At 42.1% G+C, this 71,602-nt stretch overlaps 4 protein-coding genes and 1 long non-coding RNA gene across 6 annotated transcripts; 3 read left to right on the top strand and 2 right to left on the bottom strand.

Annotated features, from left to right (window-relative positions):
* Positions 1 to 8,854: 8,854 nt before the first annotated feature.
* LOC145861661 (equistatin-like) lies at positions 8,855 to 10,162 on the top strand. Its single transcript, XM_082964509.1, has 4 exons — positions 8,855 to 8,915; positions 9,559 to 9,690; positions 9,893 to 9,980; positions 10,056 to 10,162. The coding sequence occupies exons 1-4, from the start codon at positions 8,864 to 8,866 to the stop codon at positions 10,066 to 10,068; spliced, it is 285 nt and encodes a 94-aa protein (XP_082820635.1). The 5' UTR covers positions 8,855 to 8,863; the 3' UTR covers positions 10,069 to 10,162.
* Positions 10,163 to 20,140: 9,978 nt separating this feature from the next.
* On the top strand, positions 20,141 to 22,149 carry LOC145861814 (equistatin-like). The gene is made up of 5 exons (XM_082965379.1): positions 20,141 to 20,269; positions 20,828 to 20,892; positions 21,516 to 21,647; positions 21,850 to 21,937; positions 22,013 to 22,149. Exons 2-5 carry the CDS (start codon positions 20,841 to 20,843, stop codon positions 22,023 to 22,025), a joined length of 285 nt encoding a protein of 94 aa, XP_082821505.1. The 5' UTR covers positions 20,141 to 20,269; positions 20,828 to 20,840; the 3' UTR covers positions 22,026 to 22,149.
* Positions 22,150 to 31,622: 9,473 nt separating this feature from the next.
* Positions 31,623 to 33,597, bottom strand: LOC145861813 (uncharacterized). The gene is made up of 5 exons (XM_082965378.1): positions 33,461 to 33,597; positions 32,845 to 32,909; positions 32,098 to 32,229; positions 31,808 to 31,895; positions 31,623 to 31,732 (listed from the first exon to the last, which is right to left on the bottom strand). Exons 1-5 carry the CDS (start codon positions 33,580 to 33,582, stop codon positions 31,720 to 31,722), a joined length of 420 nt encoding a protein of 139 aa, XP_082821504.1. The 5' UTR covers positions 33,583 to 33,597; the 3' UTR covers positions 31,623 to 31,719.
* Positions 33,598 to 41,920: 8,323 nt separating this feature from the next.
* On the top strand, positions 41,921 to 45,219 carry LOC106593063 (equistatin-like). The gene is made up of 5 exons (XM_045701665.2): positions 41,921 to 41,995; positions 43,300 to 43,363; positions 44,039 to 44,161; positions 44,251 to 44,346; positions 45,042 to 45,219. The coding sequence occupies exons 2-4, from the start codon at positions 43,312 to 43,314 to the stop codon at positions 44,328 to 44,330; spliced, it is 255 nt and encodes an 84-aa protein (XP_045557621.1). The 5' UTR covers positions 41,921 to 41,995; positions 43,300 to 43,311; the 3' UTR covers positions 44,331 to 44,346; positions 45,042 to 45,219.
* Positions 45,220 to 63,972: 18,753 nt separating this feature from the next.
* Positions 63,973 to 65,895, bottom strand: LOC106593834 (uncharacterized). Of its 2 annotated transcripts, none has more exons than XR_006760562.2 (4): positions 65,837 to 65,895; positions 65,215 to 65,279; positions 64,464 to 64,595; positions 63,973 to 64,098 (listed from the first exon to the last, which is right to left on the bottom strand). It is a non-coding gene; the product is annotated as an uncharacterized LOC106593834 (long non-coding RNA). The 2 variants fall into 2 exon arrangements; XR_014381306.1 differs by lacking the exon at positions 63,973 to 64,098 and adding an exon at positions 64,176 to 64,261.
* Positions 65,896 to 71,602: the final 5,707 nt, after the last annotated feature.

The following is a 71,602-nucleotide window of genomic DNA, read 5'->3' as shown; positions in this document are numbered from 1 at the left end:
AGGACCTACTGAAGAGATAAGTCTTCAGTAAAGACTTAAAGGTTGAGACTGAGTCTGCGTCTCTCACATTGGTAGGCAGACCATTCCATAAAAATTGAGCTCTATAGGAGAAAGCCCTACCTCCAGCCGTTTGCTTAGAAATTCTAGGGACAATTAGGAGGCCTGCGTCTTGTGACCGTAGCGTACGTGTAGGTATGTACGGCAGGACCAAATCGGGAAGATAGGTAGGAGCAAGCCCATGTAATGCTTTGTAGGTTAGCAGTAAAACCTTGAAATCAGCCCTTGCCTTAACAGGAAGGGAGGCTAGCACTGGAGTAATATGATCACATTTTTGGGTTCTAGTCAGGATTCTAGCAGCCGTATTTAGCACTAACTGAAGTTTGTTTAGTGCTTTATCCGGGTAGCCGGAAAGTAGAGCATTGCAGTAGCCCAGCCTAGAAGTAACAAAAGCATGGATCAATTTTTCTGTGTCATTTTTGGACAGAAAGTTTCTGATTTTTGCAATATTACGTAGATGGAAAAAAGCTGTCCTTGAAACAGTCTTGATATGTTCTTCAAAAGAGAGATCAGGGTCCAGAGTAACGCCGAGGTCCTTCACAGTTTTATTTGAGACGACTGTACAACCATCCAGATTAATTGTCAGATTCAACAGAAGATCTCTTTGTTTCTTGGGACCTAGAACAAGCATCTCTGTTTTGTCCGAGTTTAAAAGTAGAAAGTTTGCAGCCATCCACTTCTTTATGTCTGAAACACAGGCTTCTAGCGAGGGCAATTTTGGGGCTTCACCATGTTTCATTGAAATGTACAGCTGTGTGTCGTCCGCATAGCAGTGAAATTTAACATTATGTTTTCGAATGACATCCCCTAGAGGTAAAATATATAGTGAAAACAATAGTGGTCCTAAAACGGAACCTTGAGGAACACCGAAATTTACAATTGATTTGTCAGAGGACAAACCATTCACAGAGACAAACTGATATCTTTCCGACAGATAAGATCTAAACCAGGCCAGAACTTGTCCATGTAGACCAATTTGGGTTTCCAATCTCTCCAAAAGAATGTGGTGATCGATGGTATCAAAAGCGGCACTAAGATCTAGGAGCACGAGGACAGATGCAGAGCCTCGGTCTGACGTCATTAAAAAGTCATTTACCACCTTCACAAGTGCAGCCTCAGTGCTATGATGGGGCCTAAAACCAGACTGAAGCGTTTCATATACATTGTTTGTCTTCACGAAGGCATTGAATTGCTGTGCAACAGCTTTTTCTAACATTTTTGAGAGGAATGGAAGATTCTATATAGGCCGATAGTTTTTTATAATTTCTGGATCAAGATTAGGCTTTTTCAAGAGAGGCTTTATTACTGCCACTTTTAGTGAGCTTGGTACACATCCGGTGGATAGAGAGCCGTTTATTATGTTCAACATAGGGGGGCCAAGCACAGGAAGCAGCTCTTTCAGTAGTTTAGTTGGAATAGGGTCCAGTATGCAGCTTGAGGGTTTGGAGGCCATGATTATTTTCATCATTGTGTCAAGAGATATAGTACTAAAACACTTTAGTATCTCCCTTGATCCTAGGTCCTGGCAGAGTTGTGTAGACTCAGGACAATGGAGCTTTGGAGGAATACCCAGATTTAAAGAGGAGTCTGTAATTTGCTTTCTAATGATCATGATCTTTTCCTCAAAGAAGTTCATACATTTATTACTGCTGAAGTGAAAGCCATCCTCCATTTGCGAAGGCTGCTTTTTAGTTAGCTTTGCGACAGTATCAAAAATAAATTTCGGATTGTTCTTATTTTCCTCAATTAAGTTGGAAAAATAGGATGATCGAGCAGCAGTGAGGGCTCTTCGATACTGCACGGTACTGTCTTTCCAAGCTAGTCGGAAGACTTCCAGTTTGGTGTGGCGCCATTTCCGTTCCAATTTTCTGGAAGCTTGCTTCAGACCTCGTGTATTTTCTGTATACCAGGGAGCTAGTTTCTTATGACAGATGTTTTTAGTTTTTAGGGGTGCAACTGCATCTAGGGTATTGCGCAAGGTTAAATTGAGTTCCTCGGTTAGGTGGTACTGATTTTTGTCCTCTGACGTCCTTGGGTAGGCAGAGGCAGTCTGGAAGGGCATCAAGGAATCTTTGGGTTGTCTGAGAATTTACAGCACGACTTTTAACCTGTTAGGGCTAGGGGGCAGCATTGACACGGCTGGATAAAAAACATACCCGATTTAATCTGGTTACCACTCCTACCCAGTAACTAGAATATGCATATACTTATTACATATGGATAGAAAACACCCTAAATTTTCTAAAACTGTTTGAATGGTGTCTGTGAGTATAACAGAACTCAAATGGCAGGTCAAAACCTGAGAGATTCCTTTACAGGAAGTGGCCTGTCTGACCATTTGTTGAACTTCTTTTCCATCTCTATCATTTACTAAGGATCTCTGCTCTAACGTGACACTTCCCACGTCGTCCATAGGCGCTCAGAGCCCGGGAAAAAACAGAATGTCGTCATTCCAGCCCCAGGCTGAAACACATTATCGCCTTTCTCAAGTGGCCGATCAAGGGACACTGGGCTTATGCTCGTGACCCCGACCGCCCCCGCCTTTGGGATTTTTTCCTCTGTTTGCCGAAAAGGAGATTCCCTGTCGGAATATTATCGCTTTTCTACGAGAAAAATGTCGTAAAAATTGATTTTAAACAGCGGTTGACATGCTTCGAAGTACGGTAATGGAATACTTAGAATTTTATTGTCACGAATTGCGCCATGCGCGTGACACTTCTTTACTATTTCGGATAGTGTCTGGAACGCACGAACAAAACGCCGCTATTCGGATATAACGATGGATTATTTTGGACCAAACCAACATTTGTTATTGAAGTAGCAGTTCTGGGTGTGCATTCTGACGAAGACAACAAAAGGTAATGAAACTTTTATAATAGTAAATATGATTATGGTGAGTGCTAAACTTGCCGGGTGTCTGAATAGCGAGCCCGTGATGCCTGGGCTATGTACTTAGAATATTGCAAAATGTGCTTTCACCAAAAAGCTATTTTAAAATCGGACATATCGAGTGCATAGAGGAGGTCTGTATCTATAATTCTTAAAATAATTGTTATGCTTTTTGTGAACGTTTATCGTGAGTAATTTAGTAAAATGTTAGCGAATTCCCCGGGAGTTTGCGGGGGGTATGCTAGTTCTGAACGTCACATGCTAATGTAAAAAGCTGGTTTTTGATATAAATATGAACTTGATTGAACAAAACATGCATGTATTGTATAACATAATGTCCTAGGGTTGTCATCTGATGAAGATCATCAAAGGTGAGTGCTGCATTTAGCTGTCTTCTGGGTTTTGGTGACATTATATGCTGGCTTGAAAAATGGGTGTCTGATTATTTCTCGCTTGGTACTCTGCTGACATAATCTAATGTTTTGCTTTCGTTGTAAAGCCTTTTTGAAATCGGACAGTGTGGTTAGATTAACGAGAGTCTTGTCTTTAACCTCTATGGGCTAAACAAGCCTGTTCTATGTTCACGTATAAAACCCCCACCCTGATTTTCTTTCATCAGACCAGGCCTCCACTCCATGACGAGTTGGCCAATAGTTTTGACCATCCAATTCCTCTACTGAAAGTTAAATAGCTGTAAAATAGTCATATGTTTGAGAAATTGAAGTAATAGGATTTTTAAGGTTTTGAAAATCGCGCCACAGGCTGCCAGTGGCTGTTACGTAGGTGGGACGAATTCGTCCCGCCTAGCCCAGAGAGGTTATCAAATGCCTTTTCAAAATCCGCTATAAATACCATTCCTGGCTTATTATATGTTTCATGATGTTCTATTATTTCTAATAGTTGTCGTATATTATCTCCAATGTATCGTCCATGTAAAAAACCTGTCTGATCAGGATGAACAATACCTGGTAAAACCCTTTTAATTCTGAGTGCTATGCATTTTGCTAGTATTTTTGCATCACAACATTGAAGTGTAAGGGGCCTCCAGTTTTTTAGATAGACTGGGTCTTTATATTTGCCATCTGGCTCTTGTTTTAATAACAGAGAAATCAGACCTTCCTGCTGAGTACCCAGCAGACTACCATTTCTGTAGGAGAAGCTAAAACAATCTAACAATGGAGCTTTTAGTATATCAAGAAATACCTGATATACCTCTACCGGTATGCCATCAAGCCCTGGGGTTTTTCCAGACTGAAAGGATTTAATAGTCTCAAAAAGTTATTCCTCTGTAATTTGGCCTTCACACTGATCTTTCTGTACATTTGTTAATATTCCATTTGTTATATTATTTGGAAAGAATTCCTTACCATAATCTTCATTCAGTGGGAAAGGATGAGACGGAAAAGTGAACATCTGCCTAAAATAATTAGCTTCCTCTTTTAAAAGATAATTCGGAGAATCATAGATGACTCTGTCTTCAGTAACGAGTTTCTGCAAATTATTTTTGTTAGGGTTCCTGTATTGGAGAATCAGGAAGAATTTGGTGCATTTTTCTCCATATTCCATCCACTTTGCTTTATTTTTTTAATAGATTACATTAGATAGTTCTTGAATAAGTTCCTCAAGTTCTTTATGTTTTTCCTCTAACTTATTTTGTATCTTTGCAGTATCATTTTTATTGCTATCTACCTGTACTATTAGTTCATGGATTTCCCTTGTTAGGTCTTGTCTCTTTAGAAACGTTTTTTTTTTTAATGGGTTGTGGTCCCCAGCATCAAAATATGGGTGGTCCCCAGTCCCCCTGGCCGTGCTTCTGCTCCATTTTCAACTGTTCTACCTGAGGCTATGGAGCCTTGACCTGTTCACCGGACATGCTACCTGTCCCAGACCTGCTGTTTTCAACTCTCTAGAGACAGCAGGAGGGATAGAGATACTCTGAATGATCGGCTATGAAAAGCCAACTGACATTTACTGACTTGTTGACCTGTTGCACCCTCAACAACCACTGTGATTATTATTATTTGACCCTGCTGGTCATCTATGAACATTTGAACATCTTGGCCATGTTCTGTTATAATCTCCACCCGGCACAGCCAGAAGAGGACTGGCCACCCCTCATAGCCTGGTTCCTCTCTAGGTCTCTTCCTTGGTTCTGGCCTTTCTAGGGAGTTTTTCCTATCCACCGTGCTTCTACAACTGCATTGCTTGCTGTTTGGGGTTTTAGACTGGGTTTCTGTACATCACTTTGTGACATCAGCTGATGTAAGAAGGGCTTTATAAATACATTTGATTGATTTGATTGATTGCAATTGACGCACAATCCAGCTATGCTCTGAAGACGCAAGTCTACACGGGCTGAGATGCAAGTTTACGTGGACTGAGTTATAATGTGTGGGCTGTTGTCTGTTCTGGAGAGTGAATTCATTACATTTTGTGACACAACAAACAGGGGATGGTATAAAAGAATGGGGAAATGGATAGAAGAAAAACAGAAAACAAAAATTGCCTTACCAACTAACCATACACACATTAAAACATCACCACTATTCCACTACCTGACCCTGTCTGACCATAGACCCATTAAAACCTCACTCCTATTCCACTACCTGAACCTATCTGATGATAGACCCATTAACTTTTATGGGGTAGCTGGGACGTTCGCATCCCACCCTAGTCAACAGCCAGTGGAATCGCGTGGCGCGAAATACAAATACCTCAAAAATGCTATAACTTCAATTTCTCAAACATATAACTATGTTACACCATTTTAAAGACAAGACTCTCGTTAATCTAACCACATTGTCCGATTTCAAAAGGGCTTTACAGCGAAAGCAAAACATTAGATTATGTCAGCAGAGTACCCTGCCAAAAATAATCACACAGCCATTTTCAAAGCAAGCATATATGTCACAAAAACCCAAACCACAGCTAAATGCAGCACTAACCTTTGATGATCTTCATCAGATGACACTCCTAGGACATTATGTTATACAATACATGCGTGTTTTGTTCAATCAAGTTCATATTTATATAAAAAAACAGCTTTTTACATTAGCATGTGTTGTTCAGAACTAGCATACCCACCGAGAACTTCCAGTGAATTGACTAAATTACTCACGATAAACGTTGACAAAATACATAACAATTATTTTACGAATTATAGATCCAGAACTCCTTTATGCAATCACGGTGTCCGATTTTAAAATAGATTTTCAACGAAAGCACATTTTGCAATATTCTGAGTACATAGCTCGGCCATCACGGCTAGCTATTTTGACACCCACCAAGTTTGGGGCTCACTTAACTCTGAATTACTATTAGAAAAATTGGATTACCTTTGCTGTTCTTCATCAGAATGCACTCCCAGGACTTCTACTTCAACAACAAATGTTGTTTTGGTTCCAAATAATCCATAGTTATATTCAAATAGCTCCGTTTTGTTCGTGCGTTCAGGTCACTATTCCATTACCGTACTTAGAAGCATGTCAAACGCTGTTTAAAATCAATTTTTATGCTATTTTTCTCATAAAATAGCGATAATATTCCAACCGGGCAACGTTGTATTCATTCAAAGGCTGAAAGAAAAAAATGGAGTAGTCTTGTGAATGCGCATCCCAGTCTCACTGTCCCCAGGCTGACCACTTACAAATTCTGCTGCTGTTCTTTGCCCAGCGACAGCAGACACCTCATTCCACTTTCTGGCGGCTTTAGAGAGCCAATGGAAGTCTTAGAAAATGTCATGTTACAGCACAGATGCTGTATTTTCGATAGAGATGCAACAGAAGGACAACAAATTGTCAGACAGGGCGCTTCCTGTATGGAATCTTCTCAGGTTTTTGCCTGCCATATGAGTTTAGTTATACTCACAGACACCATTCAAACAGTTTTAGAAACTTTAGAGTGTATTCTATCCAAATCTACTAATTATATGCATATTCTCGTTTCTGGGGAAGAGTAGTTACCAGTTTAAATCGGGTACATTTTTTATCCGGCCGTGCAAATACTGCCCCCTAGCCCAAACAGGTTAAAACCTCCCACAATTCCACTACTTGACCCTTTCTGATCCTAGACCCATTAAAACCTCACCACTATTCCACTACATGACCCTATCTGATCCTAGACCCATTATAACCTCACCACTATTACACTAATTGGCCCTATCTTATCCTAGACCCATTAAAACAGTACCACTCTTCCACTACATAACCCATTCTGATCCTAGACCCATTAATTAAAACCTCACCACTATTCCACTACATTACCCTTTCTGATCCTAGACCCATTAAAACCTCACCACTATTCCACTACTTTGCCCAATCTGATCCTACAGCAGGCCGGCAGCCTGGGAGAACGGGACACTATCGTTCATCACACCTTGTAACTGTTCTGCTGTAAAATCTCATAACCCTTGGAGTTCTCTGCAGTTGCCACCACAACATCAATTTTCTGTGATTTATGTTCCATTTCTGTGGTACAGTTGATAACCATGGCTATGAATGCTAAGAAACGAACCTTACTGAAACACGTGTTATTCCTTTCACTCTCTGTTGGCAACGGCATACTCACAGGGGGCCTCTCAGGATCCCTCGATACTGGAGCCATCTTCCTCTACTACTCTCTTTACTGCCTATGAAGATACCTTCAGAGAAAATGACTCAAGTAAAAGTGAAAGTCACCCAGTAAAATATTACTTGAGTGAAGGTTTAAAATTATTTGGTTTTAAATATACTGAAGAATCAACATTAAATGTAATTGATCAAATATACTTGTATCAAAGCAAAAGTATAAATCATTTCAAATTCCTTACATTAAGCAAACCAGACGGCACCATTTTCACGTTTTTTATATATAATTACGGACAGCCAGGGGCATACTCCTACACTCAGTCACAATTTACAAACAAAGCATTTGTGTTTAGTGAGTCTGCCAGGTCAGAGGCAGCAGGGATGACAAGGGACGTTCTCTTGATAAGTGCGTGAATTGGACCATTTTCCTGTTCTGCTAATCATTCAAAATGTAACGAGTACTTTTGTGTGTCAGGGAAAATGTATGGAGTAAAAAAGTACATTATTTTCTTTAGGACTGTAGTGAAGTGAAAGTTGTCAAAAACATAAATAGTACAGTAAAGATACCCCAAAAAAACGAATTAGAAGTACTTTAAAGTATTTTTACTTAAGTTGTTTACACCACTAACCAATGGCAGACATCAGGATCTCTCGTTGGGTTAATGAGGCAACTAGTCACACCTGTGACAGATCCTTTAAAAGGAGAGGTAGAAGAGGTAGACCATAACTATCAGACAACAAAGAGAGAGACTCACAGTGAATCCCTTGGAAGAGTGCAGAAGGTGAGATTGTGTCATTATTTAATAGACTATCTGCATCTCAAATGGCACCTTAATCTTATGTGGCCCTGGTCAAATGTAGTGCACTATATAGGGTGCCATCTTGTGGAGTGACCCCCCCCCCCCCCTGCATTTAAGAGCATAGACTAATAGTTACCTTTGCAGTAAATGGGTAGTCTCTGACTAGATCTAGGCTGCTTCCCAATCCCTATGTAGTGCATTATGGGCCCTCGTCAAAGATGGTTCACTACATAAGAAATCAGGAGCCATTTGTGAAGAATACATATTCCTGTGTGCAAGGCTTATCTAATGTATGTGGTTGAAGAGCTGATACCTGAGTTTTGGCAGAAGACTAGTAGCACCGTGTTGCCAATACTCGGTTCTTGGGGTCCTCAGGACTGGCTTTAGAAAATGCTGCCTTAGCAGTTGCTTAAGTGTTGTAATTAACACAGGGTTTCCTTAACCTCTCCTCTAGTTCCACCAGCCATTCCACTGACTTGGAATATTCCAGTACTATCACAGCTGATTAAAATTCTCAACTAATCCTCTCTCTCTCTCAGGAGACCTATCATCATGGCGACATTGACCATCATTCTGCTTGTCAGCACTGTTTTTGCTCTGGGAGGTAGGAGTTACATACCTCACACCTGCATTTTAATAAACATTAGTGGGTGTTGCTCTGTCCTATTTCACACATGCAGGTGTGACTTGGAAATGTTTTCATAACCGGTTCTCCATGGGACACCCTCTGACACTGGAATAATCAAGGTTGTGCCTTGCTGAAGGGAACATAGATGGATATCAACTTGTCAGTTAATTGATATGAACTACTGGCCCAACGCTCTAACGGCAAGGCTACCTGCCACTCCTCTAGTTCCAGAGATGTATATCGGTGTCTAGATGCTGGACTGAGGTGTTCTGATATGATTGGTTTAATCATTCAACTGTATGTATGACTGGCTTGTCTAGCAAGTATCAGTGTCACTTCTTGATAGAATTTACCCCCACTTTTAGTCTTTTTTTCATCAGCAGTTATACAATATGATACAAACACAGAAACTGAATTGACTGTGTGGGCCCTTTAAACAAGTAGCAGAATTTCCATTTTTAGCCTGGAAGTCCCTAGGTTGCATCTGAAATGGAACTCTATTCTGTATAAACTACTTCTGAGTAGGGTCCCACATGGGAGGCAACCCAAGATTCCACATGCAGCCCAAGCTTCCAGAATGTTATGTCTACGTTACAATGTATGTTACCTGTGTGTCCAGATGCTATGAAACGACCCAAGACCCCTTGTGAGCGTGCTAGAGATGCTGTGATAAATGGCCCGCCTGGAGTCTACGTCCCCACGTGTGACTGCCAGGGAGAATACACCCCTGAGCAACACTGGGGATCTACAGGTTAATGCTCACCCAGTCTTGTACAGCTAACCTTGTGGGGACACACAATTCAGTCCCATTTAAAATCCTATTTCCCCTACCCTTAACACAAAACCCGTACCTTAATTCTAACCTTAACCCCCTTGGAAATAGCAGTTGACCTCATGGGGACTAACTAAATAAGACTTATGCAACAGCTTTTTAACATGTCCACTTCTGGTAGGTTCCTCTTGGTGTGTTACCAGAACTGGACAAAAGATCCCGGGTACTGAGACTCCACCAGGCACTGCTTCTGTCAAATGTGCATGCAGGTACACTCATTCACTAAATGTTCATTCTTTGCAGCTTGTTCTGAGTGTTAATATTTGTTTTTTGTTTAATTATAGTGGCGCTCGCTGATGAGGGGCATTGGAACCAAGACGTTGAGAAGACTTTGCAAAAACATTGGAATTACTTTGACGCTTGTCTTTACAGTACTATTCTATATGAATAAATCCAGAGCTAAAATTGTTGCTTTACTTTCTTTATTGTTGGTGTGATATGCTGAACCAGTCCATTTCTGGGAAATGGAAGGAATAAGGCTATGGTGACCGTCTTACCACCACACCTGTGGTCATGAAGGCAGTCAATTCCATGTGACCACTTAGTCATGGTAATTAGGATTTTCCAAGCTATGATGCTGCTGGTCATTAGTAGCCTACTATACTTGATAACTGCCTGGTACTCAGCACTTTATATCCCTCTAATCACTGACATCAATGCAAATCAACTATTGGTCACATGCAGGTTATTAGCAGATGTTGTGGGTGTAGCAAAATGCTTGTGCTTCTAGCTCCGAGAGCGCAGTAATATCTAACAAATTACACAACGTGTATACACTTAAGTAGGAATGAATTAAGACTATAAACCTATGGAAGAAGTCAGAGCGGAATGGCTTAAGATACTGTATATACATATGAGATGAGGAATGGCAGATATGTAAATATTATTGACGTGGCCAGTGATTCCTAGCCGCTTCCTATAGGTAGCAGCCTCTAAAGTGCTAGTGATGGCCTTGCGAGAGTAGCTATTAAGTCTCTCGGTTCTGGCTTTGATGCACCTGTACTGACTTTTCCTTCTAGATGATAGCGGGGTAAACAGGCAGTGGCTCGGGTGGTTGTCCTTGATCTTTTTGGCCTGCCGGTGACATTGGGTGCTGTAGGTTTCTTGGAGGGGGGATAATTTGCCCCCGGTAATTCCTTGGCCAGACCGCACCACCCTCTGACGAGCGTTGGCGGCAATACAGCATGACAGGATGCTTTCAACTGTGTATCTGTAAAAATGTGTGGGTTTTAGGTGACAAGCCAAAGTTCTTTAGCCACAAGGTTGACGAGGCTCTGTTGTGCCTTACCACACTGTGTGGGTGGTTCATTTGTCTGTCAGTGACGTGTACGCCAAGGAACTTGAAGCTTTCCACCTTCCCCACTGTGGTCCCGTCAATGTAGATAAGGGGGTGCACCCTCTGCTGTTTCCTGAAGTGCACGATCATCTCCTTTTCTTGACATTGAGTGAGAGGTTGTTTCCCAGGCACTACACTCCCAGAGCCGCCCTCCCTGTAGGCTGTCTCATCATTGGTAATCAAGCCTTTTAGGGTTGTCTGCAAACTTGATTGTGTTGGAGGCGTGCTTGGCCACACGGTCATGGGTGAACAGGGAGTACAGGAGGGGGCTGAGCACTCACCCTTGTGCGACCGCAGTGTTGAGAATCAGCGGAGTGGAGGTGATGTTTCCTACCTTCAGCACCTGGGGGCGGCCTGTAACTAAGTCCAAGACCCAGTTGCACAGGGCGTGGTTCAGGTCCTCGAGCTTAACCAACATAAAAATATCCTGTGGCGTTCTGCATTAGCATCGAACTGCCCCCGCGATATGCAACTTTTCAGGGAAGTTAGAAACCAATACACACAGGCAGTTAGAAACGCCAAGGCTAGCTTTTTCAAACAGAAATTTGCTTCCTGCAACTCAAACTCTAAAAAGTTCTGGGACATTGTAAAGTCCATGGAGAATAAGAACACCTCCTCTCAACTGCCCACTGCACTGAGGATAGGAAACTCTGTCACCACCGATAAGCCCACTATAATTGAGAATTTCAATAAGCATTTTTCTACGGCTGGCCATGCTTTCCACCTGGCTACCCCTACTGCATTCAACAGCACAGGAAAATAATTATATGAAATGTATGCATTCAGTACTGTAAGTCGCTCTGGATAAGAGCGTCTGCTAAATGACTAAAATGTAAAATGTAAAATGTAACAGCACTGCACCCCCCACAGCTACTCGCCCAAGCCTCCCCCATTTCTCCTTCTCCCAAATCCATTCAGCTGATGTTCTGAAAGAGCTGCAAAATCTGGACCCCTACAAATAAGCTGGGCTTGACAATCTGGACCCTTTCTTTCTAAAATGATCTGCCAAAATTATTGCAACCCCTAATAATAGCCTGTTCAACCTCTCTTTCGTGTCGTCTGAGATTCACAGAGATTGGAAAGCAGCTGCTGTCATCCCCCTCTTCAAAGGAGGTGACACTCTTGACCCAAATTGCTACAGACCTATATCCATCCTACCCTGCCTTTCTAAGATCTTCGAAAGCCAAGTCAACAAACAGATTACCGACCATTTCGAATCCCACCGCACCCTCTCCGCTATGCAATCTGGTTTCAGAGCTGGTCATGGGTGCACCTCAGCCACGCTCAAGGTCCTAAACGACATCGTAACCGCCATCGATAAGAAACAATACTGTGCTGCCGTATTCATTGACCTGGCCAAAGCTTTTGACTCTGTTAACCTGTTTAGGATAGGGGGCAGTATTGACACGGCTGGATAAAAAACATACCCGATTTAATCTGGTTACCACTCCTACCCAGTAACTAGAATATGCATATACTTATTACATATGGATAGAAAACACCCTAAATTTTCTAAAACTGTTTGAATGGTGTCTGTGAGTATAACAGAACTCAAATGGCAGGTCAAAACCTGAGAGATTCCTTTACAGGAAGTGGCCTGTCTGACCATTTGTTGAACTTCTTTTCCATCTCTATCATTTACTAAGGATCTCTGCTCTAACGTGACACTTCCCACGTCGTCCATAGGCGCTCAGAGCCCGGGAAAAAACAGAATGTCGTCATTCCAGCCCCAGGCTGAAACACATTATCGCCTTTCTCAAGTGGCCGATCAAAGGACACTGGGCTTATGCTCGTGACCCCGACCGCCCCCGCCTTTGGGATTTTTTCCTCTGTTTGCCGAAAAGGAGATTCCCTGTCGGAATATTATCGCTTTTCTACGAGAAAAATTGCATAAAAATTGATTTTAAACAGCGGTTGACATGCTTCGAAGTACGGTAATGGAATATTTAGAATTTTTTTGTCACGAAACGCGTCGGGCGCGTGACCCTTATTTAACCTTCGGATAGTGTCTTGAACGCACGAACAAAACGCCGCTATTTGGATATAACTATGGATTATTTGGGACCAAACAAACATTTGTTATTGAAGTAGAAGTCCTGGGAGTGCATTCTGACGAAGAACACCAAAGGTAATCAAACTTTTCTAATAGTAAATCGGAGTTTGGTGAGTACCACACTTGGTTGGTGTCAAAATAGCTAGCCTGTGATGGCTGGGCTATCTACTTAGAATATTGCAAAATGTGCTTTCACCGAAAAGCTATTTTAAAATCGGACATAGCGAGTGCATAAAGGAGTTCTGTATCTATAATTCTTAAAATAATTGTTATGTTTTTTGTGAACGTTTATCGTGAGTAATTTAGTAAATTCACCGGAAGTGTTCGGTGGGAATGCTAGTCACATGCTAGTCACATGCTAATGTAAAAAGCTGGTTTTTGATATAAATATGAACTTGATTGAACAAAACATGCATGTATTGTATAACAATGTCCTAAGATTGTCATCTGATGAAGATCATCAAAGGTTAGTGCTGCATTTAGCTGTGGTTTGGGTTTATGTGACATTATATGAGACGCCGACGGCTCCCACCATTAGCTCTGACAAATTGAAAACCCTAGTCATTGGCGACTCCATTACCTGCAGTATTAGACTTAAAACTAATCATCCAGCGATTATACACTGTTTACCAGGGGGCAGGGCTACCGACGTTAAGGCTAATCTAAAGATGGTGCTGGCTAAAGCTAAAACTGGCGAGTGTAGAGAGTATAGAGATATTGTTATCCACGTCGGCACCAACGATGTTAGGATGAAACAGTCAGAGGTCACCAAGCGCAACATAGCTTCAGCGTGTAAATCAGCTAGAAAGATGTGTCGGCATCGATTAATTGTCTCTGGCCCCCTCCCAGTTAGGGGGAGTGATGAGCTCTACAGCAGAGTCTCACAACTCAATCGCTGGTTGAAAACTGTTTTCTGCCCCTCCCAAAAGATAGAACTTGTAGATAATTGGCCCTCTTTCTGGGACTCACCCACAAACAGGACCAAGCCTGGCCTGTTGAGGAGTGACGGACTCCATCCTAGCTGGAGGGGTGCTCTGATCTTATCTACGAACATAGACAGGGCACTAACTCCTCTAGCTCCACAATGAAATAGGGTGCAGGCCAGGCAGCAGGCTGTTAGCCAGCCTGCCAGCTTAGTGGAGTCTGCCACTAGCACAGTCAGCGTAGTCAGCTCAGCTTTCCCCATTGAGGCCGTGTCTGTGCCTCGATCTAGGTTGGGCAAAATTAAAAATGGCGGTGTTCGCTTTAGCAATCTCACTAGTATAAAGACCTCCTCCATTCCTGCCATTATTGAAAGAGATTGTGATACCTCACATCTCAAAATTGGGTTACTTAATGTTAGATCCCTCACTTCCAAGGCAGTTATAGTCAATGAACTAATCACTGATCATAATCTTGATGTGATTGGCCTGACTGAAACATGGCTTAAGCCTGATGAATTTACTGTGTTAAATGAGGCCTCACCCCCTGGTTACACTAGTGACCATACCCCCGTGCATCCGGCAAAGGCGGAGGTGTTGCTAACATTTACGATAGCAAATTTCAATTTACAAAAAAAAAAACTATGACGTTTTCGTCTTTTGAGCTTCTAGTCATGAAATCTATGCAGCCTACTCACTGACTTTTTATAGCTACTGTTTACAGGCCTCCTGGGCCATATGCAGTGTTCCTCACTGAGTTCCCTGAATTCCTATCGGATCTTGTAGTCATAGCAGATAATATTCAAATTTTTGGTGACTTTAACATTCACATGGAAAAGTCCACAGACCCACTCCAAAAGGCTTTCGGAGCCATCATCGACTCAGTGGGTTTTGTCCAACATGTCTCTGGACCTACTCACTGCCACAGTCATACTCTGGACCTAGTTTTGTCCCATGGAATAAATGTTGTGGATCTTAATGTTTTTCCTCATAATCCTGGACTATCGGACCACCATTTTATTACGTTTGCAATCGCAACAAATAATCTGCTCAGACCCCAACCAAGGAGCATTAAAAGTCGTGCTATAAATTCTCAGACAACCCAAAGATTCCTTGATGCCCTTCCAGACTGCCTCTGCCTACCCAAGGACGTCAGAGGACAAAAATCAGTTAACCTGTTAGGGCTAGGGGGCAGTATTGACACGGCTGGATAAAAAACATACCCGATTTAATCTGGTTACCACTCCTACCCAGTAACTAGAATATGCATATACTTATTACATATGGATAGAAAACACCCTAAATTTTCTAAAACTGTTTGAATGGTGTCTGTGAGTATAACAGAACTCAAATGGCAGGTCAAAACCTGAGAGATTCCTTTACAGGAAGTGGCCTGTCTGACCATTTGTTGAACTTCTTTTCCATCTCTATCATTTACTAAGGATCTCTGCTCTAACGTGACACTTCCCACGTCGTCCATAGGCGCTCAGAGCCCGGGAAAAAACAGAATGTCGTCATTCCAGCCCCAGGCTGAAACACATTATCGCCTTTCTCAAGTGGCCGATCAAGGGACACTGGGCTTATGCGCGTGACCCCGACCGCCCCCGCCTTTGGGATTTTTTCCTCTGTTTGCCGAAAAGGAGATTCCCTGTCGGAATATTATCGCTTTTCTACGAGAAAAATGTCGTAAAAATTGATTTTAAACAGCGGTTGACATGCTTCGAAGTACAGTAATGGAATATTTAGAATTTTATTGTCACGAATTGCGCCATGCGCGCGACACTTCTTTACTATTTCGGATAGTGTCTTGAACGCACGAACAAAACGCCGCTATTCGGATATAACGATGGATTATTTTGGACCAAACCAACATTTCTTATTGAAGTAGCAGTCCTGGGTGTGCATTCTGACGAAGACAACAAAAGGTAATGAAACTTTTATAATAGTAAATATGATTATGGTGAGTGCTAAACTTGCCGGGTGTCTAAATAGCGAGCCCGTGATGCCTGGGCTATGTACTTAGAATATTGCAAAATGTGCTTTCACCAAAAGCTATTTTAAAATCGGACATATCGAGTGCATAGAGGAGGTCTGTATCTATAATTCTTAAAATAATTGTTATGCTTTTTGTGAACGTTTATCGTGAGTAATTTAGTAAAATGTTAGCGAATTCCCCGGAAGTTTGCGGGGGGTATGCTAGTTCTGAACGTCACATGCTAATGTAAAAAGCTGGTTTTTGATATAAATATGAACTTGATTGAACAAAACATGCATGTATTGTATAACATAATGTCCTAGGGTTGTCATCTGATGAAGATCATCAAAGGTGAGTGCTGCATTTAGCTGTCTTCTGGGTTTTGGTGACATTATATGCTGGCTTGAAAAATGGGTGTCTGATTATTTCTGGCTTGGTACTCTGCTGACATAATCTAATGTTTTGCTTTCGTTGTAAAGCCTTTTTGAAATCGGACAGTGTGGTTAGATTAACGAGAATCTTGTCTTTAAATGGCTGTAAAATAGTCATATGTTTGAGAAATTGAAGTAATAGGATTTTTAAGGTTTTGAAAATCGCGCCACAGGCTGGCAGTGGCGCGATAGAGGTTAACCACCTAACCGAGGAACTCAATTTAACCTTGCGCAATACCCTAGATGCAGTTGCACCCCTAAAAACTAAAAACATCTGTCATAAGAAACTAGCTCCCTGGTATACAGAAAATACACGAGGTCTGAAGCAAGCTTCCAGAAAATTGGAACGGAAATGGCGCCACACCAAACCGGAAGTCTTCCGACTAGCTTGGAAAGACAGTACCGTACAGTATCGAAGAGCCCTCACTGCTGCTCGATCATCCTATTTTTCCAACTTAATTGAGGAAAATAAGAACAATCCGAAATTTATTTTTGATACTGTCGCAAAGCTAACTAAAAAGCAGCCTTCGCAAATGGAGGATGGCTTTCACTTCAGCAGTAATAAATGTATGAACTTCTTTGAGGAAAAGATCATGATCATTAGAAAGCAAATTACAGACTCCTCTTTAAATCTGGGTATTCCTCCAAAGCTCCATTGTCCTGAGTCTACACAACTCTGCCAGGACCTAGGATCAAGGGAGATACTAAAGTGTTTTAGTACTATATCTCTTGACACAATGATGAAAATAATCATGGCCTCCAAACCCTCAAGCTGCATACTGGACCCTATTCCAACTAAACTACTGAAAGAGCTGCTTCCTGTGCTTGGCCCCCCTATGTTGAACATAATAAACGGCTCTCTATCCACCGGATGTGTACCAAGCTCACTAAAAGTGGCAGTAATAAGGAGGAAATAGCACCGGTTCCAATCCAAGTGCCATTTATCAAAAGACTCCAGGCAGTGCTATGGTCAGATGACATGAAAATAGAGCTCTTTAGTTATGAACATCAGTGGTGGTTTTGGTGTGGAAAAACAGAAGCATGTGCAGAGAAGTTCCTCATGCCTACAGTAAAATTTGTTTCTGCATCTTTAACGTTTATGAAGCTATTTTGCTTCCACTGGTTCTGTGGCCCTTTTTAAGGTAAACGGCATAATAAACTTGACCAAGTACCAGGACATTGTACCCCCCAAAAAACTAGTTCTCTCTGCCAGAATGCTGACATTGGCCGCAAGTGGATCTTCAAGCAAGACAATAACCCCAAGCACACATCAAAATCCACAATTAAATGGATAATTGACCACATGTTGCAATGTCCTGCTTTTTATTATTTTGACCCATCTATCAATAGGTGCCCTTCGTTGCAAGGCATTGGAAAACTCCCTGGTCTTTGTTGTTGAATCTGTGTTTGAAATGCATTGCTCCACTGAGGGATCTTACAGATAATTATATGTGTGGGGTACAGAGATGAGGTAGTCATTCAAACATCATGTCAAACAATATTTTTGAACATAGAGTGAGTCCATTCAACTTATAATGTGACTTTATAAGAAAATGTTTACTCCTGAACTTGTTTAGGTTTGCCGTAACAAAGAGGTTGAATACTTATTGACTCAAGACTTTTCAGCTTTTCATTTTGCTTTTATTATCAAGCTGCATTTTTATAGTGAAAATTTTTTTCCCCAAATGAGAAACTCACGAACTGCAAATGTATTCCAGTTAGGCTCTACACCCATTGTAAAGGGGATTAATATGCTTAATTTTTAAGAAGTTATTTGGCCACTTTAGTTGTGACACAAACCTTATCAAAACATATCGGGCGACAGGGTAGCCTAGTGGTTAGAGCTGACAAGGTACAAATGTGTCGTTCTCCCCCTGAGCAGGCCATCATTGAAAATAAGAATTTGTTCTTAACTGGTTTGCCTAGTTAAAGAAAAGTAAAATAAAAACATTAAATTACACCAAGATTTGAAAAAGTAGCCCAAAAAAAGTTATGTGCTGTTTCTTGAATTACACTGGGCATCATGCATAAGTGATAATATATCATTCACAAGTTATAGGGTAATATTGTCACCCATCAGGCTATTCTTGATTTAATCTTGTCTTTACATGTACTAAATGTGTGAAATTTGTTTTGATTTAGAATGGACAATTATGATACACCTGTCTCGAAACAGGGGCCATAATGTATTTTTACTGCACAGGTGAATTTAGATTTTGGCTAGATGGGAGCAGTGTATGTGCCAAGTTTTACGCTGATCCAATGAACCATTTCATTTCTGTTCAAAATGTTGTATCAACAAATGTGTTTATTAATGAACATTATCTGACTTAGGACTCTAGGCGCAATTTGTATTTTGGCTACTAGATGGCAAGTTTTGCATTTCTATTCAAAATGTTGTATCAAGTCTGCCTAATTGATCAATATATACATTTTCAAGTAGATAACTGTACACTCTCCTCAAACAATAGCATGGCATTTTTTCACTGTAATAGCTACTGTAAATTGGACAGTGCAGTTTGATTAACAAGAAGTTAAGCTTTCTGACCGAATAAGACATGTCTATGTCCTGGGAAATGTTCTTGTTACTTACAACCTCATGCTAATCACATAAGCTTACATGAGCTCAACCGTCCCGCATGGGGGACACCGATCCCGAGGTTAACTAAATTCTCCAATTTTAGTATGTGTGTGTGTGTTGTGTGCGCACACTCGTTGTCGTTGTTTGTGATCCTAGACCCATCAAAACCTCACCACTATTTCACTACTTGGCCCAATCTGATCCTACAGCAGGCCGGCAGCCTGGGAGAACGGGACACTATCGTTCATCACACCTTGTAACACTTCTGCTGTAAAATCTCATAACCCAAGGAGTTTTCTGCAGCTGCCACCACAACATCTATTTTCTGTGATTTATGTTCCATTTCTGTGGTTCAGTTGATAACCATGGCTATGAATGCTAATAAACCAACCTTACTGAAACACATGTTATTCCTATCACTCTCTATTGGCAACGGCATACTCACAGGGAGCCTCTCAGGATCCCTCGATACTGGAGTCATCTTCCTCTACTACTCTCTTTACTGCCTATGAAGATACCTTCAGAGAAAATTACTCAAGTAAAAGTGAAAGTCACCCAGTAAAATATTACTTGAGCAAAGGTTTAAAATTATTCAGTTTTAAATATACTGAAGTATCAACATTAAATATATTTGATCAAATATACTTGAGTATCAAAGCAAAAGTATACATCATTTCAAATTCCTTTTCTTGTTTTTTTAAATTTAATTACGGATAGCCAGGGGCATACTCCAACACTCAGTCACAATTTACAAACAAAGCATTTGTGTTTAGTGAGTCTGACAGGTCAGAGGCAGCAGGGATGACCATGGACATTCTCTTGATAAGTGCGTGAATTGGACCATTTTTCTGTCCTGCTAATCATTCAAAATGTAACGAGTACTTTTGGGTGTCAGGGAAAATGTATGGAGTAAAAAGTACATTATTTTCTTTAGGAATGTAGTGAAGTGAAAGTTGTCAAAAACATAAATAGTAAAGTAAAGATACCCCCAAAAAACGACTTAAGTAGTACTTTAAAGTATTTTTACTTAAGTTGTTTACACCACTAGCTAATGGCAGACATCGGGATCTCTCGTTGGGTTAATGAGGCAACTAGTCACACCTGTGACAGGTCCTTTAAAAGGAGAGGTAGAAGAGGTAGACCATAACTCACAGACAACAAAGAGAGAGACTCCCAGTGAATCCCTTGGAAGAGTGCAGAAGGTGAGATTGTGTCATTATTTAATAGACTATCTGCATCTCAAATGGCACCTTAATCTTATGTGGCCCTGGTCAAATGTAGTGCACTATATAGGGTGCCATTTTGTGGAGTGACCCCCCCCCTGCATTTAAGAGCATAGACTAATAGTTACCTTTGCAGTAAATGGGTAGTCTCTGACTAGATCTAGGCTGCTTCCCAATCCCTATGTAGTGCATTATGGGCCCTCGTCAAAGATGGTTCACTACATAAGAAATGAGGAGCCATTTGTGAAGAATACATATTCCTGTGTGCCAGGCTTATCTATTGTATGTGGTTGAAGAGCTGATACCTGAGTTTTGGCAGAAGACTAGTAGCACCGTGTTGCCAATACTCGGTTCTTGGGGTCCTCAGGACTGGATTTAGGAAAGGCTGCCTTAGCAGTTGCTTAAGTGTTGTAATTAACACAGGGTTTCCTTAACCTCTCCTCTAGTTCCACCAGCCATTCCACTGACTTGGAATATTCCAGTACTATCACAGCTGACTAAAATTCTCAACTAATCCTCTCTCTCTCTCTCTCTCAGGAGACCTATCATCATGGCGACATTGACCATCATTCTGCTTGTCAGCACGGTTTTTGCTCTGGGAGGTAGGAGTTACATACCTCACACCTGCATTTTAATAAACATTAGTGGGTGTTGCTCTGTCCTATTTCACACATGCAGGTGTGACTTGGAAATGTTTTCATAACCGGTTCTCCATGGGACACCCTCTGACACTGGAATAATCAAGGTTGTGCATTGCTGAAGGGAACATAGATGGATATATGAACTACTGGCCTAACGGCAAGGCTACCTGCCACTCCTCTAGTTCCAGAGATGTATATCGGTGTCTAGATGCTGGACTGAGGTGTTCTGATATGATTGGTTTAATCATTCAACTGTATGTATGACTGGCTTGTCTAGCAACTATCAAGAAGTGACACTGATACAATTTACCCCCACTTTTACAGTCTTTTTTTTTTCATCAGCAGTTATACAATATGATACAAACACAGAAACTGAATTTTGACTGTGTGGGCCCTTTAAACAAGTAGCAGAATTTCAATTTTTAGCCAGGAAGTCCCTAGGTTGCATCTGAAATGGAACTCTATTCCGTATAAACTACTTCTGAGTAAGGGTCCCACACGGGAGGCAACCCAAGATTCCACATGCAGCCCAAGCTTCCAGAATGTTATGTCTACGTTACAATGTATGTTACCTGTGTGTCCAGATGCTATGAAACGACCCAAGACCCCTTGTGAGCGTGCTAGAGATGCTGTGATAAATGGCCCGCCTGGAGTCTACGTCCCCACGTGTGACTGCCAGGGAGAATACACCCCTGAGCAACACTGGGGATCTACAGGTTAATGCTCACCCAGTCTTGTACAGCTAACCTTGTGGGGACACACAATTCAGTCCCATTTAAAATCCTATTTCCCCTACCCTTAACACAAAAACCGTACCTTAATTCTAACCTTAACCCCCTTGGAAATAGCATTTGACCTCATGGGGACTAACAAAATAAGACTTATGCAACAGCTTTTTAACATGTCCACTTCTGGTAGGTTCCTCTTGGTGTGTTACCAGAACTGGACAAAAGATCCCGGGTACTGAGACTCCACCAGGCACTGCTTCTGTCAAATGTGCATGCAGGTACACTCATTCACTAAATGTTCATTCTTTGCAGCTTGTTCTGAGTGTTAATATTTGTTTTTTGTTTAATTATAGTGGCGCTCGCTGATGAGAGGCATTGGAACCAAGACGTTGAGAAGACTTTGCAAAAACATTGGAATTACTTTGATGCTTGTCTTTACAGTACTATGGGCGTTGATTCACATTCTATATGAATAAATCCAGAGCTAAAATTGTTGCTTCACTTCCTTTATTGTTGGTGTTATATGCTGAACCAGTCCATTTCTGGGAAATGGAAGGAATAAGGCTATGGTGACCGTATTACCACCACACCTGTGGTCATGAAGGCAGTCAATTCCATGTGACCACTTAGTCATGGTAATTAGGCTTTTCCAAGCTATGATGCTGCTGATGGTCATTAGTAGCCTACTATACTTGATAACTGCCTGGTACTCAGCACTTTATTGCCCTCTAATCAATGTAATTGCAAATCAACTATTGGTCACATACACGTGATTAGCAGATGTGGGTGGGCTTCTAGCTAAGACAGCGCAGTAATATCGAAAAAGGAATAAATTATGAACCTATGGAAGAAGTCAGAGCGGAATGGCTTAAGATAGTATACATATGAGATGAGGAATGGCAGATATGTAAATTATATGGAAGTGGCCAGTGATTCCTAGTCGCTGCCTATAGGCAGCAGCCTCTAAAGTGCTAGTGATGGCTGTTTAACAGTGTGAAGGCCTTGAGAGGGTAGCTATTAAATCTCTCGGTCCTGGCTTTGATGCACCTGTACTGACTGCCTTCTAGATGATAACGGGGTGAACAGGCAGTGGCTCGGGTGGTTGTCCCTGATCTTTTTGGCCTGCCGGTGACATTGGGTGCTGTAGGTTTCCTGGAGGGGGGATAGTTTGCCCCCGGTAATTCCTGGGGCAGACCGCACCACCCTCTGACGAGTGTTGGCGGCAATACAGCCTGACAGGATGCTTTCAACTGCATCTGTAAAAAGCCACATTTCTTTAGCCAGAAGGTTGACGAAGCTCTGTTGTACCTTCACCACACTGTGTGGGTGGTCCATTTCAGTTTGTCAGTGACGTGTACGCCAAGGAACTTGAAGCTTTCAACCTTCTCCACTGCGTTCCCGTCAATGTAGATAAGGGGGTGTACCCTCTGCTGTTTCCAGTCCACGATCATGTCCTTTTGTTGACATTGAGTGAGAGGTTGTTTTCCAGGCACCACACTCCCAGAGCCCTCCTCCCTGTAGGCTGTCTCATCGTTGGCAATCAAGCCTTTTAGTGTTGTCTGCAAACTTGATTGTGTTGGAGGCGTGCTTGGTCATGGTTGTACAGGCTGGGGCCCCAGTGTTGAGAATCAGCAGAGTGGAGGTGATGTTTCCTACCTTCACCACCTGGGGGCGGCCCGTCAGGAAGTCCAGGACCCAGTTGCACAGGGCGGGGTTCAGACCCTGGGCCTCGAGCTTAATGATGAGCTTGGAGGGTACTATGGAGGTTGAATGATGAGCTATAGTCAATAAACAGCATTCTTACATAGGTATTCCACTTGTCCAGATGGGATAGTGCAGAGTGATGGCGATTGCATCGTATGTGGATCTATTGGGGCGATAAGCAAATTGAAGTGGGTGTAGGGTGGCAGGTAAGTTAGAGGTGACATGATCCTTGACTAGTCTCTCAAAGCTCTTCATGATGATCGAGGTGAGTGCTACGGGTCAGTAGTCATTAAGTTCAGTTACCTTTGCCTTCTTGGCTACAGGAACAATGGTAGCCATCTTGAAGCATGTGGGGACAGCAGACTGGGATAGGGAGAGATTGAATATGCCCGTAAATACACCAGCCAGCTGGTCTGCGCATGCTCTGAGTACGCGGCTTGGGATGTCATCTGGACCGGCAGCCTTGCGAGGGGTTAACACGTTTAAGTTTAAATGTTTTACTCACGTCGGGCATGGCGGAGATCCCACAGTCCTTGGTAGCGGGCCGCGTCGGTGGCACTGTTATCCTCAAAGCGTGCAAAGAATGTGTTTAGCCTGTCCGGAATCAAGATGTTGATCTCGGCAACTTGGCTGGTTTTCCTTTTGTAGTCCGTCATCGTCTGTAGTCCCCGCCACATGCGTCTCGTGTCTGAGCCGTTGAATTTCGATTCCACTTTATCTCTACTGAAGTTTAGCTTGTTTGATTGTCTTGAGGAGTGAATAACTATGCTGTTTATATTCTGCCATATTACCAGTTACCTTGCCATTGTTATATGAGGTGGTTCGTGCTTTCAGTTTCACACGAATGATACCATCTGTCCACGGTTTCTGGTCAGGGTAGGTTTTAATAGTCAGTGGGTACTACATCTCCTACACACTTCCTTATGAACTCAGTCACTGTATCTGTGTATGCATCTAGATGATGATTATTTTATTTTTTTGGAACATGTCCACGTGATCAAAACAATACTGAAGCGTGGATTCCAATCGGTCAGACCAGCGATGAACAGTACGAAGCACGGGCACTTCCAGTTTGAGTTTCTACCTATAGGATGGCAGGATCAAGATGGATTGTGGTCAGAATTGCCGAAAGGAGGGCGGGGAGGGCCTTTTAAGCATCCCGGAAGTTTAAATAGCAATGGCCGACTGTCTTATTTGCGCGAGTTGGACAGTCAATATGTTGATAGAATTTTGGCAGCCTAGTCCTCAGATTTGCTTTGTTAAAGTCCCCAGCTACAATAAATACAGCCTCAGGATATGTGGTTTCCATTTCGCATAAAGTCCAATGGAGTTCTGAGGGCCGTTGAGGTTTCGGCTTGAGGTGGGATGGAATCGGCCGTGGCGATGATGGAGGAGAATTCTCTTGGGAGATAATATGGTTGGCAATTAATTGTGACGTATTCTAGGTCGGGTGAACAAAACGACTTGAGTTCCTGTATGTTCCTAGAATTACACCATGAGTCATTAATCATGAAACACCCCCTTCTGCTTCCCCGAGAGATATTTATTCCTGTCTGTGCAATGTACTGAGAATCCTGCTGGCTTTACTGACTCCGACAGAGTATCCCGAGAGGCATGTTTCCGTGAAACAAAGTATGTTACAGGCCCCGATTTCTCGCTGGAAAGAAATCCTTGCTCTAAGCTCATCAACTTTCTTAACCAAAGACTGAACATTGGCGAGTAATATACTCGGAAGCGGTGGGTGGTGTGTCCGCCTCCTAAGTCGAACCAGCAGGCCGCCTCGAGTGCCTCTCCTCCGCCGGTGACGTTTTGGGTCGGCCTCTGGAATAAATTAAATTGCTCTGGGGAGAGTGAACAAAGGATCTGCTCCAGGGAAGTCATTTTCCTGGTCGTAATGTTGCTAGTTCTGCTGAGTTACCGCCACTCTAATATGCAATAGTTCTTCCCGGCTGTATGTAATGACACAAAACATTTCCTGAACTAATAATGTAAAAAATAGTACACAAAGAAACAAAATACTGCAAAGTTTTCTAAGAGCTAGTTGTGATTCTGTCATCTGTCGTCATCATCTTCTTTTTTTTATTAGATTTTTTTTTATTGAATATTCGAAACATACAATATACTTGCAGTGAAGCCGCTCAACAACTACATCATACCAGTCATCCAACAGATTCCCATTCAGAGCGACACACAGAATCATCCAGGGTCAATTACCTGTTCAAGGGCATGTTGACCGATCTACCACCAGGCCAAAAAACGTGAACCCTGAACCCTCCAAGATCCCCCCACAGTCCCCCAATAGCTGTCCCTCAACCATTCGAGACCCCTCCCACAGTCCCCCCAAGGATGAAAAATAAAAAATACAATTAATTCCATTCACCAGCCCCAAGAACCCCCCAATGCACCAACAACCAAGAGAATGAAAGAGAAAAAAGGAAGACAGAAGAAAACAGCAAAAACAATGCAAATATAAAACAAAGGACATCAAGGACAACTAAAATTATAACAGCAATTCCAACTGTATATGTTTGTGTGCATGTCTGGCACTATTACATCTATGTGTGTGTTCTTATATGTGTTTATTTGAATGAGAGTGTGTGTATATGCATGTGTACAAACACCTGCACGGCGTCAGCCTCAGCAAACAGGCATTAGTTGGAAAAACACTGCCACTTAGTGTCATTCAAATGTACTTTTTATGATGTTTTATCTGGACTTTTTAAATATTTTTTTTTGTACTTGTTTCTTTGACCATCATTCTATCTCTCACACAGCAACTCCACTCCCACTTGTCTCCAGTTCCACATACCAACCCTCAGCTTCCCTCAGCGCATCCCATCTATCTCTGTTGGCCACCTACTTCGGGTGTATTTTATTTATATATTTATTTATTTTATTTCACCTTTATTTAACCAGGTAGGCAAGTTGAGAACAAGTTCTCATTTACAATTGCGACCTGGCCAAGATAAAGCAAAGCAGTTCGACAACATACAAAAACACAGAGTTACACATGTAGTAAAACAACATACAATCAATGATACAGTAGAAAAAATAAGACTATATACAATGTGAGCAAATGATGTGAGATAAGGGAGGTAAAGGCAAAAAATATATATAATAATAAAATAAAAAAGGCCATGGTGGCAGAGTAAATACAGTATAGCAAGTAAAACACTGGAATGGTAGATTTGTTATTTGAAGAAAGTTCAAAGTTAAAATATAAATAATATGGTGCAAAGGAGCAAAATAAATTAAATAAATAAATACAGTGGGGAAGAGGTAGTAGTTTGGGCTAAATTATAGATGGGCTATGTACAGGTGCAGTGATCTGTGAGCTGCTCTGACAGCTGGTGCTTAAAGCTAGTGAGGGAGATAAGTGTTTCCAGTTTCAGAGATTTTTGTAGTTCGTTCCAGTCATTGGCAGCAGAGAACTGGAAGGAGAGACGACCAAAGGAGGAGTTGGCTTTAGGGGTGACCAGAGAGATATACCTGCTGGAGCGCGTGCTACAGGTGGGTGCTGCTATGGTGACCAGTGAGCGGAGATAAAGGGGGACTTTACCTAGCAGGGTCTTGTAAATGACCTGGAGCCAATGTGTTTGGCGACGATTATGAAGCGAAGGCCAGCCAACGAGAGAGTACAGGTCGCAATGGTGGGTAGTATATGGGGCTTTGGTGACAAAACGGATGGCACTGTGATAGACTGCATCCAGCTTGTTGAGTAGGGTATTGGATGCTATTTTGTAAATGACATCGCCGAAGTCGAGGATTGGTAGGATGGTCAGTTTTACGAGGGTATGTTTGGCAGCATGAGTGAAGGATGCTTTGTTGCGAAATAGGAAGCCAATTCTAGATTTAACTTTGGATTGGAGATGTTTGATGTGAGTCTGGAAGGAGATTTTACAGTCTAACCAGACACCTAGGTATTTGTAGTTGTCCACAAATTCTAAGACAGAACCGTCCAGAGAAGTGATGCTGGACAGGCGGGCAGGTGCAGGCAGCGATCGGTTGAAGAGCATGCATTTAGTTTTACTTGTATTTAGGAGCAGTTGGAGACCACGGAAGGAGAGTTGTATGGCATTGAAGCTCGTCTGGAGGGTTGTTAACACAGTGTCCAAAGAAGGGCCAGAAGTATACAGAATGGTGTCGTCTGCGTAGAGGTGGATCAGAGATTCACCAGCAGCAAGAGCGACATCATTGATGTATACAGAGAAAAGAGTTGGCCCAAGAATTGAACCCTGTGGTACCCCCATAGAGACTGCCAGAGGTCCGGACAGCAGGCCCTCCGATTTGACACACTGAACTCTATCAGAGAAGTAGTTGGTGAACCAAGCGAAGCAATCGTTTGAGAAGCCAAGGCTACTAAGTCTGCCGATGAGGATGTGGTGATTAACCTCTCTAGGCTAGGCGGGACGAATTCGTCCCACCTACGTAACAGCCACTGCAAGCCTGTGGCGCGATTTTCAAAACGTTAAAAATCCTATTACTTCAATTTCTCAAACATATGACTATTTTACAGCCATTTAAAGACAAGACTCTCGTTAATCTAACCACACTGTCCGATTTCAAAAAGGCTTTACAACGAAAGCAAAACATTAGATTGTGTCAGCAGAGTACCAAGCCAGAAATAATCAGACACCCATTTTTCAAGCCAGCATATAATGTCACCAAAACCCAGAAGACAGCTAAATGCAGCACTCACCTTTGATGATCTTCATCAGATGACAACCCTAGGACATTATGTTATACAATACATGCATGTTTTGTTCAATCAAGTTCATATTTATATCAAAAACCAGCTTTTTACATTAGCATGTGACGTTCAGAACTAGCATACCCCCCGCAAACTCCCGGGGAATTCGCTAACATTTTACTAAATTACTCACGATAAACGTTCACAAAAAGCATAACAATTATTTTAAGAATTATAGATACAGACCTCCTCTATGCACTCGATATGTCCGATTTTAAAATAGCTTTTTGGTGAAAGCACATTTTGCAATATTCTAAGTACATAGCCCAGGCATCACGGGCTCGCTATTTAGACACCCGGCAAGTTTAGCACTCACCATAATCATATTTACTATTATAAAAGTTTGATTACCTTTTGTTGTCTTCGTCAGAATGCACACCCAGAACTGCTACTTCAATAACAAATGTTGGTTTGGTCCAAAATAATCCATCGTTATATCCGAATAGCGGCGTTTTGTTCGTGCGTTCCAGACACTATCCGAAATAGTAAAGAAGTGTCACGCGCATGGCGCAATTCGTGACAATAAAATTCTAAGTATTCCATTACCGTACTTCGAAGCATGTCAACCGCTGTTTAAAATCAATTTTTACGACATTTTTCTCGTAGAAAAGCGATAATATTCCGACAGGGAATCTCCTTTTCGGCAAACAGAGGAAAAAATCCCAAAGGCGGGGGCGGTCGGGGTCACGAGCATAAGCCCAGTGTCCCTTGATCGGCCACTTGAGAAAGGCGATAATGTGTTTCAGCCTGGGGCTGGAATGACGACATTCTGTTTTTTCCCGGGCTCTGAGCGCCTATGGACGACGTGGGAAGTGTCACGTTAGAGCAGAGATCCTTAGTAAATGATAGAGATGGAAAAGAAGTTCAACAAATGGTCAGACAGGCCACTTCCTGTAAAGGAATCTCTCAGGTTTTGACCTGCCATTTGAGTTCTGTTATACTCACAGACACCATTCAAACAGTTTTAGAAAATTTAGGGTGTTTTCTATCCATATGTAATAAGTATATGCATATTCTAGTTACTGGGTAGGAGTGGTAACCAGATTAAATCGGGTATGTTTTTTATCCAGCCGTGTCAATACTGCCCCCTATCCTAAACAGGTTAACAGAGTCAAAAGCTTTGGCCAGGTCAATGAATACGGCAGCACAGTATTGTTTCTTATCGATGGCGGTTACGATGTCGTTTAGGACCTTGAGCGTGGCTGAGGTGCACCCATGACCAGCTCTGAAACCAGATTGCATAGCGGAGAGGGTGCGGTGGGATTCGAAATGGTCGGTAATCTGTTTGTTGACTTGGCTTTCGAAGATCTTAGAAAGGCAGGGTAGGATGGATATAGGTCTGTAGCAATTTGGGTCAAGAGTGTCACCTCCTTTGAAGAGGGGGATGACAGCAGCTGCTTTCCAATCTCTGTGAATCTCAGACGACACGAAAGAGAGGTTGAACAGGCTATTATTAGGGGTTGCAATAATTTTGGCAGATCATTTTAGAAAGAAAGGGTCCAGATTGTCAAGCCCAGCTTATTTGTAGGGGTCCAGATTTTGCAGCTCTTTCAGAACATCAGCTGAATGGATTTGGGAGAAGGAGAAATGGGGGAGGCTTGGGCGAGTAGCTGTGGGGGGTGCAGTGCTGTTACATTTTACATTTTACATTTTAGTCATTTAGCAGACGCTCTTATCCAGAGCGACTTACAGTACTGAATGCATACATTTCATATAATTATTTTCCTGTGCTGTTGAATGCAGTAGGGGTAGCCAGGTGGAAAGCATGGCGACTTACAGTACTGAATGCATACATTTCATATAATTATTTTCCTGTGCTGTTGAATGCAGTAGGGGTAGCCAGGTGGAAAGCATGGCCAGCCGTAGAAAAATGCTTATTGAAATTCTCAATTATAGTGGGCTTATCGGTGGTGACAGAGTTTCCTATCCTCAGTGCAGTGGGCAGTTGAGAGGAGGTGTTCTTATTCTCCATGGACTTTACAATGTCCCAGAACTTTTTAGAGTTTGAGTTGCAGGAAGCAAATTTCTGTTTGAAAAAGCTAGCCTTGGCGTTTCTAACTGCCTGTGTGTATTGGTTTCTAACTTCCCTGAAAAGTTGCATATCGCGGGGGCAGTTCGATGCTAATGCAGAACGCCACAGGATATTTTTGTGTTGGTTAAGCTCGAGGACCTGAACCACGCCCTGTGCAACTGGGTCTTGGACTTAGTTACAGGCCGCCCCCAGGTGCTGAAGGTAGGAAACGTCACCTCCACTCCGCTGATTCTCAACACTGCGGTCGCACAAGGGTGAGTGCTCAGCCCCCTCCTGTACTCCCTGTTCACCCATGACCGTGTGGCCAAGCACGCCTCCAACACAATCAAGTTTGCAGACAACCCTAAAAGGCTTGATTACCAATGATGAGACAGCCTACAGGGAGGGCGGCTCTGGGAGTGTAGTGCCTGGGAAACAACCTCTCACTCAATGTCAAGAAAAGGAGATGATCGTGCACTTCAGGAAACAGCAGAGGGTGCACCCCCTTATCTACATTGACGGGACCACAGTGGGGAAGGTGGAAAGCTTCAAGTTCCTTGGCGTACACGTCACTGACAGACAAATGAACCACCCACACAGTGTGGTAAGGCACAACAGAGCCTCGTCAACCTTGTGGCTAAAGAACTTTGGCTTGTCACCTAAAACCCACACATTTTTACAGATACACAGTTGAAAGCATCCTGTCATGCTGTATTGCCGCCAACGCTCGTCAGAGGGTGGTGCGGTCTGGCCAAGGAATTACCGGGGGCAAATTATCCCCCCTCCAAGAAACCTACAGCACCCAATGTCACCGGCAGGCCAAAAAGATCAAGGACAACCACCCGAGCCACTGCCTGTTTACCCCGCTATCATCTAGAAGGAAAAGTCAGTACAGGTGCATCAAAGCCAGAACCGAGAGACTTAATAGGTACTCTCGCAAGGCCATCATTAGCACTTTAGAGGCTGCTACCTATAGGAAGCGGCTAGGAATCACTGGCCACGTCAATAATATTTACATATCTGCCATTCCTCATCTCATATGTATATACAGTATCTTAAGCCATTCCGCTCTGACTTCTTCCATAGGTTTATAGTCTTAATTCATTCCTACTTAAGTGTATACACGTTGTGTAATTTGTTAGATATTACTGTGCTCTCGGAGCTAGAAGCACAAGCATTTTGCTACACCCACAACATCTGCTAATAACCTGCATGTGACCAATAGTTGATTTGCATTGATGTCAGTGATTAGAGGGATATAAAGTGCTGAGTACCAGGCAGTTATCAAGTATAGTAGGCTACTAATGACCAGCAGCATCATAGCTTGGAAAATCCTAATTACCATGACTAAGTGGTCACATGGAATTGACTGCCTTCATGACCACAGGTGTGGTGGTAAGACGGTCACCATAGCCTTATTCCTTACATTTCCCAGAAATGGACTGGTTCAGCATATCACACCAACAATAAAGAAAGTAAAGCAACAATTTTAGCTCTGGATTTATTCATATAGAATAGTACTGTAAAGACAAGCGTCAAAGTAATTCCAATGTTTTTGCAAAGTCTTCTCAACGTCTTGGTTCCAATGCCTCTCATCAGCGAGCGCCACTATAATTAAACAAAAAACAAATATTAACACTCAGAACAAGCTGCAAAGAATGAACATTTAGTGAATGAGTGTACCTGCATGCGCATTTGACAGAAGCAGTGCCTGGTGGAGTCTCAGTACCCGGGATCTTTTGTCCAGTTCTGGTAACACACCAAGAGGAACCTACCAGAAGTGGACATGTTAAAAAGCTGTTGCATAAGTCTTATTTAGTTAGTCCCCATGAGGTCAACTGCTATTTCCAAGGGGGTTAAGGTTAGAATTAAGGTACGGTTTTTGTGTTAAGGGTAGGGGAAATAGGATTTTAAATGGGACTGAATTGTGTGTCCCCACAAGGTTAGCTGTACAAGACTGGGTGAGCATTAACCTGTAGATCCCCAGTGTTGCTCAGGGGTGTATTCTCCCTGGCAGTCACACGTGGGGACGTAGACTCCAGGCGGGCCATTTATCACAGCATCTCTAGCACGCTCACAAGGGGTCTTGGGTCGTTTCATAGCATCTGGACACACAGGTAACATACATTGTAACGTAGACATAACATTCTGGAAGCTTGGGCTGCATGTGGAATCTTGGGTTGCCTCCCATGTGGGACCCTACTCAGAAGTAGTTTATACGGAATAGAGTTCCATTTCAGATGCAACCTAGGGACTTCCTGGCTAAAAATGGAAATTCTGCTACTTGTTTAAAGGGCCCACACAGTCAATTCAGTTTCTGTGTTTGTATCATATTGTATAACTGCTGATGAAAAAAAGACTAAAAGTGGGGGTAAATTCTATCAAGAAGTGACACTGATACTTGCTAGACAAGCCAGTCATACATACAGTTGAATGATTAAACCAATCATATCAGAACACCTCAGTCCAGCATCTAGACACCGATATACATCTCTGGAACTAGAGGAGTGGCATGTAGCCTTGCCGTTAGGCCAGTAGTTCATATATCCATCTATGTTCCCTTCAGCAAGGCACAACCTTGATTATTCCAGTGTCAGAGGGTGTCCCATGGAGAACCGGTTATGAAAACATTTCCAAGTCACACCTGCATGTGTGAAATAGGACAGAGCAACACCCACTAATGTTTATTAAAATGCAGGTGGGAGGTATGTAACTCCTACCTCCCAGAGCAAAAACCGTGCTGACAAGCAGAATGATGGTCAATGTCGCCATGATGATAGGTCTCCTGAGAGAGAGAGAGAGGATTAGTTGAGAATTTTAGTCAGCTGTGATAGTACTGGAATATTCCAAGTCAGTGGAATGGCTGGTGGAACTAGAGGAGAGGTTAAGGAAACCCTGTGTTAATTACAACACTTAAGCAACTGCTAAGGCAGCCTTTCCTAAATCCAGTCCTGAGGACCCCAAGAACCGAGTATTGACAACACGGTGCTACTAGTCTCCTGCCAAAACTCAGGTATCATCTCTTCAACCGCATACAATAGATAAGCCTGGCACACAGGAATATGTATCCTTCACAGATGGCTCCTCATTTCTTATGTAGTGAACCATCTTTGACGAGGGCCCATAATGCACTACATAGGGATTGGGAAGCAGCCTAGATCTAGTCATAGACTACCCATTTACTGCAAAGGTAACTATTAGTCTATGCTCTTAAATGCAGGGGGGTCACTCCACAAAATGGCACCCTATATAGTGCACTACATTTGACCAGGGACACATAAGATTAAGGTGCCATTTGAGATGCAGAGACTCTATTAAATAATGACACAATCTGACCTTCTGCACTCTTCCAAGGAATTCACTGGGTGTGTCTCTCTCTCTGTTGTCTGTGAGTTATGGTCTACCTCTTCCACCTCTCCTTTTAAAGGACCTGTCACAGGTGTGACTAGTTGCCTCATTAACCCAACGAGAGATCCCGATGTACACCATTAGCCAGTGGTATAAAGTACTTAAGTAAAAATACTTTAAAGTACTAATAATTCGTTTTTTGGGGGTATCTTTACTGTACTATTTATGTTTTTGACAACTTTCACATCACTACATTCCTAAAGAAAATAATGTACTTTTTACTCCGTACATTTTCCCTGACACCCAAAAGTACTCGTTATATTTTGAATGATTAGCAGAACAGAAAAATGGTCCAATTCACACACTTATCAAGAGAACATCCCTGGTCATCCATACTGCCAAACTCCCTAAACACAAATGCTTTCTTTGTAAATGATGTCTGAGTGTTGGAGTGTGCCACTGGCTATCCGTAATTAAATTAAAAACAGCAAGAAAATGGTGCCGTCTGGTTTGCTTAGTATAAGGAATTTGAAATGATTTATACTTTTATTTTTGATACTTCAGTATATTTAAAACCTAATACTTTTAGACCTTTTCTCAAGTAATATTTTACGGGGTGACTTTCACTTTTACTTGAGTCATTTTCAATGAAGGAGTCTTCATAGGCAGTGAAGAGAGTTGTAGAGGAAGATGGGTCCAGTTTCGAGGGATCCAGAGATGCTCCCTGTGAGTATGCCGTTGCCAATAGAGAGTGATAGGAATAACATGTGTTTCAGTAAGGTTGGTTTCTTAGCATTCATAGCCATGGTTATCAACTGTACCACAGAAATGGAACATAAATCACCGAAAATTGATGTTGTGGTGGCAGCTGCAGAGAACTCCTTGGGTTATGAGATTTTACAGCAGAACAGTTACAAGGTGTGATGAACGATAGTGTCCCGTTCTCCCAGGCTGCCGGCCTGCTGTAGGATAAGATAGGGCCAAGTAGTGGAATAGTGGTGAGGTTTTAATGGGTCTAGGATCAGAAAGGGTAATGTAGTGGAATAGTGGTGAGGTTTTAATGGATCTAGGATCAGATAGAGCCAAGTAGTGGAGTTGTCGTGAGGTTTTAATGGGTAAGTCGTGCTATAAATTCTCAGACAACCCAAAGATTCCTTGATGCCCTTCCAGACTGCCTCTGCCTACCCAAGGACGTCAGAGGACAAAAATCAGTTAACCACCTAACCGAGGAACTCAATTTAACCTTGCGCAATACCCTAGATGCAGTTGCACCCCTAAAAACTAAAAACATCTGTCATAAGAAACTAGCTCCCTGGTATACAGAAAATACACGAGGTCTGAAGCAAGCTTCCAGAAAATTGGAACGGAAATGGCGCCACACCAAACTGGAAGTCTTCCGACTAGCTTGGAAAGACAGTACCGTGCAGTATCGAAGAGCCCTCACTGCTGCTCGATCATCCTATTTTTCCAACTTAATTGAGGAAAATAAGAACAATCCGAAATTTATTTTTGATACTGTCGCAAAGCTAACTAAAAAGCAGCCTTTGCAAATGGAGGATGGCTTTCACTTCAGCAGTAATAAATGTATGAACTTCTTTGAGGAAAAGATCATGATCATTAGAAAGCAAATTACAGACTCCTCTTTAAATCTGGGTATTCCTCCAAAGCTCCATTGTCCTGAGTCTACACAACTCTGCCAGGACCTAGGATCAAGGGAGATACTAAAGTGTTTTAGTACTATATCTCTTGACACAATGATGAAAATAATCATGGCCTCCAAACCCTCAAGCTGCATACTGGACCCTATTCCAACTAAACTACTGAAAGAGCTGCTTCCTGTGCTTGGCCCCCCTATGTTGAACATAATAAACGGCTCTCTATCCACCGGATGTGCACCAAGCTCACTAAAAGTGGCAGTAATAAAGCCTCTCTTGAAAAAGCCGAATCTTGATCCAGAAATTATAAAAAACTATCGGCCTATATAGAATCTTCCATTCCTCTCAAAAATTTTAGAAAAAGCTGTTGCACAGCAACTCAATGCCTTCGTGAAGACAAACAATGTATATGAAACGCTTCAGTCTGGTTTTAGGCCCCATCATAGCACTGAGGCTGCACTTGTGAAGGTGGTAAATGACTTTTTAATGACGTCAGACCGAGGCTCTGCATCTGTCCTCGTGCTCCTAGATCTTAGTGCCGCTTTTGATACCATCGATCACCACATTCTTTTGGAGAGATTGGAAACCCAAATTGGTCTACATGGACAAGTTCTGGCCTGGTTTAGATCTTATCTGTCGGAAAGATATCAGTTTGTCTCTGTGAATGGTTTGTCCTCTGACAAATCAATTGTACATTTCGGTGTTCCTCAAGGTTCCGTTTTAGGACCACTATTGTTTTCACTATATATTTTACCTCTAGGGGATGTCATTCGAAAACATAATGTTAAATTTCACTGCTATGCGGACGACACACAGCTGTACATTTCAATGAAACATGGTGAAGCCCCAAAATTGCCCTCGCTAGAAGCCTGTGTTTCAGACATAAAGAAGTGGATGGCTGCAAACTTTCTACTTTTAAACTCGGACAAAACAGAGATGCTTGTTCTAGGTCCCAAGAAACAAAGAGATCTTCTGTTGAATCTGACAATTAATCTGGATGGTTGTACAGTCGTCTCAAATAAAACTGTGAAGGACCTCGGCGTTACTCTGGACCCTGATCTCTCTTTTGAAGAACATATCAAGACTGTTTCAAGGACAGCTTTTTTCCATCTACGTAATATTGCAAAAATCTGAAACTTTCTGTCCAAAAATGACGCAGAAAAATTGATCCATGCTTTTGTTACTTCTAGGCTGGGCTACTGCAATGCTCTACTTTCCGGCTACCCGGATAAAGCACTAAACAAACTTCAGTTAGTGCTAAATACGGCTGCTAGAATCCTGACTAGAACCCAAAAATGTGATCATATTACTCCAGTGCTAGCCTCCCTTCCTGTTAAGGCAAGGGCTGATTTCAAGGTTTTACTGCTAACCTACAAAGCATTACATGGGCTTGCTCCTACCTATCTTCCCGATTTGGTCCTGCCGTACACGTACGCTACGGTCACAAGACGCAGGCCTCCTAATTGTCCCTAGAATTTCTAAGCAAACGGCTGGAGGTAGGGCTTTCTCCTATAGAGCTCAATTTTTATGGAATGGTCTGCCTACCAATGTGAGAGACGCAGACTCAGTCTCAACCTTTAAGTCTTTACTGAAGACTTATCTCTTCAGTAGGTCCTATGATTAAGTATAGTCTGGCCCAGGGGTGTGAAGGTGAACGGAAAGGCTGGAGCAACGAACCGCCCTTGCTGTCTCTGCCTTGCCGGTTCCCCTATTTCCACTGGGATTCTCTGCCTCTAACCCTTTTACAGGGGCTGAGTCACTGGCTTACTGGTGTTCTTCCATGCCGTCCATGGGAGGGGTGCGTCACTTGAGTGGGTTGAGTCACTGACGTGGTCTTCCTGTCTGGGTTGGCGCCCCCCCTTGGGTTGTGCCATGGCGGTGATTGTTGTGGGCTATACTCGGCCTTGTCTTAGGACGGTAAGTTGGTGGTTGGAGACATCCCTCTAGTGGTGTGGGGGCTGTGCTTTGGCAAAGTGGGTGGGGTTATATCCTGCCTGTTTGGCCCTGTCCGGGGGTATCATCGGATGGGGCCACAGTGTCTTCTGATCCCTCCTGTCTCAGCCTCCAGTATTTATGCTGCAGTAGTTTATGTGTCGGGCGGCTAGGGTCAGTCTGTTACATCTGGAGTATTTCTCTTGTCTTATCCGGTGTCCTGTGTGAATTTAAATATGCTATGGAACCCTGACCTGTTCACTGGACGTGCTTGTTGCACCCTCGACAACTACTATAATTATTATTTGACCATGCTGGTCATTTATGAACATTTTAACATTTTAACATCTTGACCATGTTCTGTTATAATATCCACCCTGCACAGCCAGAAGAGGACTGGCCACCCCTCATAGCCTGGTTCCTCTCTAGGTTTCTTCCTAGGTTTTTGGCCTTTCTAGGGAGGTTTTCCTAGGGAGTTTTTCCTAGCCACCGTGCTTCTTTCACATGCTTTGCTTGCTGTTTGGGGTTTTAAGCTGGGTTTCTGTACAGCACTTTGAGATATCAGCTGATGTACGAAGGGCTATATAAATACATTTGATTTGATATGCTAGCTTGAAAAATGGGTGTCTGATTATTTCTGGCTGGGTACTCTGCTGACATAATCTAATGTTTTGCTTTTGTCGTAAAGCCTTTTTGAAATCGGACAGTGTGGTTAGATTAACGAGAGTCTTGTCTTTAAAATGCTGTAAAATAGTCATATGTTTGAGTAATTGAAGTAATAGCATTTCTAAGGTATTTGAATAACGCGCCACGTGATTCCACTGGCTGTTGAGTAGGTGGGACGCAAGCGTCCCACCTAGCCCATAGAGGTTAAATTTAAGGTCTAACACTGGGCTAGCAACACCATAACGCTACACAAGCTAGGATGAACAGGATATTATGCCACTATGCAGGAAATTAAAACCCTGTAAATGTTTCAATAGCAGGAACGTACTTTAGCCAACCAACAACAATACCAGTAAAGGAACTGGGACAGCACAAATGCAGAACAAACCCAGGTAGAACAAGCTGCTTTTATACCAGAAGAACGGAAGAGGAATTGATGATTAGCAGAGTGAGTTCAGGTGTGGTGAGTTAGCAGGAGAGGGGCGTGTCCAGAGGGTAATTGGGAGTTTGTGGAATTAGCATTAGCCTTTAAAACAAGTGCACTACATTTGTCCAGGGCAACATATTCACTATGGGCTCTGGTCAAAAGTAGTGAATTTCATAGGGAATAGAGGGCTATTTGGGATACAATCACATGTCAGTATTCTGCCATGGCCAGCGAAGAGCCGGGTCTCAATCCTATTGAGCACGTCTGGGACCTGTTGGATCGGAGGGTGAGGTCTAGGGCCATTCCCCCCAGAAATGTCCGGAATCTTGCGAGTGCTTTGGTGGGGTAACATCTCACAGCAAGAACGAGCAAATCTGCTGCAGTCCATGAGGAGGAGATGCACTGCATTTCTTAATGCAGCTGGTGGCCACACCAGATACTGACTGTTTCTTTTGACCCCCCCTTTGTTCAGGGACACATTATTCCATTTCTGCTAGTCACATGTCTGTGGAACTTGTTCCGTTTATGTCTCTGTTGCTGAATCTTATGTTCATACAAATATTTACACATGTTGAGTTTGCTGAAAATAAACCGCATTTGACAGTGAGCGGACGTTTCTTTTTTTGCTGAGTTTATATGTAACATGTTTTTAACGTGTCCATTTCTGGTAGGTTACTGTTGGTGTGTGACCGCTACTGGACAGAAGATCCAGGGTACTAATACTCCACCAAGATCAACTGTTTCACCTAAGTACACACACACATTCACTCATTCACTAAATGTTAATTCTTTACAGCAGATTCTGAATGCTGTTTCTGTCTGTAATTGTAGATGTGAGCGTAGATGAAAACCGTTGGAAAGAAGATGTTGAAAAGACTGACAGTTGTCTTTACTGTACTACAGGAACTGATTCACATTCCATAAAAATAAATGAAGAAATCCAGAGATTAAACTGTCCATTTTATCACGACCGTCGTAGATAGTGGACCAGTGGGTTGAGTGCTCATTTTTACAAAAAACCGTATGGACAAACAGGATTGCAGGCTAAACACAAAGCTATGCAACCACAACTACCCACAATACCCCATTCTAAATTACCCCTATACATAGGACCTTCAATCAGAGGCAATGAGGAACAGCTGCCTCTAATTGAAGGTCAAATCAAAACTGCACATAGAACTATATCACCTAGATCTAACCTACACACAACCCGACAACACCGAAACACTCTAAACAAATACCCTCTCTACTTTGACACATAAACCACCAAACCCCGAAACACTCTAAACAAATACCCTCTACATAAACACATAATCTAATAAACCCCTAAACACTCTAAACAAATACCCTCTGCCACGTCCTGACCAAACTACAATAACAAATAACCCCTTTACTGGTCAGGACGTGACATCTTTATTGTCGGTTTGATATGCTGAACAATTTATCTGAACCCATCCATTTCTGGGAAATGAAGGAAGGAGTAGGACTCTTTTAAATTACATTTTTAAGACAACATATTTTGCCACAGGGGTACAATAAGAACCATCTTACACAATAATCCTATTGCAAGATATACCCTACATAGTACACTTCTTTTGACCAGGGCCTATAGGGTCACAACTAGTCCACTATGTAGGGAACAGGGTTCTATTTGGGACATAACTCATCCATTGTCGTGTTCTTCCAGAAATACAGAAAGTCACCTTGATGACAAGGTTTGGTGAAAGAGAGGCTTGACCCTCACAAAGGAAAGGCACGCTAGCTATTCACCCTCTCCCACCCTCACAAAGGAATGCTGCTGGTCCTACGGCATTTCAGGAATCACAGAAGCAAGTATCCCTGGTGCACTGTTGAAATATTTAGCCATTTTAAACTATTTGTTTTTCAATGAAAACTCTACCTTTTTGTAATCATCTCAATGGATTTCATGTGTTTTAAACATGAGCTTGTCCAAGGTGTTGACACTTGACGACAGTGCTATTCATTGGAGCTCTACGATCAGATGCCCAACATTCTGGGGCAAAAGGTCAATAAGACAGACAGCAGGGTTGGCAGTTAATTAAAATGAATGTAACATTCCAGAGCTTATAGTTAAAGTTGCATCTAAAGTCTATCTGGTGACATCACAATGATGACAAAAGGTTTTCCTGCTCATTATTTATCTCATTCTGAAATGTCATTGTGTTTCCAAGACATTATAATGCACTTCAGACTACATCTTCCTCAGCTTCAATTAGGTAGAATTAAGTATCTTCATAACCATATTGTGACCCAATATGCAACACATGAATGTGTTACAAAAGTTGAATACCTTCACTTTGAATTGACCCCAACCCTGTCAAACAGGTAGATATCGGACATGTCTAGCAGGTTTTGGGCTGCACAGAAAGTATGCGGAGGTTTGAAGGATGAGAGATAGATTGAGAAAAATAGAGGGAGGAGTCTGACTGGACGGGTCCTTAAAAAGGAGAGGAGGGAGAGGTAGAACTCAACTCACAAGCAGGACAGAGAGAGACCCAGTGGAGACCTTTGAAGAAGTGAAGCTACAACTGAAGACTTCAGGAGGTGAGATTTTTACATCTCTTCATCTAATACTGTCCTTGTCTGCGTCCCAACTGACCTCCTATTCCCTATGTAGTGAGCTACTTTAGACAAGGGTCCATATTACCTTTGTGGCCCTGAGCTATTCTCTATTTAGTTCACTGTGGGTCCCGGTCCAAAGTAGTGCACTACATAGGGGATAAGAAGCCATTTGGGAAGCATCCATGTGTCTGTGTGCTAGGAGAATCTATTGTCTGTGGTTGAAGAGATGATACCTGGGATGACCAGGACCGAGTTGAGAAAATGCTGCCTTAACAGTTGCATCATTTTTGCAGCTAACACAGGGTTTCCTTAACCTCTCTGTCACGGATCCCTCCGGTACTGTTGCTCTTTCTGTGCACCAGTTTCGGAGTTCTACATCACCGGCCTCTAGGAACTGAACTGTCATTACTCACACCTGGTCCCCATATTCTCCCCTGATTAGTAATTGTATAAGTTTGCCCTTTGTTCTCAATTGATTTATTGTTCCAATGTCCATTGGTAGTTGGTCGTGTGAGTACCTGTGCCTTGTTGTGTTAGCTTTGTGCATAGATGATTACGAGTCTCGTCCCGTGTATTTATTCGAGGTACTCAGGTTTCAGCCCTGTGTTTTGTATACGTGTTTGTTTGGATATAAAAAAAAATATTGCATGCAGTGGGCATAATAAAAGTTAAAATAAAACACTTTGCTTTTATAATTAAAGGGTTGAATCTTTATAGTTATGTGATGACATCACGTACCCCAACAAACAACGACTAATCAGACTCAATTCTCGCTAACTGTACTCAATCTGCTTTCAACTTCAAACGACACTTTTGTTTCCGCCATCTCCACCATCCTCCGCACAAAAATTGAGAGGGAGGGGTCTGACTGGATGGGTCCTTAAAAAGGAGAGGAGGGAGACTTAGAACTCAACTCACAGGCAGGATTTCAGAAAGTGAGATTTCAACATCTGTTCATCTAATACTGTATGTGACCGTATCTCGAATAGCCCTCAATTGCCTATGAAGTGCACTACTTTTGACCAGAGCCCATAGTGAATATGTGGCCCTGCACTTGTTTTGAAGGATAATGCTAATTCCACAAACTCCCAATTACCCTCTGGACACGCCCCTCTCCTGCTAACTCACCACACCTGAACTCACTCTGCTAATCACCAATTCCTCTTCCATTCCTTTGGTATATAAGCAGCTTGTTTTGTCTGGGGTTGCTCAGAGTTTGTGGTGTCCCCGTTCCTTTATTGGGCCTGTTGGTTGGCTAAAGTAAGTTCCTGCTATTGAAACGGCTCTATGATTTTCATTTCCTGCATTGTGGCATAATATCCTGTTCATCCTAACTTGTGTATTGTTATGGTGTTGCTAGTCCAGTATTAAACCTTTAATTTAAGTGTAAGGAAATTGTTACAGCTTGTGAGATGAGACAAGATACAATGATGTTACCTGCTAGCAGAATGTGTCTTACATCTATAATCCTGTAGACTGTTCTGATTGGTTGCCATTTGCACTGCGTCTCAGTGAACTAGAAACGATGAAATGCTATTTTTACTTTCAAATCAAAAATGGATTCCATGTTGTACTCAGTTATCTAGCCAATCCACCTCACCATATGGGCACCGTGCTGGGCCAGAACGGAAGTAGAGGAAACATGGATGTGCAAAGCCAGAACAAAACATTGGCAGCCATATTTGGATGGGTAGTGTATAAACTAGATTTAGTTATTGATCAGTGCTGTAAATGGTGACTTACTAGAACCATCTAGTGCATTATGGATGGCTCTTCAGAGGTGGGACCCATGCTGCTAGCAGGTACCTCATTGAAAATAATGTAAAGTGAAAGTTGTCAAAAATATAAATAGTAAAGAGACACCCAAAAAATGACTTAAGTACTACTTTAAAGTATTTTTAAATAAGTTCTTTACACCACTAACTAACGGCCCGACAACGGGACCGCTCATTGGGTTAATGAGGCAACTAGTCACACCTGTGACAGGTCCTGTTGGAAGAAGTAGACCGTAACTCAGAGACACCCAGTGAATCCCTTGTGAGAGTGCATCGTTATTTAATAGACGATCTGCATCTCAAATTCTACCTTAATGTTTGTTATGTGGCCCTTGTCAAAAGTAGTGCACTATATAGTTGTGCCATTTTGTGGAGCGGCCCCCTGAATTTAAGAGCATAGACTTATCCGTACCTTTGCAGTAAATGGGTAGTCTCTGACAATATCTATAATGCTTCCCATTCCCTATGTAGTGCATTGTAGGCCCTCATCAAAGGTAGTTCACTACATAAGGAGTGAGGAGCCATTTGGGAAGGATGCATATTCCTGTGTGCCAGGCTAATCTATTGTGTGGTTGAAGAAATGATACATGCGTTTTGGCAGAAGACTAGTAGCACCGTGTTGCCCGTACTTGGTTCTTGGGGTCCTCAGTACTGGGTTTAGAAAATTCTGCTTTGGCAGTTGATTAAGTTTTGACAGTAACAGTGGGTTTCCTTAACCTCTCCTCTAGTACCCACAGCCATTCCAGATTTAAAATGCTCAACTAATCTCGCTCTTGGTCTCTCTCTCAGGAGACTATCACCATGGCGATATTGACCATCATTGTGCTTGTCAGCACAGCTTTTGCTCTGGGAGGTAAGAGTGACGTAGCTCACACCTACTCACCACATTTTAATATAAACATTAGTTGGTGTTGCTCTGTCCTACTTCACACACATGTAGGTATTAATACGCAGGTGTGAATTGGAAATGCGTTAATATTCATAACCGGTTCTCCATGGGACACCCTATGAGGGGTCAGCCATTATCAACCTTGACACTGGAGAAATGAAGGTTGTGCCTTGCTGAAGGGAACATAGACGGATATATGAACTTGTCAGCTCACTGACTTGACCTACTGGCCCAACTCTCTAACTGCTAGGCTACCTGCCACTCCTCTACTTCCAGAGATGTATATTGGCGTCTAGATGCTGGACTGAGGTATACTGATATGAATGGTTTGATCATTCAACTGGATTTACGATAGGTTTGTTTAGCAACTATCAGGAAATAACACTGATACAATTTCCAGTCTTAGTATCATCAGCTGTTATATGGAACACAGAAACAGAATTGACTGCACAGGGCTTTTAAACAAGTAGCAGAACTTCAATATTTAGGTTGCATCTGAAACGGAACCCTATTCCGTATGAACTTCTTCTGACCAGGGCCCATATGGGACGCAACCCAAGATTCCAGAAATGTATATTCTGTCCGTACATTTTCCTGTAATGTGATGTCTACATTACAATGTATGTTACCTGTGTCCAGATGCTATGATACGACCCTGTGAGGATGCTAGAGATGCCGCTAAACATGGCCCACCTGGAGCCTACGTCCCCACGTGTGACGACAATGGACAATACACCCCTGAGCAATGTTCGGGCTCTACAGGTTAACAGTGACGCACATGCACACGAAATTCACTTGAATGTGATAATTCAATGTGTATATATTGTATATGCAACATGTCTTTCTGGTAGGTTACTGTTGGTGTGTGACCAGCTACGGACAGAAGATCCAGGGTACAGAGACCCCACCAGGCACTGCTATCAACTGCTAGCAACTGTTCCACCAAGGTGTGTGTATATAATCATTCACTAAATGTTACTTCTTGCAGCTGGTTCTTGATGTGTCTAATTGTAGATGAAAGGTGTTGGAACTAAAGATGTAGAAGACTGACAGTTGTCTTTACTGTTCTACAGGAACTGATTCACATTCCATACAAATAAATACATGACGGAATCCAGAGATGAAACTGTATTTACTTACTTTATTGTTGGTGTGATATGCTGAACAATTTATCTGAACCAGTCCATTTCTGGGAAATAGAGGAAGGAGTAGGACTGTATTACCACCACACCGGCGGTTACAGGACATGAAGACATGTCAAATTCCACGTGACCATGTAGTAGTTAGGCTTCTCCAGGCTCTGATGCTGGTGATGGTCATTAGTAGCCTGGTACTCAGCACTCTATTGTCCCTCTAATCACTCTGACAAAAGTTGGACAGCCGTTAAGGGGGTTGTGGGGTTAGTTTACACAGGCAAGGCCTTTTTAATGCCTATGGCTCTTGGGTCCATGATATGGGGCATCAGCTTACTCAGTGACACCCACAGACACAATTGAAAGAGTTTACAAATATTAGCATCCTAACTCTGATTGGAGGACTTGGACTGTGGAATCAAATCTGTCAGTATTGCCTTTGTGGATTTGTCTTTATATGGCAGCTTTCATTCTCTATAGACATCAACATGTCATTCCAATATATACAGGAGTTCAGCAGAGTCCACAATCAGAACCATGCTACTCTGAGGCTGAAGAATTGTTCCAGGCCACTGACGGATGAAAGACCCTTTTACTGAATCTACATCTTCACATTTCACTAAATCATTGCGTTGTTTGCTTCATGCATTCTATCATCCTGTAAAATAAATGACATGCTCTTCGTCATTTGCTGCCATCTGATCTTTTAGGGCCAGACTATGATCTATTAATGGTTAGGGTACGTCGTGCCAATATTTGGAGGCAGGGAAGTAACTTGTATGAAAATGGTGGCTCAGTTGGTAGAGGATGGTGTTTGCAACACCAGCTTGGTGTTTGCAACGCCAGGGTTGTTGTGGGGGTCGATTCCCACGGGGGGGCCAGTATGAGAAGAAAAGAAATGTATGCATTCACTACTGTAAGTCGCTCTGGATAAGAGTGTCTGCTAAATGACTAAAATGTACAGTATTAGCTAGCATTAAAGTATCGGTTATTCACGTCATTGCCCTATATGAACAGGACATCCAAGAAGTGAAATGAATAACTTCAGAGGGTTAAGTAAATGTTCAGCCTATAATTTTCTAACTAGTTTATTTTATAACTAAAACACACATGACCAGAACAATGTGGGCAACTGCTCGTCAAACATCTCATTCCAAAATCATGGAGTTGGTCCCCTTTTGCTATAACAGCCTCCACTCTTCTGGGAAGGCTTTGCACTAGATGTCGGGAACATTGCTGTGGGGGACGTGCTTCTATTCAGCCACAAGAGCATTAGTGAGGTCGGGCACTGATTTTAGGCAATTAGGCCTGGCTCGTAGTTGGCGTTCCAATTCATCCCAAAAGTACTCGATGGGGTTGAGTCAAGTTCTTCTACACTAATCTCGACAAACCATTTATGTATAAACCTGCACGGGGGGGGGGGACTGTCATGCTGAAACAGGAAAGGGCCTTCCCAAAACTGATGCCACAAAGTTGGAAGCACAGAATCGTCTACAATGTCATTGTATGCAGCAGAAGACCATTGTTCCTCCACCAAACTTTACAGTTGGCACTATGCATTCAGGCAGGTAGCATTCTCCTGGCATCTGCCAAATCAAGATGTGTCCGTCGGACTGCCAGATGGTGACGCGTGACTCATCACTCCAGAGAACGCGTTTCCACTGCTCCAGAGTCCAATTGCGGTGAGATGCACACCGCTCCAGTCGACTCTTGCCGTTGCGCATGGTGATCTAAGGGTTGTGTGCGGCTGCTCGGCCATGGAAACCCATTTCGTGAAGCTCCCGACAAACAGTTCTTGCGCTGACATTGCTTCTAGCGGGCTGTTCTAAACTCGGTAGTGAGCGTTGCAACCGAGGACAGACGATTTTTACTTAGGCGTTACGCGCTTCAGCACTCGACGGTCCAATTCTGTGAGCTTGTGTGACTTACCACTTCGTGGCTGAGCCGTTGTTGGTCCTAGACTTTTCCACTTCACAATAACAGCACTTACATTTACAAACTAACTTGTTGAAAAGGTGGCTTCCTATGACGGTGCCACATTGAAAGTCACTGAGCTCTTCTGTAAGGCAATTCTACTGCCAATGTTTGTCTATGGAGATTGCATGGCTGGGTGCTCGATTTTATACACCTGTCAGGAAGGGGAATGTTGCGACAAACAAAAAACATCCAATCAGTGGCAGTACTTTAGGGTGAAAACAGCAAGTTGATGAAAGAGAATGTCAGGTATCATGCAAGCTGGACAATTGAGTGGAAAACATCGCCTGGCCCGATGAATCTCTAAGCAGCATCAGTCCACGGCCACATCCTGCCTGGTGTCAACGGTACAGGCTGGTGGCGGAGGTGTAATGTTTCCCTGGTACACGTTAAGTCCCTTGATACCAAATGAGCAATGTTTCCAAGCCCTGAAGAACTCAAGCTTTTCTGGAGGCAATGGGGGGGATCCAACCCAGTATTAGATGGGTGTACATGTCTTTTCATTATTTAAACTGGTCTACCTTCAGATGAGTCTTGTGAGGCTTGTGTGAAAAGCAAAACAACCGCCATTTTATCTTTTGATGGTGGGGTCATATCAGTGTCTTTTGAAGAATGTTTAGGGATTTTCACCCTCATTATTCCCAAAAGGTCTTAATGATGAAATGCCTATTTATGTTTTAAATGTGAACATGAATTAATGCTGCCACTTTAGTTTACTCATGTTTTATTCTTGTACGGAAACTTACTTGATAGGTCTATGTCCTCTCTGTGATTTTAGTCTTGTTTGACACGTTATGTTCACACTTTATTAGAATACTCATGAAACGCACAGTTATTTTTGGGTAACACTTATTTTCTCTCATACTCCAACCCCATTGGATGCATTGAACGGATGTGGTTGGAGCAATGTCTACATAGAGGTGCAGGTTGTGAACACTGAAAGCTCTGACAAGGGCGATACGTACAGCTTTAGAGCAGTCAGACTAGCATAGTGTTCGGTGTTCTTTCTCGTCTTATTCAAAACCATGCACCTGCAAATAGATGTGCGAGTGCCTTTTGAATCCTAGTCAGAGTACAATAAAAATGTGGGGTTTAACTAGAGTTCTAAGGTCCGCAGTTCTTTGAACAACCTTACGGTTCTTGGCACTGAAAGTAGCCCCAGAAAGGTTTGTCCAAGAACCCCATAGAAGGTGGGGTTCATCAAAGAACCTCCTTAGCTGGGGGGGGGTTTGCAGGAACCTACCTGCCCAACAAACATTTTGATTTAATGGACAGTAGCAGGCGCTTAACTGAAAAATGGAAAGATCAAGGTGAGCTTTGTCCCTTGTATGATCTAAATATAGTTTGATACCATTTTCCTTTGTGTTCATCTTAAACAGAGATTGGACACAATTCAATGGATAATCATGAGGTAAGAAGGTTAGCTGTATTGCGTGCAGAAGACTGAACTGCTCACTTGTCTGCAGGTATACAGATGAGGCATGTCAAATGGTATGTTATTCAGATCACATTTACCATCCTTCCACTCAAATATCATGTAGGACTCCACGTTATGGACAAGGTATGAAAACTATTAGCAAAAGTTCTGTCACCACAAAAATCAAGGCATGAATTCTGTCATGTGCTTGTGAGTCTGTATAATAAATGCTCAGACTTCGAATATAACGGTAATCCTGTTCTGCAGTGCACGGTGAGCATTCTGGCTATGGATAGAGAACAGCAACACCCCAGATATCAAATTTTGGACTTGCATGTCACCTCATGATTTTATTTTCTCTCCAAGGATCACTTACAAGGGGTTCTTTGAACATAGGGTTACTTCAAATTGTAACTAGGGGGAACTCCTAAACGATACTCCAGGAACCTGCACCTGAGTGGCACAGCAGTCAAAGGCACTGCTGAGTGGTGACAAAGGACAGGCATAACACTTAATGACCTTCTCAGTTCTTTAACACACAACTTAAGAAACATTTATAATCAAAAGAACTTGGCGCAGTCAAGCATGGCACTTGCCAGGGTTGTGAGTTGAGTCCCACAGGTGACCAGTAAGAAAAGGTACTAACTACAACGAATCAATCATTCATGTTCAATAACTCATGAGACAAAATAGTGTACACATTTTATTGGCTGCAGACAACTCCAACATTTGTGTAGTAACTGAAACTTCATTTAGCAGCAACAATATTTGACTTTACCATGAAGTATTAAGGATGCAGACACTACGGAATAGCATTGCTGCTTTTAATGTATAGTCTGGCGAAGCGGCAGGAGTCTCAGGGAGCACACCGAGGGCAAGCTCCTTCCACATAAAGCATTGTTCCAGCGCTTTTGACCTGAAGACGAAACACAGAACCAAAATAGTCAGCTGTACACAGACACACAACAGTAGGAAAGTCTACATGAGATTCAATTGTTGAATGAACTGGGAATAAAGTTTAATTTGATGACTGGATCAATGAATGATACTGGGATTACTGTACCTCCAAAGTTGATATGAATACAGGCCTCTCTGGCACCAGCATCAGGCCTTCCTTTTGCCCAGTTCTGGTGATCAAAGTCGGAGCCATCGCTCCAGAACCACCGCCTGTCCTGAGGGGGGAAAGTGGGATTTCAGAATACAAACTAAATGTAGTCCTTCCTCTACCACCTGAAACAACAAAACAGTTAAAGCTGGTTCCTGGAGTATCCTTTAGGGGTTCCCCCTAGTTACAATTTGAAGAAACCCCATGTTCAAAGAACCCCTTTATAAGTGATCCTTGAAGAGAAAATAAAATCCTGAGGTGACATGCAAGGTCATCATTTGATATCTGGGGTGTTGCTGTTCTCTATCCATAACCAGAATGTTCAGGGAGCACAGTTGACCTCCTCCCCCTTGCACCATCCCCCTACCTCTCCCTACCCAGGCCCTGTGAAGGCGGTCGTAAATTCCAAAGGAAATGTCCTGCCTAACAGGCCACAGTTGAGACAGGGAAATTCTTCCAACTCACAGAATTGGAGAACCGAACGACATTTATGTTCTGGAGAAGGTATAAAAGATCAGTGAAGGGTCCAGCTACGAACTGGTCCGCTTGGTACAATTTTGTGATCCCCATTGGAGACAATGGTACCATACTAAGGTTTATATAATAGCCTCAGCTATGGGACTTGCATCTAAATGGTTGTATTAATAAGGATAAAGCTTTTTGGAATACGTTGAGATGCTATGTACTGATAATGTGATAGAACGTATTTCTGTTCAAAGCTTAAATGGGTCATCGGCACGCCCCCCAGGGACACAGACAGGACCAGGCGTCATGTGACAAGCCTGTTCTATGTTCACGTATAAAACCCCCACCCTGATTTTCTTTCATCAGACCAGGCCTCCACTCCATGACGAGTTGGCCAATAGGTTTGACCATCCAATTCCTCTACTGAAAGTTAACTACACCACGTGGTTAAATTTTAGACTATCGATACCGACAGAATAAGAAGTCTTTATTAATTATTAGTCTGCAGCTAAGTACTCGATATCATCGAACGCGAAGACAGACGAAACACCCATTCTATAACGACATTAATGAATGTCGCTTTGAAAGACCCTTTCTAACGGAAAGAGACAGAACGACCTTTCCAACGAAGATCGACGACACACTGAGCGTAAATATATATATTGATTGCAATTGTTTCCGAATGAGTGAGCATTCATGTGCAAAGGATTAGCATATCAATTGTTAATATTTATCAACTCTGTAGTGTCTTCTCAGCTGCCCTTTATGACCCTTTGTTTTAAGACACCAGCCATGCCGGTTTAGCCCACTAGGGCACATTACTCCACCAATGCTTTGTAACGATAACCAACTGTTTGTATGCTTTATGTGAATTACTTAGTTTAGTAAATAAATTATTTTAAGACAATTGATGTATGGATGACTTTTAGTAAAGGCTGGATTCGTGCAGATACAACAATTTACGACGTTTGGAATGAGACTGGACGCGAGGTAAAATACACCATTTAAACCAGAAGATAATCGGCCTATACTGTAATATAATATATGTTATAATATAGGAAAGTTATATTAGGAAAATTATAACTTTGTAATCTGAATATTTTCCTTGGTGCCCCGATCTCCCGGTTAATTACAGTTAAACGATTAATCAGTTTAAACGCGTAATAATAATAATAACAGGGAGTTATTTTGATAAACATGTCTTCAGTTAATGGTGCCCAAAGACACGACACCGTGCACTGCAGAACAGGATTCCCGTTATATTCAGCGGTGTAGGCAGGTCGAAGTTTGAACCCTGAACATTATTATACAGATTAACAAGCACACGACAGAATTCATGCCTTGATTTTTGTGGTGACAGAACTTTTGCTAATAGTTTTCATACCTTGTCCATAATGTAGAGTCCTATGTGGTATTCATTGACTTAGATGGTAAATGTGCTCTACATAACATACCATTTCACATGCCTCATCTGTATACCTGCAGACAAGTGAGCAGTTCAGTCTTCTGCACGCAATACAGCTAACCTTATCTTACCTCATGATTATCCATTGAATTGTGTCCATTCTCTGTTTAACATGAACACACAGGAAAATAGATGGTATCAAACTATATTTAGATCATACAAGGGACAAATCTCACCTTGATCTTTCCATTTCAGTTAAGCGCCTGCTACTGTCCATTTAAATGTTTGTTGGGCAGGTAGGTTCCTTGATGAACCCCCATCTTCTATGGGGTTCTTGGATTAACCTTTGAGGCCATTTTCAGTGCCAAGAACCGTAAGGTTCGTCAAAGAACTGCGGACCTTAGAACGCTAGTTAAACCCCACATTTTTATTGTACTCTGACTAGGATTCAAAAGGCACTCGCACATCTCTTTGTTGCAGGTGCATGGTTTTAGTTGAATAAGAACACCGTACACTGTTCATGCTAGTCTCACTGCTCCAAAGCTATACGTATCGGCCTTGTTAGATCTTTCAGTGTTCACAACCTGCACCTCTGTAGACATTGCTCCAACCACATCCGTTCAATGCATCCAATGGGGTTGGAGTATGAGAGAATTTAAGAGTAACCCAAAAACAACAACGTGCGTTTCATGAGTATTCTAATAAAGTGTGTACATAACGTGTCAAACAAGACTAAAAATCGCACATCGACCTATCAAGTAAGGTCTCATTAATCATTGGGTTCTGTACAAGAATAAAACATGAGTAGACTAAAGCGGCAGCATTAATTCATGTTCACATTTACAACATAAATAGGCATTTCATCATTAAGACCTTTTGGGAATAATGGTGAAAATCCCTAAACATTCTTCAAAAGACACTGATATGACCCCACCAACAAAGACACCAATAGCAAAAGACAAAATGGCAATTCTTTTGCTTTTCACACAAGCCTCATCTGAAGGTAGACAAGTTTAAATAATTAAGACAGTTTATTAGAGCATGTACTTTATTTTACAGGATGATATAATGCATGAAGCAAACAATGGAATGATTTAGTGAAATGTGAAGATGTAGATTCAGTAAAAGGGTCTTTCATCCGTCAGTGGCCTGGAACAATTCTTCAGCCTCAGAGTAGCATGGTTCTGACTGTGGACTCTGTATATATTGGAATTACATTTTGATGTCTATGGAGGACCAAAGCTGCCATAGAGTTAAATTAATATATGAAGAGAAATCCACAAAAAAGGAAATACTGACAAATTTGATTCCACAGTCCAAGTCCTGCAATCAGAGTTAGGATGCTAATATTTCTTAACTCTTTCAGTTGTGTTCTGTGGGTGTCACCGAGTAGGCTGACGCCCCATATCATGGACCCAAGAGCCATAGGCATTAATAAGGCCTTGCTCTGCACGTGACATACACCCCACAACCCCCTTCTAAGCTGTCCATCTTTCTGATTTCCACCAATCAGAGTTGATGTCAGAGTGATGAGGGACAATAGAGTGCTGAGTACCAGGCAGTTAGCAAGTGTGGTAGGCTACTAATGACCATCACCAGCATCAGAGCTTGGAGAAGCCTAATTACTACATGGTCACATGGAATTTGACTGTCTTCATGTCCTGTAACCACAAGTGTATTGGCAATACAGTCCTACTCCTTCCTCCATTTCCCAGAAATGGACTGGTTCAGATAATCACACCAACAATGACGTAAGTAATTGTATGGAATGTGAATCAGTTCCTGTAGTACAGTAAAGACAACTGTCAGTCTTCTACATCTTAGTTCCAACGCCTTTCATCTACAATTAGACACATCAAGAACCAGCTGCAAGAAGTAACATTTAGTGAATGAGTATGTATATACACACGCACCTTGCTGGAACAGTTGCTAGCAGTTGATAGCAGTTCCTGGTGGGGTCTCTGTACCCTGGATCTTCTGTCCAGTACTGGTCACACACCAACAGTAACCTACCAGAAATAGACATGTTGCATATAAACACATTGAATTGTCACATTCAACTGAATTGGAGAATTTAGTGTGCGTCAGTGTTAACCTGTAGAGCCCGAACATTGCTTAGGGGTGTATTGTCCATGGTCGTCACACGTGGGGATGTAGGCGCCAATTGGGCCATTTATAGCAGCATCTCTAGCATCCTCACAGGGGGTCCTGGGTCATATCATAGCATCTGGACACAGGTGACATACATTGTAATGTGGACATAACATTGCAGGTAAATGTACGGACAGAATACACATTTCTGGAATCTTGTGTTGCGTCCCATATGGGCCCTGGTCAGAAGAAGTTCATACGGAATAGGGTTCCTGTTCAGATGCAACCTAGGTACTTCCTTGCTAAATATTGAAGTTCTGCTACTTGTTTAAAAGCCCTGTGCAGTCAAAATTCCATTTCTGTGTTCCATATAACAGCTAATGAAACTAAGACTGGAAATTGTATCAGTGTTATTTCCTGATAGTTGCTAGACAAACCAATCATAAATCCAGTTGAATGATATAACCATTCATATCAGAATACCTCTCTGGAGCTAGAGGAATGTCAGGTAGCCTAGCGGTTAGAGAGTTGGGCCAGTTGTTCAAAGCAGTGAGCTGACAAGTTGATATATCAGTCTATGTGCCCTTCAGCAAGGAACAACCTTCATTTCTCCAGTGTCAAGGTTGATAATGGCTGACCCCTCAGAGGGGGTCCCATGGAGAACCGGGTATGAATAGAAACACATGTCCAATTCACACCTGCGTATTAATACCTACATGTGTGTGAAGTAGGATAGAGCAACACCAACAAATGTTTTTATTAAAATGTTGGTGAGTAGGTGTGAGGTATGTCACTCTTACCTCCCAGAGCAAAAGCTGTGCTGACAAGCAGAATGATGGTCAATATTGCCATGGTGATCATCTCCTGAGAGAGAGAGAGAGAGAGAGACACACACACTAGTTGAGCATTTTAATATTTGGAATGGCTGTGGGTACTAGAGAGAGGTTAAGGAAACCCACTGTTAAGTACAACACTTAAATAACTGCCAAAGCAGCAACTTCTAAACCCAGTCCTGAGGACCCCAAGAACCGAGTATTGGCAACACGGTGCTACTAGTCTTCTGCCAAAACTCAGGTATCAGCTCTTCAACCACATACAATAGATAAGCCTGGCACACAGGAATATGTATTCTTCACAAATGGCTCCTCATTTCTTATGTAGTGAACCATCTTTGACGAGTGCCCATAATGCACTACATAGGGATTGGGAAGCAGCCTAGATCTAGTCAGAGACTACCCATTTACTGCAAAGGGAACTATTAGTCTATGCTCTTAAATGCAGGGGGGGGGTCACTCCACAAAATGGCACCCTATATAGTGCACTACATTCGACCATGGCTACATAAGATTAAGGTGCCATTTGAGATGCAGATAGTCTATTAAATAATGACACAATCTCACCTTCTGCACTCTTCCAGGGGATTCACTGTGAGTCTCTCTCTTTGTTGTCTGTGAGTTATGGTCTACCTCTTCTACCTCTCCTTTTAAAGGACCTGTCACAGGTGTGACTAGTTGCCTCATTAACCCAACGAGAGATCCTGATGTCTGCCATTAGTTAGTGGTGTAAACAACTTAAGTAAAAATACTTTAAAGTACTACTAATTCGTTTTTTTGGGGTATCTTTACTGTACTATTTATGTTTTTGACAACTTTCACTTCACTACATTCCTAAAGAAAATAATGTACTTTTTACTCCATACATTTCCCTGACACACAAAAGTACTCGTTACATTTTGAATGATTAGCAGAACAGAAAAATGGTCCAATTCACGCACTTATCAAGAGAACGTCCCTGGTCATCCCTGCTGCCTCTGACCTGGCAGACTCACTAAACACAAATGCTTTGTTTGTAAATTGTGACTGAGTGTAAGAGTATGCCCCTGGCTGTCCGTAATTATATATAAAAAACGTGAAAATGGTGCCGTCTGGTTTGCTTAATGTAAGGAATTTGAAATGATTTATACTTTTGCTTTGATACTTAATTATATTTGATCAATTACATTTAATGTTGATTCTTCAGTATATTTAAAACCAAATAATTTTAAACCTTTACTCAAGTAATATTTTACTGGGTGACTTCCACTTTTACTTGAGTCATTTTCTCTGAAGGTATCTTCATAGGCAGTAAAGAGAGTAGTAGAGGAAGATGGCTCCAGTATCGAGGGATCCTGAGAGGCCCCCTGTGAGTATGCCGTTGCCAACAGAGAGTGAAAGGGATAACACGTGTTTCAGTAAGGTTAGTTTCTTAGCATTCATAGCCATGGTTATCAACTGTACCACAGAAATGGAACATAAATCACAGAAAATTGATGTTGTGGTGGCAACTGCAGAGAACTCCTTGGGTTATGAGATTTTACAGCAGAACAGTTACAAGGTGTGATGAACGATAGTGTCCCGTTCTCCCAGGCTGCCGGCCTGCTGTAGGATCAGATTGGGCAAAGTAGTGGAATAGTGGTGAGGTTTTAATGGGTCTAGGATCAGAAAGGGTAATGTAGTGGAATAGTGGTGAGGTTTTAATTAATGGGTCTAGGATCAGAATGGGTTATGTAGTGGAAGAGTGGTATGGTTTTGATGGGTCTAGGATAAGATAGGGCCAATTAGTGTAATAGTGGTGAGGTTATAATGGGTCTAGGATCAGATAGGGTCATGTAGTGGAATAGTGGTGAGGTTTTAATGGGTCTAGGATCAGAAAGGATCAAGTAGTGGAATAGTGGGAGGTTTTAACCTGTTTGGTCTAGGGGGCAGTATTTGCACGGCCGGATAAACAACGTACCCGATTTAAAATGGTTACTACTCTTCCCCAGAAACGAGAATATGCATACAATTTGTAGATTTGGATAGAATACACTCTAAAGTTTCTAAAACTGTTTGAATGGTGTCTGTGAGTATAACTAAACTCATATGGCAGGCCAAAACCTGAGAAGATTCCATACAGGAAGCGCCCTGTCTGACAATTTGTTGTCTTTCTGTTGCATCTCTATCGAAAATACAGCATCTGTGCTGTAACATGACATTTTCTAAGGCTTCCATTGGCTCTCTAAAGCCGCCAGAAAGTGGAATGAGGTGTCTGCTGTCGCTGGGCAAAGAACAGCAGCAGAATTTGTAAGTGGTCAGCCTGGGGACAGTGAGACGGATGCGCATTCACAAGACTACTCCATTTTTTTCTTTCAGCCTTTGAATGAATACAACGTAGCCCGGTTGGAATATTATCGCTATTTTATGAGAAAAATAGCATAAAAATAGATTTTAAACAGCGTTTGACATGCTTCTAACTACGGTAATGGAATATTTTGAATTTTTTTGTCACGAAATGCGCTTGCGCGTCACCCTTCGGATAGTGACCTGAACGCACGAACAAAACGGAGCTATTTGAATATAACTATGGATTATTTGGAACCAAAACAACATTTGTTGTTGAAGTAGAAGTCCTGGGAGTGCATTCTGATGAAGAGCGCGCAAAGGTAATCCAATTTTTCTAATAGTAATTCAGAGTTTAGTGAGCCCCAAACTTGGTGGGTGTCAAAATAGCTAGCCGTGATGGCCGAGCTATGTACTCAGAATATTGCAAAATGTGCTTTTGTCGAAAATCAATTTTAAAATCGGACACCGCGATTGCATAAAGGAGTTCTGGATCTATAATTCGTAAAATTATTGTTATGTATTTTGTCAACGTTTATCGTGAGTAATTTAGTAAATTCACTGGAAGTTTTCGGTGGGTATGCTAGTTCTGAACAACACATGCTAATGTAAAAAGCTGGTTTTTGATATAAATATGAACTTGATTGAACAAAACATGCATGTATTGTATAACATAATATCCTAGGAGTGTCATCTGATGAAGATCATCAAAGGTTAGTGCTGCATTTAGCTGTGGTTTTGTTTTTTGTGACATATATGCTTGCTTTGAAAATGGCTGTGTGATTATTTTTGGCAGGGTACTCTCCTGACATAATCTAATGTTTTGCTTTCGCTGTAAAGCCTTTTTGAAATCGGACAATGTGGTTAGATTAACGAGAGTCTTGTCTTTAAAATGGTGTAACATAGTCATATGTTTGAGAAATTGAAGTTATAGCATTTTTGAGGTATTTGTATTTCGCGCCACACGATTCCACTGGCTGTTGACTAGGGTGGGATGCGAACGTTCCACCTACCCCATAAAAGTTAATGGGTCTATCATCAGATAGGTTCAGGTAGTGGAATAGGAGTGAGGTTTTAATGGGTCTATGGTCAGACAGGGTCAGGTAGTGGAATAGTGGTGATGTTTTAATGTGTATATGGTTAGTTGGTAAGGCAATTTTTGTTTTCTGTTTTTCTTCTATCCATTTCCCCATTCTTTTATACCATCCCCTGTTTTTTGTGTCACAAAATGTAATGAATTCACTCTCCAGAACAGACAACAGCCCACACATTATAACTCAGTCCACGTAAACTTGCATCTCAGCCCATGTAGACTTGCGTCTTCAGAGCATAGCTGGATTGTGCGTCAATTGCAATCAATCAAATCAATCAAATGTATTTATAAAGCCCTTCTTACATCAGCTGATGTCACAAAGTGATGTACAGAAACCCAGTCTAAAACCCCAAACAGCAAGCAATGCAGTTGTAGAAGCACGGTGGATAGGAAAAACTCCCTAGAAAGGCCAGAACCAAGGAAGAAACCTAGAGAGGAACCAGGCTATGAGGGGTGGCCAGTCCTCTTCTGGCTGTGCCGGGTGGAGATTATAACAGAACATGGCCAAGATGTTCAAATGTTCATAGATGACCAGCAGGGTCAAATAATAATAATCCCAGTGGTTGTCGAGGGTGCAACAGGTCAACAAGTCAGTAAATGTCAGTTGGCTTTTCATAGCCGATCATTCAGAGTATCTCTATCCCTCCTGCTGTCTCTAGAGAGTTGAAAATAGCAGGTCTGGGACAGGTAGCACGTTCGGTGAACAGGTCAAGGCTCCATAGCCTCAGGTAGAACAGTTGAAAATGGAGCAGAAGCACGGCCAGGTGGACTGGGGACCACCCATATTTTGATGCTGGGGACCACAACCCATTAAAAAAAAAACGTTTCTAAAGAGACAAGACTAACAAGGGAAATCCATGAACTAATAGTACAGGTAGATAGCAATAAAAATGATACTGCAAAGATACAAAATCAGTTAGAGGAAAAACATAAAGAACTTGAGGAACTTATTCAAGAACGATCTAATGTAATCTATTACAAAAATAAAGCAAACTGGATGGAATATGGAGAAAAATGCACCAAATTCTTCCTGAATCTCCAATACAGGAACCCTAACAAAAATAATTAGCAGAAACTCGTTACTGAAGACAGTCATCTATGATTCTCCGAATTATCTTTTAAAAGAGGAAGCTAATTATTTTAGGCAGATGTTCACTTTTCCGTCTCATCCTTTCCCACTGAATGAAGATTATGGTAAGGAATTCTTTCCAAATAATATAACAAATGTAATATTAACAAATGTACAGAAAGATCAGTGTGAAGGCCAAATTACAGAGGAAGACCTTTTTGAGACTATTAAATCCTTTCAGTCTGGAAAAACCCCAGGGATTGATGGCATACCGGTAGAGGTATATCAGGTATTTCTTGATATACTAAAAGCTCCATTGTTAGATTGTTTTAGCTTCTCCTACAGAAATGGTAGTCTGTCGGGTACTCAGCAGGAAGGTCTGATTTCTCTGTTATTAAAACAAGAGCCAGATGGCAAATATAAAGACCCAGTCTATCTAAAAAACGGGAGGCCCCTTACACTTCAATGTTGTGATGCAAAAATACTAGCAAAATGCATAGCACTCAGAATTAAAAGGGTTTTACCAGGTATTGTTCATCCTGATCAGACAGGTTTTTTACATGGACGATACATTGGAGATAATATACGACAACTACTAGAAATAATAGAATATCATGCAACACATAATAAGCCAGGAATGGTATTTATAGCGGATTTTGAAAAGGCATTTGATAAAGTAAGACTGGATTTCATTTATAAATGCCAGGATTTTTTGAATTTCGGTAATTCTCTTATGAAATGAGAAAAATAATGCATAGCAACCCCATGTGTAAAATAGCAAATAACGGATACTTCTCAGAGAGTTTTGAATTGTGAAGAGGAGATAAACAAGTGTGTGCGCTGGCACCATATCTATTCGTTATGGCCATCGAAATGCTAGCTATGAAAATCAGATCCAATAACAACAATTAGAGGATTAGATATCCAAGGTTTAAAACAAAGGTGTCCATGTATGCCGATGACTCAAGTTTTAAATTAAGTCCGCAGGCTAGATCCCTACAATGTCTCATTGAAGATCTAGATAACTTTTCTGTACTCTCTGGACTAAAAGTGTTCAATATTACGTATTGGATCGTTAAAAAATACAACTTTTACATTACCCTGCAGTTAACCTATAAAATGGGCTGATGGTGAAGAAGACGTACTCGGTATTCATATCACAAAAGATATAAATAAGCTCTACACAATGATGAAAAATAGAAAACTTGTAAAAATAGACAAGATCCTGCAACCATGGAGAGGTAAATACCTGTCTATTTATGGAAAAATTACCCTGATTAACTCCTTAGTCATATGTCAGTTTACTCACTTACATATTGCGCTGCCTACTTATGATGATTTGTTTTTCAAATCATATGAGCAAGAAATATTTTGTTATCTGGGACGCTAAACCAGACAAAATAAAACGTGCCTATCTATATAATGAATATGAATTGGGTGGGTTGAGATTATTGTTATTTGAACCCTAAATAGTCCTCAAGTAGATTACTAAGAAATGCTCATCCATTGTTTAAAAATTGCCTTTTTGCCTTTGTGCAGATTGCCCCTTTTTTCAAAGTATCTCACTTTTTCAAACAAGCATTGCTGGCTACAATTTCAATTTCATCCCCCTGAAAAGATATAACAAATATTACAACACATATTATGGCTGAACTCAAATGTGCGGGTTGATAAAATATCTGTGTTTATGGGAAAGATGTTTGAAAAGGATATTTTGTTCTGAAATGTTATTGTAAATTGGAATGGTATAGTTATGTCCTTCATGGAGTTATCAGAATTGTAAGGAAAGGTCTGCTCAATCCAAGAGTACAACCAATTGATTACAGCATTACCCCAAAAATGGAGGAAGCAGGTGGCAGCGGGAGGAGGTAGGGAACTGGTCTGTCTGCCCAATATAAAGGATCAAAACTTGCGGAGGAATAAAAATAGCATAAATAGGAAAGTATACCAGTTTCATTAGAGGACCAGGATGTTGACAACTGTGCCATACAGATTGCAAAATAGATGGGCAGAGATTTTTGATGTACCTATTCCATGGTACAGGGTGTATGAGTTGTTATATAGAACAACGCAAGATTCAAGACTTTGTGCTTTTCAGCAGAAATGATTACATAGAAGTCTTGCTACCAACAAAATGTTGAATATTTTGGGCATAAAATCATCGAAGCTCTGCAGATTTTGTTGTGAGGATACAGATTCAATAGACCATTTATTTTGGTATTGCCCTCAGGTAGCCTGTTTCTGGTCTCAGGTTCAGGAATGGCTGAAAATGCATAGCATTGATCTAAAATTGACCCTAGATATAGTACTGTTAGGAGATCTGGAGAGACCAGGTCAGTCAATTACTAACATGCTAATACTCTTAGTAAAAGTATTTATCTTCAACTCGCAATCTGTGGAATCTATTCGATTAAATAGATTGAAATTGTACGTTAAACATCACAGCATAGTTGAAAGATATGTGTTGCGTAGAAACCCGAAGTGGGTGGCCAACAGAGATAGATGGGATGGGCTGAGGGAAGCTGAGGGTTGGTATGTGGAATTGGAGACAAGTGGGAGTGGAGTTGCTGGGTGAGAGATAGAATGATGGTCAAAGAAACAAGTAAAAAAAAAAAAGTCTAGATAAAACTTAATAAAAAGTACATTTGAATGACACTAAGTGGCAGTGTCTTTACAACTAATGCCGGTTTGCTGAGACTGATGCCGTGCAGGTGTTTGTACACATGCATACACACACACTCTCATTCAAAAAAACACATATAAGAACACACATAGATGTAATAGTGCCAGACATGCACACAAACATATACAGTTGGAATTGCTGTTATAATTTTAGTTGTCCTTGATGTCCTTTGTTTTACATATATTTATATATATATATTTTGCAGTTGTCTTCTGTCTTCCTTTTTTCTCTTTCATTCTCTTGGTTGTTGGTGCATTGGGGGGATTCTTGGGGGTGGTGCATGGAATTAATTGTATTTTTTATTTTTTATCATGGGGGGACTGTGGGAGGGGTCTCGAATGGTTGAGGGACAGCTATTGAGGGACTGTGGGGGGATCTCGGAGGGTTCGGGTTCACGTTATTTGGCCTGGTGGTAGATCGGTCAACGTGCCCTTGAGCAGGTAATTGACCCTGGATGCTTCTGTGTGTCGCTCTGAATGGGAATCTGTTGGATGACTGGTATGATGTAGTTGTTGAGCGGCTTCACTGCAAGTATATTGTATGTTTCGAATATTCAATAAAAAAAAAATATATAATTTAAAAGAAGAAGATGATGCTGACAGAGATGGCAGAATCACAACTAGCTCTTAGAAAACTTTGTAGTATTTTGTTTCTTTGTGTACTATTTTTTAAATTATTAGTTCAGGAAATGTTTTGTGTCATTACATACAGCCGGGAAGAACTATTGGATATTAGAGCGACGGTAACTCAGCAGAACTACCAGCATTACGACCAAGAATACGACTTCCCTGGAGCAGATCCTTTGTTCACTCTCCCCAGAGCAATTTAATTTATTCCAGAGGCCGACCCACAACGTCACCGGTGGAGGAGAGGCACTCGAGGCGGCCTGCTGGTTCGACTTAGGAGGAGGGCACACCACCCACCGCTTCCGAGTATATTACTCGCTAATGTTCAGTCTTTGGTTAACAAAGTTGATGAGCTTAGTTAGAGCAAGGATTTCTTTCCAGAGAAACATCGGGGCCTGTAACATACTTTGTTTCACGGAAACATGGCTCTCTCGCGATACTCTGTCGGAGTCAGTAAAGCCAGCAGGATTCTCAGTACATCGCGCAGACAGGAATAAACAACTCTCGGGGAAGCAGAAGGGCGTGTTTCATGATTAATGACTCATGATGTAATTCTAGGAACATACAGGAACTCAAGTCATTTTGTTCACCCGACCTAGAATACATCACAATTAATTGCCAACCATATTATCTCCCAAGAGAATTCTCCTCCGTCATCGCCACGTCCGTTTCCATCCCCCCTCAAGCCGAAACCTCGACGGCCCTCAAAAGAACTTGATTGGACTTTATGGAAACTGGAAACCACATATCCTGAGGCTGCATTTATTGTAGCTGGGGACTTTAACAAAGCAAATCTGAAGACTACGCTGCCTAAATTCTATCAACATATTGACTGTCCTACTGGCGCTGCTAATACAGTCGACCATTGCTATTTAAACTTCCGGGATGCTTACAAGGCCCTCCCCCGCCCTCCTTTCGGCAAATCTGACCACGACTCCATCTTGCTCCTCCTGTCCTATAGACAGAAACTCAAACAGGAAGTGCCCGTGCTTCGTACTATTCAATACCCTAACCAGAAACCGTGGATAGATGGTAGCAGTCGCACCAACCACCGCATTTAATAATCATTAAGCTCGAGGCCCTGAACCTCACCCTGTGCAACTGGGTCTTGGACTTACTTACAGGCCGCCCCCAGGTGGTGAAGGTTGGAAACATCACCTCCACTCCGCTGATTCTCAACACTGCGGTCCCACAAGGGTGAGTGCTCATCCCCTCCTGTACTCCCTTTTCACCCATGACCGCGTGGCCAAGCACGCCTCCAACACAAGTTTGCAGACAACACTAAAAGGCTTGATTACCAACGATGAGACAGCCTACAGGGAGGGCGGCTCTGGGAGTGTAGTGCCTGGGAAACAACCTCTCACTCAATGTCAACAAAAGGAGATGATCGTGCACTTCAGGAAACAGCAGAGGGTGCACCCCCTTATCTACATTGATGGGACCACAGTGGAGAAGGTGGAAAGCTTCAAGTTCCTTGGCGTACACGTCACTGACAGACAAATGAACCACCCACAAAGTGTGGTGAAGGCACAACAGAGCCTTGTCAACCTTGTGACTAAAGAAATTTGGCTTGTCACCTAATACCCACACATTGCAGATGCAGTTGAAAGCATCCTGTCAGGCTGTATTGCCGCCAACGCTCGTCAGAGGGTGGTGCGGTCTGGCCAAGGAATTACAAATTATCCCCCCCCCCAGGAAACTTACAACACCAAATGTCACCGGCAGGCCAAAAAGATCAAGGACAACCTCCCGAGCCACTGCCTGTTCACCCCGCTATCATCTAGAAGGCAGTCAGTACAGGTGCATCAAAGCCAGAACCGAGAGACTTAATAGCTACTCTCGCAAGGCCATCACTAGCACTTTAGAGGCTGCTGCCTATAGGAAGCGGCTAGGAATCACTGGCCACGTCAAAAGTATTTACAGATCTGCCATTCCTCATCTCATATGTATATACTGTAACTTCTTCCATAGGTTTATAGTCTTAATTCATTCCTACTTAAGTGTATACACGTTGTGTAATTTGTTAGATATTACTGCGCTGTCGGAGCTAGAAGCGCAAGCATTTTGCTACACCCACAACATCTGCTAATAACCTGCATGTGACCAATAGTTGATTTGCAATTACATTTGCATTGATGTCAGTGATTAGAGGGCAATAAAGTGCTGAGTACCAGGCAGTTATCAAGTATAGTAGGCTACTTATGACCATCAGCATAGCTTGGAAAAGCCCAGTCACATGGAATTGACTGCCTTCATGACCACAGGCGTGGTGGTAATACGGTCACCATAGCCTTAATCCTTCCATTTCCCAGAAATGGACTGGTTCAGCATATAACACCAATAATAAAGGAAGTGAAGCAACAATTTTAGCTCTGGATTTATTCATATAGAATGTGAATCAACGCCCATAGTACTGTAAAGACAAGCATCAAAGTAATTCCAATGTTTTTGCAAAGTCTTCTCAACGTCTTGGTTCCAATGCCTCTCATCAGCGAGCGCCACTATAATTAAACAAAAAACAAATATTAACACTCAGAACAAGCTGCAAAGAATGAACATTTAGTGAATGAGTGTACCAGCATGCACATTTGACAGAAGCAGTGCATGGTGGAGTCTCAGTACCCTGGATCTTTTGTCCAGTTCTGGTAACACACCAAGAGGAACCTACCAGAAGTGGACATGTTAAAAAGCTGTTGCATAAGTCTTATTTTGTTAGTCCCCATGAGGTCAAATGCTATTTCCAAGGGGGTTAAGGTTAGAATTAAGGTACGGTTTTTGTGTTAAGGGTAGGGGAAATAGGATTTTAAATGGGACTGAATTGTGTGTCCCCACAAGGTTAGCTGTACAAGACTGGGTGAGCATTAACCTGTAGATCCCCAGTGTTGCTCAGGGGTGTATTCTCCCTGGCAGTCACACGTGGGGACGTAGACTCCAGGCGGGCCATTTATCACAGCATCTCTAGCACGCTCACAAGAGGTCTTGGGTCGTTTCATAGCATCTGGACACACAGGTAACATACATTGTAACGTAGACATAACATTCTGGAAGCTTGGGCTGCATGTGGAATCTTGGGTTGCCTCCCGTGTGGGACCCTACTCAGAAGTAGTTTATACGGAATAGAGTTCCATTTCAGATGCAACCTAGGGACTTCCTGGCTAAAAATGGAAATTCTGCTACTTGTTTAAAGGGCCCACAGTCAATTCAGTTTCTGTGTTTGTATCATATTGTATAACTGCTGATGAAAAAAAAAAAGACTGTAAAAGTGGGGGTAAATTCTATCAAGAAGTGACACTGATACTTGCTAGACAAGCCAGTCATACATACAGTTGAATGATTAAACCAATCATATCAGAACACCTCAGTCCAGCATCTAGACACCGATATACATCTCTGGAACTAGAGGAGTGGCAGGTAGCCTTGCCGTTAGGCCAGTAGTTCATATATCCATCCATGTTCCCTTCAGCAAGGCACAACCTTGATTATTCCAGTGTCAGAGGGTGTCCCATGGAGAACCGGTTATGAAAACATTTCCAAGTCACACCTGCATGTGTGAAATAGGACAGAGCAACACCCACTAATGTTTATTAAAATGCAGGTGTGAGGTATGTAACTCCTACCTCCCAGAGCAAAAACCGTGCTGACAAGCAGAATGATGGTCAATGTCGCCATGATGATAGGTCTCCTGAGAGAGAGAGAGAGAGAGAGGATTAGTTGAGAATTTTAATCAGCTGTGATAGTACTGGAATATTCCAAGTCAGTGGAATGGCTGGTGGAACTAGAGGAGAGGTTAAGGAAACCCTGTGTTAATTACAACACTTAAGCAACTGCTAAGGCAGCCTTTCCTAAATCCAGTCCTGAGGACCCCAAGAACCGAGTATTGGCAACACGGTGCTACTAGTCTTCTGCCAAAACTCAGGTATCAGCTCTTCAACCACATACAATAGATAAGCCTGGCACACAGGAATATGTATTCTTCACAAATGGCTCCTCATTTCTTATGTAGTGAACCATCTTTGACGAGTGCCCATAATGCACTACATAGGGATTGGGAAGCAGCCTAGATCTAGTCAGAGACTACCCATTTACTGCAAAGGTAACTATTAGTCTATGCTCTTAAATGCAGGGGGGTCACTCCACAAAATGGCACCCTATATAGTGCACTACATTTGACCAGGGCCACATAAGATTAAGGTGCCATTTGAGATGCAGATAGTCTATTAAATAATGACACAATCTCACCTTCTGCACTCTTCCAAGGATTCACTGGGAGTCTCTCTCTTTGTTGTCTGTGAGTTATGGTCTACCTCTTCTACCTCTCCTTTTAAAGGACCTGTCACAGGTGTGACTAGTTGCCTCATTAACCCAACGAGAGATCCCGATGTCGGGCCATTAGCCGGTGGTGTAAACAACTTAAGTAGAAATACTTTAAAGTAGTACTTAAGTCGTTTTTTGGGGGTATCTTTACCTGTACTATTTATGTTTTTGACAACTTTCACTTCACTACATTCCTAAAGAAAATAATGTACTTTTTACTCCATACATTTTCCCTGACAGCCAAAAGTACTCGTTACATTTTGAATGATTAGCAGGACAGAAAAATGGTCCAATTCACGCACTTATCAAGAGAACGTCCCTGGTCATCCCTGCTGCCTCTGACCTGTCAGACTCACTAAACACAAATGCTTTGTTTGTAAATTGTGACTGAGTGTTGGAGTATGCCCCTGGCTTTCCGTAATTATATTAAAAAAAACAAGAAAATGGTGCGGTCTGGTTTGCTTAATGTAAGGAATTTGAAATGATTTATACTTTTGCATTGATACTTAAGTATAATTGATGAATTACATTTAATGTTGATACTTCAGTATATTTAAAACCGAATAATTTTAAACCTTTACTCAAGTAATATTTTACTGGGTGACTTTCGCTTTTACTTGAGTCATTTTCTTTGAAGGTATCTTCATAGGCAGTGAAGAGAGTAGTAGAGGAAGATGGCTCCAGTATCGAGGGATCCTGAGAGGCTCCCTGTGAGTATGCCGTTGCCAATAGAGAGTGATAGGAATAACATGTGTTTCAGTAAGGTTGGTTTCTTAGCATTCATAGCCATGGTGATCAACTGTACCACAGAAATGGAACATAAATCACTGAAAATAGATGTTGTGGTGGCAGCTGCAGAGAACTCGTTGGGTTATGAGATTTTACAGCAGAAGTGTTACAAGGTTTGATGAACGATAGTGTCCCGTTCTCCCAGGCTGCCGGCCTGCTGTAGGATAAGATAGACCCAAGTAGTGGAATACTGGTGAGGTTATAATGGGTCTAGGACCAGATAGGGTCATGTAGTGGAATAGTGGTGAGGTTTTAATGGGTCTAGAATCAGATAGAGCCAAGTAGTGGAATAGTGGTGAGGTTTTAATGGGTCTAGAATCAGATAGGGCCAAGTAGTGGAATAGTGGTGAGGTTATAATGGGTCTAGTATCAGATAGGGTCATGTCGTGGAATAGTGGTGAGTTTACAGTGGGGGAAAAAAGTATTTGATCCCCTGCTGATTTTGTACGTTTGCCCACTTACAAAGAAATGACCAGTCTAGAATTTTAATGGTAGGTTTATTTGAACAGTGAGAGACAGAATAACAACAAAAAAATCCAGAAAAACGCATGTCAAAAATGTTATAAAATTATTTGTATTTTAATGAGGGAAATAAGTATTTGACCCCTCTGCAAAACATGACTTAGTACTTGGTGGCAAAACCCTTGTTGGCAATCACAGAGGTCAGATGTTTCTTGTAGTTGGCCACCAGGTTTGCACACATCTCAGGATGGATTTTGTCCCACTCCTCTTTGCAGATCTTCTCCAAGTCATTAAGGTTTCGAGGCTGACGTTTGGCAACTCGAACCTTCAGCTCCCTCCACAGATTTTCTATGGGATTAAGGTCTGGAGACTGGCTAGGCCACTTCAGGACATTAATGTGCTTCTTCTTGAGCCACTCCTTTGTTGCCTTGGCCGTGTGTTTTGGGTCATTGTCATGCTGGAATACCCATCCACGACCCATTTTCAATGCCCTGGCTGAGGGAAGGATGTTCTCACCCAAGATTTGATGGTACATGGCCCCGTCCATCGTCCCTTTGTTGCGGTGAAGTTGTCCTGTCCCCTTAGCAGAAAAACACCCCCAAAGCATAATGTTTCCACCTCCATGTTTGACGGTGGAGATGGTGTTCTTGGGGTCATAGGCAGCATTCCTCCTCCTCCAAACACGGCGAGTTGAGTTGATGCCAAAGAGCTCCATTTTGGTCTCATCTGACCACAACACTTTCACCAGTTGTCCTCTGAATCATTCAGATGTTCATTGGCAAACTTCAGACCGGCATGTATATGTATTCTTGAGCAGGGGGACCTTGCGGGCGCTGCAGGATTTCAGTCCTTCACGGCGTAGTGTGTTACCAATTGTTTTCTTGGTGACTATGGTCCCAGCTGCCTTGAGATCATTGACAAGATCCTCCCTTGTAGTTCTGGGCTGATTCCTCACCGTTCTCATGATCATTGCAACCCCACGAGGTGAGATCTTGCATGGAACTCCAGGCATAGGGATATTGACAGTTCTTTTGTGTTTCTTCCATTTGCGAATAATCGCAACAAATGTTGTCACCTTCTCACCAAGCTGCTTGGCGATGGTCTTGTAGCCCATTCCAGCCTTGTGTAGGTCTACAATCTTGTCCCTGACATCCTTGGAGAGCTCTTTGGTCTTGGCCATGGTGGAGAGTTTGGAATCTGATTGATTGATTGCTTCTGTGGACAGGTGTCTTTTTTACAGGTAACAAGCTGCGGTTAGGAGCACTCCATTTAAGAGTGTGCTCCTAATCTCAGCTCGTTACCTGTATAAAAGACACCTGGAAGCCAGAAATCTTTCTGATTGAGAGGGTGGTCAAATACTTATTTCCCTCATTAAAATGCAAATCAATTTATAACATTTTTGACATGCGTTTTTCTGGATATTTTTGTTGTTATTCTGTCTCTCGCTGTTCAAATAAACCTACCATTAAAATTATAGACTGATCCTTTCTTCATCAGTGGGCAAACGTACAAAATCAGCAGGGGATCAAATACTTTTTCCCCCCACTGTATAATGGGTCTAGTATCAGATAGTGTCATGTAGTGGAATAGTGGTGAGTTTATAATGGGTCTAGTATCAGATAGGGTCAAGTAGTGGAGTAGTGGTGAGGTTATTTTTATTTTTTATTTTATTTCACCTTTATTTAACCAGGTAGGCAAGTTGAGAACAAGCTCTCATTTACAATTGCGACCTGGCCAAGATAAAGCAAAGCAGTTCGACAACATACAAAAACACAGAGTTACACATGGAGTAAAACAACATACAATCAATGATACAGTAGAAAAAAATAAGACTATATACAATGTGAGCAAATGATGTGAGATAAGGGAGGTAAGGGCAAAAAAGGCCATGGTGGCAAAGTAAATAAAGTATAGCAAGTAAAACACTGGAATGGTAGATTTGTTATTTGAAGAAAGTTCAAAGTTAAAATATAAATAATATGGTGCAAAGGAGCAAAATAAATAAAATAAATAAAAACAGTAGGGGAAGAGGTAGTAGTTTGGGCTAAATTATAGATGGGCTATGTACAGGTGCAGTGACCTGGGACCTGCTCTGATAGCTGGTGCTTAAAGCTAGTGAGGGAGATAAGTGTTTCCAGTTTCAGAGATTTTTGTAGTTCGTTCCAGTCATTGGCAGCAGAGAACTGGAAGGAGAGACGACCAAAGGAGGAGTTGGCTTTAGGGGTGACCAGAGAGATATACCTGCTGGAGCGCGTGCTACAGGTGGGTGCTGCTATGGTGACCAGTGAGCGGAGATAAGGGGGGACTTTACCTAGCAGGGTCTTGTAGATGACCTGGAGCCAATGTGTTTGGCGACGATTATGAAGCGAAGGCCTGCCAACGAGAGCGTACAGGTCGCAGTGGTGGGTAGTATATGGGGCTTTGGTGACAAAACGGATGGCACTGTGATAGACTGCATCCAGCTTGTTGAGTAGGGTATTGGAGGCTATTTTGTAAATGACATCGCCGAAGTCGAGGATTGGTAGGATGGTCAGTTTTACGAGGGTATGTTTGGCAGCATGAGTGAAGGATGCTTTGTTGCGAAATAGGAAGCCAATTCTGGATTTAACTTTGGATTGGAGATTATTGATGTGAGTCTGGAAGGAGAGTTTACAGTCTAACCAGACACCTAGGTATTTGTAGTTGTCCACAAATTCTAAGTCAGAACCGTCCAGAGAAGTGATGCTGGACAGGCGGGCAGGTGCAGGCAGCGATCGGTTGAAGAACATGCATTTAGTTTTACTTGTATTTAGGAGCAGTTGGAGACCACGGAAGGAGAGTTGTATGGCATTATATATAACGGGTCTAAGGTCAGATAGGGTCAAGTAGTGGAATAGTGGGAGGTTTTAATGGGTCTATAGTCAGATAGGTTCAGGTAGTGGAATAGTAGTGAGGTTTTAATGGGTCTATGTTCAGACAGGGTCAGGTAGTGGAATAGTGGTGATGTTTTAATGTGTGTATGGTTAGTTGGTAGGGCAATTTTTGTTTTCAGTTTTTTTTCTATCCATTTCCCCATTCTTTTATACCCTCCCCTATTTTGTGTCACAAAATGTCATGAATTCACTCTCCAGAACAGGACACAGCCCACACGTTATAACTCAGTCCACGTAAACTTGCATCTCAGCCCATGTAGACTTGCGTCTTCAGAGCGTAGCTGGATTGTGCATCACTTGCAATCAATCAAATCAATCAAATGTATTTTTAAAACCCTTCTTACATCAGCTGATGCCACAAAGTGATGTACAGAAACCCAGTCTAAAACCCCAAACAGCAAGCAATGCAGGTGTAGAAGCACGGTGGATAGGAACAACTCCCTAGAAAGGCCAGAACCAAGGAAGAAACCTAGAGAGGAACCAGGCTATGAGGGGTGGCCAGTCCTCTTCTGGCTGTGCCGGGTGGAGATTATAACAGAACATGGCCAAGATGTTCAAATGTTCATAGATGACCAGCAGGGTCAAATAATAATAATCCCAGTGGTTGTCGAGGGTGCAACAGGTCAACAAGTCAGTAAATGTCAGTTGGCTTTTCATAGCCGATCATTCCGAGTATCTCTATCGCTCCTGCTGTCTCTAGAGAGTTGAAAACAGCAGGTCTGGGACAGGTAGCACGTGCGGTGAACAGGTCAAGGCTCCATAGCCGCAGGCAGAACAGTTGAAACTGGAGCTTCAGCACGGCCAGGAGGACTTGGGACGACACATATCTTGATGCTGGGGACCACAACACATTAAAAAAACAGTTTCTGGCTAAAGAGACAAGACTAACAAGGGAAATCCATGAACTAATAGTACAGGTAGATAGCAATAAAAATGATACTGCAGAGATACAAAATAAGTTAGAGGAAAAACAAAAAGAACTTGAGGAACTTATTCAAGAACGATCTAATGTAATCTATTACAAAAATAAAGCAAACTGGATGGAATATGGAGAAAAATGCACCAAGTTCTTCCTGAATCTCCAATACAGGAACGCTAACAAAAATAATTTGCAGAAACTCGTTACTGAAGACGGAGTCGTCTATGATTCTCCGAATTATCTTTTAAAAGAGGAAGGTAATTATTTTAGGCAGATGTTCACTTTTCCGTCTCATCCTTTCCCACTGAATGAAGATTATGGTAAGGAATTCTTTCCAAATAATATAACAAATGGAAAATTAACAAATGTACAGAAAGATCAGTGTGAAGGCCAAATTACAGAGGAATAACTTTTTGAGACTTAAATCCTTTCAGTCTGGAAAAACCCCAGGGCTTGATGGCATACCGGTAGAGGTATATCAGGTATTTCTTGATTGTCACGTCCTGACCAGTAGAGGGTGTAGTTGGGTCAGGACGTGGCAGAAGGGAGTGAGTGTTTTATTGTTTCATTTAATTTTGGCCGTGTGACTTCCAATCAAGCACAGCTGTA

This window comes from Salmo salar, chromosome 18 (assembly GCF_965601325.2).
Source record: "Salmo salar chromosome 18, fSalSal1, whole genome shotgun sequence".
NCBI classification, from domain to species: domain Eukaryota; kingdom Metazoa; phylum Chordata; class Actinopteri; order Salmoniformes; family Salmonidae; genus Salmo; species Salmo salar.
This window is presented reverse-complemented; position numbering and strand designations above follow the sequence as displayed.

Bases quoted from the DNA above. Each gene is read 5' to 3' on its own strand.
- LOC145861661 (XM_082964509.1), top strand. From the start codon at position 8,864: ATGGCGACATTGACCATCATTCTGCTTGTCAGCACTGTTTTTGCTCTG. The intron at 8,916-9,558 runs GTAGGAGTTACA...CTGTGTGTCCAG, and splicing joins CACTGTTTTTGCTCTGGGAG to ATGCTATGAAACGACCCAAG. The intron at 9,691-9,892 runs GTTAATGCTCAC...CACTTCTGGTAG, and splicing joins GCAACACTGGGGATCTACAG to GTTCCTCTTGGTGTGTTACC.
- LOC145861814 (XM_082965379.1), top strand. From the start codon at position 20,841: ATGGCGACATTGACCATCATTCTGCTTGTCAGCACGGTTTTTGCTCTG. The intron at 20,893-21,515 runs GTAGGAGTTACA...CTGTGTGTCCAG, and splicing joins CACGGTTTTTGCTCTGGGAG to ATGCTATGAAACGACCCAAG. The intron at 21,648-21,849 runs GTTAATGCTCAC...CACTTCTGGTAG, and splicing joins GCAACACTGGGGATCTACAG to GTTCCTCTTGGTGTGTTACC.
- LOC145861813 (XM_082965378.1), bottom strand. From the start codon at position 33,582: ATGAGGCAACTAGTCACACCTGTGACAGGTCCTTTAAAAGGAGAGGTG. The intron at 32,910-33,460 runs GTCAGATTGTGT...TCTCTCTCTCAG, and splicing joins TCCTTGGAAGAGTGCAGAAG to GAGACCTATCATCATGGCGA. The intron at 32,230-32,844 runs GTAGGAGTTACA...CTGTGTGTCCAG, and splicing joins CACGGTTTTTGCTCTGGGAG to ATGCTATGAAACGACCCAAG.
- LOC106593063 (XM_045701665.2), top strand. From the start codon at position 43,312: ATGGCGATATTGACCATCATTGTGCTTGTCAGCACAGCTTTTGCTCTG. The intron at 43,364-44,038 runs GTAAGAGTGACG...ACCTGTGTCCAG, and splicing joins CACAGCTTTTGCTCTGGGAG to ATGCTATGATACGACCCTGT. The intron at 44,162-44,250 runs GTTAACAGTGAC...TCTTTCTGGTAG, and splicing joins GCAATGTTCGGGCTCTACAG to GTTACTGTTGGTGTGTGACC.